Source organism: Neomonachus schauinslandi, chromosome 6, assembly GCF_002201575.2.
Source record: "Neomonachus schauinslandi chromosome 6, ASM220157v2, whole genome shotgun sequence".
Taxonomy (NCBI): Eukaryota; Metazoa; Chordata; class Mammalia; order Carnivora; family Phocidae; genus Neomonachus; species Neomonachus schauinslandi.
The window spans coordinates 120,093,351-120,165,439 of record NC_058408.1 but is presented as its reverse complement, the minus strand read 5'-3'; the positions used below and the strand labels follow the sequence as shown (position 1 = coordinate 120,165,439).

General features: G+C 38.1%; 1 protein-coding gene across 1 annotated transcript; it reads right to left on the bottom strand.

Moving 5' to 3' along the window:
• Window positions 1-13,355: 13,355 nt before the first annotated feature.
• Window positions 13,356-63,583, bottom strand: MARCHF5 (membrane associated ring-CH-type finger 5). Its single transcript, XM_021699488.2, has 6 exons — window positions 63,238-63,583; window positions 45,325-45,527; window positions 22,537-22,667; window positions 17,335-17,518; window positions 17,037-17,203; window positions 13,356-16,255 (listed from the first exon to the last, which is right to left on the bottom strand). The coding sequence occupies exons 1-6, from the start codon at window positions 63,270-63,272 to the stop codon at window positions 16,139-16,141; spliced, it is 837 nt and encodes a 278-aa protein (XP_021555163.1). The 5' UTR covers window positions 63,273-63,583; the 3' UTR covers window positions 13,356-16,138.
• Between the last annotated feature and the right edge of the window lie 8,506 nt (window positions 63,584-72,089).

Below are 72,089 nucleotides of genomic sequence, written 5' to 3'. Positions count from 1 at the left end.
TCTTCAACACTTAGAGGTTGGAAAGATAAAGATGGTTCAACAAAAGAGCCTGGAAATGAGCAGCCAATGAGGTGAGAGGAAAATCAGGAGTGTGGCACTCCAAAAGCCAAATGGAGAAACTGTTTGAGGAACAAAGCTATAACTTTGTCAGATACTTCATGTAAATTAAGTAAGGTGAAGCCTAAGAACTGACCATTAGATTTAGTGATGAGGTAACCCATGACCTTAATTAGAGTAGTTTTCGTGAAGTATGGGTTGTGGGGAGTAAAAGCATGATTGGAGTAAGCTCAAGAAAGGGACCAAATGTCTATCAATGGATGAAGGGATAAACAAAATGCAGTATATTCATACAGTAGGATATATTATTCAGCCATAAAAAGGAATGAAGTACTGAAACATGCTATGACATAGATGAACCATGAAAACATTCTAAGTGACAGAAGCCAGACACAAATGTCCATATATTATATAATTGCATTTAAATGAAATGTCCAGAATAGGCAATTCCAGACAGAAGGTATATTAATGGTTTCCAGGGACTGGAGCAGGGGAAATTTGGGACTGACTGCTATTAAGTACAGGGGTTTTTAGGGTGTAATGGAAATGTTCTGGAATTAGATAGTGGTAGTGGTTGCAGAACTCCATGAAAATACTATATGCTTCAGTATAAACCCCTGAATTGTACACATTTAAATGACAAATTTTGTTATACAAACTGTATGTCAATAAAAAAATTTAAAAAGAGAATGGGAGGAGAGAGAGTTAAGACGTTGTTTACATGGCATCAGAGTAAGAAGAGCCGGATAGCTCCAAGTGTCCAAGAGCGTTTCTGTAAGGAAAGTAGAGAAGTGACAGTATCTAGAAGGGGAGTGGGTCTTTTTTTCAAGATGGAAGATGTATGTGTGTGTGTGTTAATGTTTCATCAAAAAGGGAAAAATTTCTTATACAGATGGCCTTGGATAGGAACACTGAGAGCTGGTCCAATGTAAGAAGAGGAAAGGTAGATTATACTACATATGGATGAGTGTATAGTGTAGTCATGTGTAAATATGTACTATGTATGGATGAGTGTTGATGAATATAGATATAGATGTCCGTGGTGAGGGATTTGGAGGAGTTTTTGGGTTTTCTCCTGACTGCTTCTAATTTCTCAGTGAAGCAGGAGGCAAGAAGCAAGATCATCAGTTGAGAGTAGAGATGGGCAAGGAGGTGGTAGAGGTTTGAAGAGAGAGAAGAAAGTATGAAGGGGTCATTTACTGGATGTGAGATGTTGAATTGAAGGCATCTTCTAATTGAAGGCAATTATAAGAGAGTCCCTGTTTCCTTACATCCTACATCTTTCTCTGTTTATTTCACTAAGCATAATATCTTGGATAACAAGACTTTTGAGGGACCCCTGGGTGGCTCAGTCGGTTGGGCATCTGCCTTTGGCTCAGGTCATGATCCTGGAGTCATGGGATCGAGTCCCACATCGGGCTCCTCCATGCTCAGCTTCTCCCTCTCCCTGCTGTTTCCCCTGTTCGTGCACTCTCTCTCTTTCTGACAAATGGATGAATAAGTCTAAAAAAAAAAAGACTTTGAAATGACTCATGTTGTGAATTTAAATGGCTAATACACCTAAAGGAATTTGAATACCACTTAGCACAGAGCAGGTGCTCAATAATTCTTACTATTTGCTAAGGTGACAGGTGAAACATAGTTATCTCATTAAAATTTTAATTTGGATATTTCTTATGAATTAGGCTAAACATATTTTCAAATTTTTCAGTGGCACATTTTTTTGTAAACTTATTACATCTTTTGACTATTTTAAAAAATTGGAAAGAGGCGCCTGGGTGGCTCAGTCAGTTAAGTGTCTGACTCTTGATTTCAGCTCAGGTCATGATCCCAGGGTCCTGGGACCCTGGGAACCCTGCATCAGGCTCTGTGCTCAGCAAGGAGTCTGCTTCTCTCCCTTTCTCTCTCCCCTGCCCTCTCTCAAATAAATATATAAATAAATCTTTAAAAACAAAAGAGTCTCTCTCTCTCTCTCTCACTCACTCTCCCTCTACCCCTCTCCTTGCTTTCTCTCTAAAAAAAAAAAAAATTAGTCCTTTGTTTATTAATTAATTATTATTGTTCCTTTTTTTAAATAAAGATTTTTATTTATTTATTTGAGAGAGAGCACAGAGGGAGAGTGAGAGGGAGAAGCAGACTCCCCAGTGAGCAGAGAGCCCAATGTGGGGCTCCATCCCAGGACCCCAAGATCATGACCTGAGCCAAAGGCAGAAGCTTAACCAACTAAGCCACCCAGGCACCCCTATTATTATTATTTTTTTAAAGTTTTATTTATTTGAGAGAGCGAGTGAGTAGGGGGCAAGGGCAGGGAAGAGAGAGAATCTCAGGCAGACTCCCTGCTGAGTGCAGAGCTCAATGCAGGGCTCCATCTCATGACACATGAGATCATGACCTGAGCTGAAATCATGAGCCTGACACTTAACCGATTGAGCTACCCAGGTGCCCTTGTTTATTGATTTAAAGAGACTTGTATATGTAAAGGAAATTCATTTTGTATAATGAATTGTGGTTTTTTTCTCCTTTTTGCATTCAACTTAATGTTATTTTATGCAGTGTTTAATGTAGCTTAGAGTTTTCAGTCTTTTATTTTTAAAATTTTTTTGTTTTTAATTTTAATTCCAACATAGTTAACATACAATCTTTTATTTTATTTATTTTTTTAAGATTTATTTGTTTAGTTTAGAGAGGTGGGGGAGGGGCAGAGGGAGAGGGAGAGAGAATCTCAAGTTGACTCCATGCTGAGCTCGGAGCCCAACTCAAGGCTCAGTCTCATGACCCCAAGACCATGATCTGAGCTGAAACCAAGAGTTGGATGTTCAACCGACTAAACAACCCAGGCGCCCCTTTTTGTTCTTTGATGTTTGGTAGTTTTGTTTTTATTGAAGAATAAGTGACATACAATATTATATTAGTTTCAGGTGTACAACATAGTGATTTAATAGTTTTATATATTGTGAAATGGTCACCACAATAATTCTAGTTACCATCTGACACCATACAAATCTGTGACAATATTATTGATTATATTCCCTGTGCTGTACCTTACCCATGCCTCTACCCTTCTGGCACCCATCAGATTGATTTCTGTATTTATGAGTCTCTTTCTGTTTTGTTCATTCTTTGCTTTCTGTTTTAGATTCCACATAAAAGTGAAGTCATATGATATTTGTCTTTCTCTGCTTATTTCACTAAGCATAATACCTTCTAGGTCTATTCATGTTGTTGCAAATGGCAAGATTTTATTCTTTCTTATGCCTAGTAATATTCCGGTGTGTATGTGTGTACATTTTTTTATCCATTCATTTATTTATGGACACTTAGTTTGCTTCCATATCTTAGCTATTGTAAATAATGCTGCAATGGACATAGGGGTGCATGTGTCTTTTCCAATTAGTGCTTTCATTTGTTAGGATAAATACTTAGAAGTGGAATTGCTGGATTGTATTGTAGTTCTATTTTTAATGTTTTGAGGACTCTTCATACTATTTTCCGTAGTTGCTTCACCAATTCACATTCCCACCAACAGTGCACAAGGGTTCCCTTTTCTCTACATCCTCATCAACACTTGTTATTTCTTGTCTTTTTTTTTTTTTTTTAGGGGTGGGGAGGGAGAGAGAGAATCCCAAACAGGCTCCATGCTCAGTGTGGAGCCCAACACAGGGCTCAATCTCACAACCCTGAGATCATGACCTGAGCTGAAAATCAGGAGTTGGATGCTTAACTGACTAAGCCATCCAGGTGCCCATATTTCTTGTCTTTTTATCATTTATTTATTTATTTTTAAATATTTTATTTATTTGAGAGAGAAAGAGAGAACATGAGTGGGGAGGAGGGGCAGAGGGAGAGGAAAGAGGAGACTCTGGGCTAAGTACGAAGCCCAACATGGGGCTTGATCCCAGGACTCTGGGATCATGACCTGAGCTGAAGGCAGATGCTTAACCGACAGAGCCACCCAGGTGCCCCCCTATTTCTTGTCTTTTTAAAAATCTCCTGATAAGAATGCAGTCATTCTCGCCAAACTTGATTTTGCTGAATTATCTGCAAATATAGCTTATTTTAAAATTTATTTTAATTCCAGTATAGTTAACATACAGTGTTATATTAATTTCAGGTGTACAATAGAGTGATTCAACAATTATGTACATTACTCAGTGTTCTCTTCATCCCTGTCACCTATTTCACCCATCCCTCCACCTCCCTCTCCTCTGATCACCATCAGTTTGTTCTCTGTAAAGAGTCTGTTTCCTGGTTTGTCTTTTTTTTTCTTTGTTCGCTTGTATTCTGTCTTAAATTTCACATATGAATGAAATCATATGGTATTTGTCTTTCTCTGACTTATTTCACTTAGCATTATACTCTCTAGCTCCATCAATATTGTTGCAAATGGCAAGACCTCATTCTTTTTTATGACTGAATAATATTCCATTGTAGATATATACCACCTCTTTATTCAGTCATCTATTGATGGACACTTGTGCTGCTCCCATAATTTGGCTATTGTAAATAATGCTGCTATGAACATTAGGAGTGCATGTATCCTTTTGAATTAGTGTTTTCTTTCTTTTTTTTTTTTAATGTTTTATTTATTTATTCATGAGAGTCAGAGAGAGAGAGAGACAGAGGCAGAGGCAAAGGGAGAATTCTGTAGGCTCCCCGCCTAGCAGGGAGTCCAATGCGGCACTCGATCCCAGGACCCTGGAATCATGACCTGAGCCCAAGGCAGACGCCCAACCATCTGAGCCCTACTCAGGCGCCCCTCCTTGGGTAAATACCGGGTAGTGGAATTACTGGATCATATGGTAATTCTATTTTTAATTTGTTGAGGAATCTTCATACTGTTTTTCACAGTGGCTACATCACTTTGCATTCCCATCAACAGTGCACGAGGGTTCCTTTTTCTCCAGATCCTCACCAACACTTGTTGTCTCTTGTGTTTTATTGTTATTTTTAAAAAAGTTTTATTCAAATTTTAGTTAACATACAGTGTAATATTAGTTTCAGGTGTAGTGTTTTGATTTTAGCCATTCTGATAGGTTGTGAGGTGATATCTCATTGTGGTTTTGATTTGCATTTTCCTGATGATGAGTGATGTTGAACACTTTTGCATGTACCTGTTTGTCATCTGTATGTCTTCTTTGGAGAAATGTCAGCTCAGGTCTTCTGCCCATTTTTAAATTGGATTATTTGTTTTTTGTGTGTATGTTGAGTTGTGTAAGTTCTTAAATATTTTGGATACTAACCCTTTATTGGATATGTCATTTGCAAATATCTTCTCCCATTCAGTAGGTTGCCTTTTAGTTTTGTTGATTGTTTCCTTTGCTGTGCAGAAGCTTTATATTTTCATGTAGTCCCAATAGTTTATTTTTGCCTTTGTTTCCCTTGCCTCAAGAGACATACCTAGACATATCTGCTAAAGTGGATGTCAGAGCAATTACTGCCTATGTTCTCTTCTAGGATTTTGTATGGTCTCATATTTAAGTCCTTAATCCATTTTGGGGTATGGTTTCAAGTCTCACATTTAGGTCCTTAATCCATTTTGGGGTATGGTGTAAGAAAGTGGTCCAGTTTCATTCTTTTGCATGTGGCTGTCCAGTTTTCCCAACACCATTTGTTGAAGAGACTGTCTTTTCCTCATTGCATATTCTTGCCTCCTTTGTTGAAGATTAATTGACCATATAATTATGGGTTTATTTCTGGGCTCTCTGTTTGTTCTATTGATCTGTGTCTATTTGTGTGCCAGTGCCATACTGTTTTGATTACTTTAGCTTTGTATTACATCTTGAAATCTGGGATTGTGATACCTCTAGTTTTATTCTTTTTCAAGATTTCTTTGGCTATTTGGGGTCTTTTATGGTTCCATTCAAATTTTAGGATTATTTGTTCTAGTTCTGTGGAAAATGATGTTTGTATTTTGATAGGGATTGCATTGAATCTATAGATTGCTTTGGATAGTATAGACATTTTAACAGTATTTGTTCTTCCAATCCATGAACATAGAATATCTTTCCATTTGTGTCATCTTTAATTTCTTTCATCGGTGTTTTATAGTTTTCAAAGTACAGGTCTTTCACCTCTTTCATTAAGTTAATCCTAGGTATTTTATTATTTTTGGTGCAATTGTAAATGGGACTATTCTCTTAATTTCTCTTTCTGCTACTTCATTATTAGTGTATAGAAATGCAATGGATTTGGGTGCCTGGGTGGCTCAGTCGGTTAGGTGTCTGCCTTCGGCTCAGGTCATGATCCCAGGGTCCTGGGATCGAGTTCCGTGTAGGGCTCCCTGCTCAGTTGGGGAGTCTTCTTCTCCCCCTACCCCCCCACTTATGACCCCCACCTCCTCTCAATCTCTCTCTCTCTCACAAAAATAAATAAAATCTTAAAAAAAAAAAAAAGGAATGCAATGGATTTGATTTTGTATCCTGCAAACTTGCTGATCCATTTATCATTTCTAGTAGTTTTTTGGTGGAATTTTTAGGGTTTTCCATCTATAGTATCATGTTATCTGCAAATAATGAAAGTTTTACTTTTTCCTTACCAATTTGGATGCTGTTTATTTCTTTTTCTTGTCTGGTTGCTTTGGCTAGGACTCCAGTACTACATTGAATAAAAATGGTCAGAGTGGACATCCTTGTCTTTTTTTTTTAAAGATTTTATTTATTTATCTGACAGAGAGAGACACAGCAAGAGAGGGAACACAAGCAGGGGGAGTGGGAGAGGGAGAAGCAGGTTTCCTGCGGAGCAGGGAGCCCGACGCACGGCTCGATCCCAGGACCCTGGGATCCAGTCCCACATTGGGCTCCTTGCTTGTCAGGGAGCTTGCTTCCCCCTCTGCCTGCTGCTCCCCCTGCTTGTGCTCTCTCTCTCTCTGATAAACGAAGAAATAAAATCTTTAAAAAAATAAAAATAAAAAATAAATGGTATTTCTTGACTTTTTTTTTTTTTTAAAGATTTAATTTATTTATTTGACAGAGAGAGAGCACAAGTAGGCAGAGTGGTAGACAGAGGGAGAAGGAGAAGCAGGCTCCCTGGGAGCCCGATGTGGGGCTCGATCCCAGGACCCTGGGGTCATGACCTGAGCCGAAGGCAGACGCTTAATGACTGAGCCACCCAGGCGCCCCTATTTCTTGACTTTTTGATAATAGCCATTCTCATGGGTGAGAGGTGATATTTCATTGTGGTTTTGATTTCCATTTCCCTGATGGTTAGTGATGTTGATCATCTTTTCATGTGCCTTATGATTTCTTAAAATTTTTTATGCTGTGACCTTATTAAAAATACAATTTTGGGGGTGCCTGATTGGCTCAGTCAGTGGAGCATGTGATTTAGGGTTGTGGGTTTTAGTCCCATATTGGGAGTAGAGATTACCTGAAAAGAAAAATCTTTAAAAAAATACAATTAAAAAAATACAATTCTGTTTTCATGTAGTATTAAAAGTTTTTATATTAAGAGATTTTATTTTTAAAGAACAGTTTTAGATTTACAGAAAAATTGAGCAGATAGTACAAAACAGTTTCGCCCCCCCCACCAGTTTCCCTTATCATTAAGAGCTTACATTAGTTTGTTACATTTGTTACAGTGAATGAAACAATATTGATACATAATTGTTAACTAAAATCTGCAGTTTACATTAAGGTTAATTCTTTGTGTTACACAATTCTATGGATTTTGACAAATGCATAATGTCATGTATTTACCATTAACATAATTAATATGTTAATTTCCATTATTATATAGCATATTTTCACTGCCCTAAAATTCCTGTACTTCACATATTTATTATCCTTATCCTCTACTTCCTGCTCCAACCCCTGGTAAACAACTGATTTTTAAATTTTGTTTCTGTAGTTTTGTCTTTTCCAGAATGCTATATAGTTGAACTCATACAGCTTATCAAGACCGGTTTTTTTAAGTAGCAATATGCATTTAGCTTTCCTCCATGTCTTTTTTGTGGCTTTATAGCTCATTTTTCTTTCCTTGCTGAATAATAATCCACTGTATGGATATACCACAGTTTATCCATTAAATTTGAAGGACATCTTGGCTGCTTCTATTTTTGACAAATATGAATAAGCTGCTATAAACACTTGTATGCAGGTGTTTGTGTGAACCTAAGTTTTCAGTTCACTTGGATAAACATCTGTGACTGTGACTGTTGGAGGACATGGGAAGACTGTTGAGCTTTTTAAGAAACTACCTAACCTCCCAAGTGACTGTATCATTTTGCATTTCTACCAGAATAAATGAAAGTTCCTCTCATTCTACATTATTTACCAGCATTTGATAATTGTCAGGATTTGGGGTTTTAGCCAATCTAAAGCTGTGTAGTGATATCTCATTGCTATTTTAATTTGCAATTCCCTAATGATATATGCTGTTGAGCATCTTTTCATATATTTTTTTTTATTTTGTCATCTGTAGGTCTTTTTTAGTGAGAGGTATGTTCAGATCTTTTACCCAGTTTGTTTTTTTTTAATCATTGAGTTTTAAGAGTTATCTGTGTATTTTGGATACAAGTCCTTTATCAGATATGTGTCTCAGATAGAAAAAATATTTTCTCCCATTTGTTGTGTTTAAATGGTTAAGATTTTCATGCTTAAATTTTTGTTCCATCTGAAGTTTATTTTGGTAAAGGGAATTTCCAGGTGGCTACTAATTGCTCCAAGACTATATCCTGATTAGTCCATCTTCATTTTCACTGATTTAAATGCTATCTTTTTCATATACAAAATACCCATTTATTTTTGGGTCTATTTTAGAACTGCTAGTCTTTCCAGTGTTTTGTTCATTTATATGACAGTACCTTCAGGTTTAAAGGTTCCCCCCTTTAAATATATTTGAGTATATGATGCTAGTACATCAATAGCACTCTCTACTTTTTCAGAATTTTCCTCAAGACACTGTCTATGCCTCTTTCTTCCCACCTGTCAGGTTCATATTTGTCTTCCAAGATCCACCTTTAAGAAGCTCTACTCCCTTGCCACCTCTGTACCTCTTCTGTCATTACACTCTAAAAAAAAAAAACACTTTTCACGCTGTATTGGGATTTATGTTTTCCCTCCTGTCCTCTCTACTAAAGTGTGAGTTCTATGAGGGTAGAGGAAATGTAACCCTGGGTAATTTACTTAAAAAAACCCAAAACAGGGTGCCTCAGTTGCCTCATTTGTAGTATACTGTAACTTATAATATAAAAACTATGTGTGGGTTGTTAAGAGGATTAAATGAGTTACTAGTCATATCTGGATGAGTACCTGGCATATAGTAAGCATGCAATAAATAATTGGATATTATAAATTATTAGTATTATGAATTCTGAATTTTTGTGCCTAGCATACTATCAGATATACTAAGTTCTCAAGAAATGTTGACTCAACAAATGAATGAATGAATGCATAAATACATGAATAAGTAATAAACCTTTAAGATATGTTATTTCCCTGCTTTGATAAGTCCTAATATCCATTTTTATGGGTTGGATAGCATTGTCTCAAAACCCTCTCATTGTGTACATTGCTGGGCAAAACTAGTTGTAAAATGGTATGTCAAAAACTAATCTTATGGGAAGCAAAATCGGTTCAATAGCATTTATTGAATAACTACTGGTAGATCCACTTGAGGGAGATGCAAAATTATTTCTCAAAAGGCAATCACATCAGTCTTTAGAAAGGAGAATGTATTGTCATGTAATTCAAATACTGCTATCTTCAAAAGAAACAAATTCCCCTTTGATTTTCAGTACTGTCCTCAGTGGGGAAATTTAATTCTTGCTTACTTTAAAAATAATGTATCTACATAGTTAGGAGAAAAGTATAAAAGGTAACAGTAAAGAGTATCCCTCCTATACCAACCTGCATCCTCCCAGTTCTCAAACCTCCTGCAGACAACTAGTTTTATGTGTCCTTCCAAAGATTTTTTTTTTTTAAGGCATAAACAAATGTTTATTTAATTTTCCCATCCCCTATTTTCCACTAGTGGTAACATGCTATAAGCACTGTTCTACATCTTGAGGGTTTTTTTTTTTTTTAATAATATACATTAGAAATATTTTCACATCAGTACGTAAACAGCTTCATTCTTTTTTTTATAGCTTATAGCTTTCCATTATGGATGTACCACAATTTATTTAACCAAATCCATACTTAGACATTTGATTCCAATATACCGTGACAACAAGTAAGTTTATAGATATGTTGCTGTACTTAAGTGCAAGTATATCTTAAGATAAATTCCTGGGACTGGAACTGCTGGGTCAATGGGTACATGCATTTGTAATCTTAATAGATACTGATTGCCTTCCATACCAATTTATACCCTAACTCAAATATATGAAAATGGCCCATTTATCATCCTGGATGTTATGCTATTAAGTCACTAAGGGCCCTTCCTGTGAATCAGTATATTAGGGTTAGGTTTCCTTGTGGTAGGGGTGGGGTGGGGTGGGGTATTAGAGATTATTAGGAGGGGTCACAAAGAGGGGCGCTGTTTACATTGCCAACTTACTGTCTCAGTTGTAAATCCACCCTTCTTTGTCCAACTTTGTGACACTGAACTGGATCCTGTAAACATTTTTCCTTTGGAACATTAGGCTTTTTCAACAGAAGGCACAGGAGTGACACCACAAGGCTATTGTGTCAGGAAGACACCTTCCTTCCAGATTCTAGCCTCCATTATGACCTTTTAAGCATTGGAGCTCAGCAGCCTAGACACATGTCTAATTGCATCCTCAGGCCTCTCTCTCCCCACCAGCTCAGCTTCTACACACCAGCTCCAGCCTGCCCTCTGGCAAATTTCTCTACCACCCCTTGACACAAGTGCTATGGTAGCTGCACCCTTTTCAAAAGTGTCTGAATCTCAGCCTTTTAGGGAAAGAGACCCTTAAGTCTTAGTTCCCTTAATGTCTACCCTCCTTCAGCCTAGTAGGAGTAGCTCCTTTTTTGCCCCTACTTTTCGTTAAAGTCTTCTCCTTTTATCATTTACTTCCTACCAGCTAACATTTCTTTTATTTTTCTTGTTCAAATAGCTAATTTGTATCTCCTGAATGGACCCTTACTGATAATGACATATGTGATCATTTTGCAAAACTTCATTGACTTATACTTAAAAATTATGTACTTTTGCAGGTCTTATTTTTGGTGTACAATTATCTGAATTGATAAATACACTGATAAATGTGTATTATTAAAAGATCATGAATAGCTGGTATCCAAGATCTATAAAGAACTTCTCAAACTCAACACTCAAAAAACAAATAAGTCAAAAAGTGGGCAGAAGATATGAAAAGACACTTCTCTGAAGAAGACATACAAATGGCTAACAGACACATGAAAAAATGTTCATCATTAGCCATCAGGGAAATCCAAATCAAAACCACACTGAGATACCACCTTACACCAGTTAGAATGGCAAAAATGGACAGGGAAAGAAACAACAAATGTTGGAGAGGTTGTGGAGAAAGGGGAACCCTCTTACACTGTTGGTGGGAATGCAAGTTGGTACAGCCACTTTGGAAAACAGTGTGGAGGTTCCTCAAAAATTTAAAAATAGAGCTACCCTATGACCTAGCAATTGCACTGCTGGGTATTTACCCCAAAGACACAGATATAGTGAAAAGAAGGGCCATATGCACCCCAATGTTCATAGCAGCAATGTCTGCAATAGCCAAACTGTGGAAAGAGCCGAGATGCCCTTCAACAGGTGAATGGGTAAAGAAGATGTGGTCCATATATACAATGGAATATTACTCAGCCATCAGAAAGGATGAATACCCAACTTTTACATCAACATGGATGGGATTGGAGGAGATTATGCTAAGTGAAATAAGTCAAGCAGAGAAAGTCAATTATCATATGGTTTCACTTATTTGTGGAACATAAGGAATAACATGGAGGACATTAGGAGAAGAAAGGGAAAAATAAGGGGGGGGGGGAATTGGAGGGAGAGATGAACCATGAGAGACTACGGACTCTGAGAAACAAACAGGGTTTTAGAGGGGAGGGGGGATTGGTTAGCCCGGTGATGGGTATTAAGGAGGGCACGTACTGCACGGAGCACTGGGTGTTATACAAAAACAATGGATCATGGATCACTACATCAAAAACCAATGATGTATTGTATGGTGACTAACATAATAAAAAAAAAGATCATGAACAACTTCTTAGTTCCTGTTATAGATTGTTTCTTGCCAATTTTAAACTAGAGAGTCCATATTTAAACAGGGCACATCTTCTAAGGGTCCAAAGTATTTCACAGTTTAAAGTGTACTTTTAAGAATAAATATTTCAGAGCAGGCTTATTCCCCATTTTACTTCAGGACTTGGCAGTGTCTGGCTCATACAGAGGTGCTCAACAAACACCTGGTGAAGTATAGTATATATTGCTGACATATAGTAACCTTAGCAGGTTATCAGTAAAAGGCTTAATCTGCACAGATTGACCAGAATGATAGCCTAACCTCTGTTGCATGTCCAAACCTTCTACAGCCATTCAGCTGCAAACTTTCTCTTCCCTTTGCTCAGAATCTTTGTTCCAGGAAGACAGTTAAATAAGACATTTTATCGCTCTACCATTTCTCGTGGGTGTATGGGGTGGCAGGTAGCAGAGAAGAGGCAACCCTGAGATCCCAGGGGACCAAAGGAAGGCTACGGGCAAACAAACGTCTACTTAAATTGGCACAGATTTAGTTTTCTGTATATCAAACTGTTGTAGAATGTTTCCTCACTTAATTCTCATAACAACCAGGGAGATAGGTTTTATAATCTTCATTTTATTGATGAGGAAACTAAGGGTCTGAGAGATAAAGTAACTTGCCCTATAAATATTAGAATATGCATCTAGGATACTCTGACTCTATGCCACTTCTCCTCTGCTAGTCTCTCAGATGGGGGTAATGAAATAAACTAGAAAAAATACAATCCCCACGGATGGGTCTTTATTTGATGTACTCATTCTAGAAGATTCTAATCTTCAGAAACTTAAATTCTTTGTATCTCAGAGGAAGCAACTTTTTTAATGTGTTCCTAACCCATGTGAATATACTTTAAGATACCCTATAGCATGAGACCACCCACAGATCTTGTGTGTGGTTATCTAGTCATAGTCCAAGTGGCTGAGGGGGTATACATTTAAAAAATCAGAATGTAGTTGGAATTTAGGCCACCCTGCTTGTATTAAGACAATTCCTCTTTAGTTTTTTTAAAATGTCAGAGTTTTACTAAAAGAAAAATCTCACTAGTATCTTGATAACTAGGATTTAAAAAAACAAATTATGTTTTGGGAGTTGTTCAACAGACCAAAGTACACCTAGAGAACATAAAAATTCTTTATTTAACCTAATCCAGCCAGTATTGAGATAGTTTGCTATATTAAAAACAAGACGTTTAAAAAAATTACAGCACAGTTAGCAAGGCAGTGACTAATTAAGTCACTAAGTTTAATTTTATATTCTTCACAGTCATTTGATAATCATGTAATGATGAACAATATTTTCAGCCACTTTGGAGATGTTAACTTCTGCAAAGGAGAGAATTCTACTAGTTGTCACTGAATTTTATAAAAGAGGTTTAAAACATTAAAGTTTATGGAAATAACACAGTAAAGCAATGTGAAAATAAACTGGAGAACACAAAATATACCCACCCATCCCAAAAGTCTACACCATCCCTTTAATCTGTTCCCTAACACCATTCTCTTACCTCTTCGTTCCTTTTCCTAGAGCACGAACAGACTAACAATTAAGAAACAGCTACTGCTTTATAGGGGCTGTCTCAAGCCTAAAGTGCCTCTGTTCCTGTAATTTCTCAGTTAATCCTAGAAATGGTCTTCCGAAATAGAAGTATTACTTGCATTTCAGAGATGATGAAAACTGTAGCTGAGAGAAAGCCACTTGGTCAGGTCATACATCCAGTTATTAAAAGAAGAATCAGGATTGGAACCCAGGTCCATCAACTTTAGCCCATGCTCTTTTGTTGTTCATGGTGGTACAGACCCCCTTTCTGAAGACTGGTACACAGTACTTTCTGAGCTAAGGTTTTTTGGATTTAAAAGTGTTCAATTCCAGGGCTAGAGGACAATCTGGTTCCCAGGCGCTTGCAATTCCTTCCCCACAGCCCTAGAAACCCCTCCCTGCTACCCCCAAAGGATTAGAGTGGTTTCCCCGGGCCTCATGAACCCTGATGCCAATAGACGCAAGCAGCTACTCCCCCCATCTTGGGCATCAAAGTAGTAACTAGGGAATGGTGTGCTTGTATAATTTTATTAAAGGTTGCCTAAAAGCTGTTCTATATAACAAAATTATGCAGGAAATATCTACTATGTCTTTTTATATTGAAATTAAAGAAAAGCCAATATATTTTATAATTACAGCTATATAATCTAAGTTATTTTTATATATAATCATAGATTTTATATTTCCCCTTCAGAACTGTAGCAGTGTTCTTAATAAGGCTCACTGTCAAATATTCCCTTCCTCCCCAGATAATTACAACTCTGAATGTTCAACAGCCATTCACATCAACTTTGTAACAGAATTAAGACATTCATACTATAGAAAGGTACCAGTCTTAAATTACTAAAGTTAACATACATTATTGCAATCTAACATAGCTCAATCTATATTTGCTACACTCCTAAAGAGAAGTGGCCACTTATCAGTAAGGGAAATGTTTATTATTGTCATGCATTAGACACTGCGAACAAGAAAATAAATAGGGTTTTTGGAACTATCTTTTAAAAATTTAACTTTAATTAATGAAAATAACTGTGAGACCATTCAGATCACTGAACAACATTAAAAGGGCCACTATTAAAAATGGCTTAAAATAAATAATTGCTTTTTAAAAATGAACATAAAACTAGTTAAACAGTGATTAAGGTGCTAGCCTCATCAATATGACAAGCAATTAAAATCTAAAAACATTAGTACTGGTTTTAATAATAGATTGACCTAAGCCAAAAACCTCAATATTTACTCAAGACTTCTTGTTTTCATAATTATCTCCTCACTGACTGGTATAGAAACAAAGAGCTCAAGGCCTCACCTTGGTTTACTCACTGCTGGTTTTCTATCTGTTGAAACTAGACGGTAAACTGCATAAAAGCAGGAACCAAGTCTGTCGTGTTCATCACTGTATCCCACAGCACTTTGTATAATGCCTGGGCAAACAGGAGATGACCAACAAATACCTGAATAACTGAATCAATGAAAGAGAAGAGTAAAATAACTTTATTGATTTTTTTGCAAATCTTCCTCTGTGCTCAAACTACTAGAAACTGGCAGCTCTAATTTCTAGAAATATGGATTTAAAAACCTTACTCCAGTGATTGAAGGTCCTGATGACTCTCTCCTGCTCTTACACACACACACACACACACACACACACAGTAATTATGACTGCATGAGTCAAAATTACATTATGAACTATGAGATGTCAACATTATATAAATAAAATTTAATAGTGAAAAAGTGATTTGGAAGCCCTGTGAATTTTTATCCTACACATTTTGGAGGACGTCACATGGGTTAAGAAAAACACAACAAAATCGCATTTGTTCAGATAATCATTTGAATGTTTACATACATTTTTGGTTTGTTATTTTTTTATAACTAATTTACATTTCCTCATATTAACATATACTCCTGTTTAGCATGTAATCAAATTATGCCAGTGAGAAAAATCCTCATAGTACCTTCATTGAGTTGCTGATTCCATGAAAACACTGAACATGAACATGTACAAAAGAGGCATTTGAATAAAACAGCATGTGCATTTTTAAGTATTTGCACAGTTTGATCTTTATATTTCTATCCGGAGAAAATATGAACAAAACCCAGGTTTACCATGCTAAGATAATGGTTCAGATGACTGCCATAAAAGAAGTACATACAAAACAATGAAAACAAATCACAACCTTAGGTTCCGTGATTACTGAGAGGATTTCCCCTGCCCTAAGTGCTTTATTATATTTCTTAAAAATATGAGCAGCAACTTATCATAAGTCTCCACTACTGTGCATTAATGATGGAATCAGAACAACACAACAGATTCATAAGGATGAGAGGACTGCAGAACAACTAGAAGTCACAGTTTTATGCTTCTTCTTGCTCTGGATAATTTAGAATTTTGCGGTGTGCCTGACGTAAATATTGCTGTTGTTTGAAGTAAACCTTGAATGCTCCTTTTATGGCAACAAAAGCAATTCCACCCTAAAATAAAAAGGAAAATTAGCTTTTTATAATGCAGATTTAGAGAAACATAATAATAAAAATAATTTTACTTAGATCACAAAAGACACAGCCATTGCTGCTAATTCAGATGAATGCAAAAGAAACAGTTCTTTTTTCTACCAGGGGGTGAGACAGGCGGAGACACTACACCTATAAGAGACACCTTCCCTGTTCTCCTATTGAGTAATCTCTCCACTGAGCTCTATGTCCATTCTGATACAACAGGGAGAAGGCCTGGACACATGTGCAGGCTGCCATCAGAGAGGGGAAGTGAGAATAATAATGACATCAACACAAGGGTTGACTATGTGCTAGCACTTCAAATGAATTGTCTCATTTAATCCTCCCAGTAATCCTGATATAGCTACCAATAAGATCTATATTTTACAGGCACAGAGAAGTCAAGAAATTTGATTTCATCAAAGCAATTTCTGTGATAGGATATGAATCAGGCAGTCTGACCCTAGAGCAGAAGCTCTTCACCATAATCTTGTTGGCAAGAGGGATGGGTGGAAAATTCATGCCTATTCTAGGAAAGAAATCACCCACAGCATTGTTCTGGAAGGCCAGGAGTAATGTAAGGGATCCTCCTCTCTTTCTTGCTATTGGATAACAAGTAGGGATCAAATAGAACCTTAAGGCACAGGAGCCACAGAATGAATATTTATATAGTCCCATTGGGGTTCTTTCTGAACAAATATACAGTTCATTCTCTTTTGTATAGTCACTTGAAAAAAAAGTAATATTAAAACCATCTTACCAAGATTGTCCTTTGTAAATTAGAGTTAACACTACTGAACATCAGTTTACCAACTATTGTCGCAATAGTAGGAAAGACAAGGGCTCCACACAAAATTCGGGTGGCAGAGACATGATCTGCTAAAGGATTAGCCTCAGCTGGAATTCGAGGAACAGGACAACCAATGCCTAGAGAAAAAGAAAATGCAGGGTATTAGTGCTAATAAATCAGAATAACTAAAATATCTACGCATACTAAGATTCTTCCACAAAATTAATTTGGTGTGCTCATGATAGCCACAATTTTTCCAGGGCCTTACCTGGAAATATACTGTTCAAAATCTGTAGTTTATTCGAGTATTTGCGCCATAGTCTAAGCACGTAGTCTTCCCAGCGTATCATCTTGCCTAATATCAGCATGACAGGAATAGTAGGAAGTCCAATTAAAAGGAATAAAGGATCAGCTCTCTCCATAACATCCAGACCTTCTTTATGGCCTACAACCTGTGAAACAGACAGCATTTGCTAGAATCATTTCCTTATCTAATGAAGGGTTGCATGCATGAACTGAATTCATTTTAGAGGAAATGCTAAATTTCAAAAGAATACAGAAAAAAAAAAGTTTTAAATAAGCTGGAAAGCTATCAGTCCTGACTTTAAGTGTCTCTCATTCAGAGGAAGAAAAGCTCCTAAGCTATTTCATATTATATTGGAATAAAAGCTTTAAAAATGACCCACACTGATTACAATTCAGCAGAGGGGAGGGGACTTCTGGTTCTTTAATTCCTCTTATTTGATTTGATTAGACTGGACTACAATTTTAAGTCCTATTTGTGCTCCGGCAGAGCGTCTCTTTTCCTGCTCTTCCTACTAGGGTAAGCACAGCTAGCCAAGGGGCGGGACCAGCCTTCAGGAGATAGCCTGAAAGCTCACTTCTCTTTGGTTCTTTCTCCATACTCAGTTGTGATCGGGATAGAGTGATTTTTCTGGCTGGCTAAATGCCTGTTCTACACACCTAACTCAGCTAAAATGCAATTCCAGGGTCTACTGTAGTAGTTTTTGCTATAGGTTCCAGTCATTTTTCCAGACTAGGAACCCTAGGGTGTCCTGTCAATGGGGGTAATGAAGCTAAAACAACCTTCCCTTCTTATCTGGGTCTTAGGGCTATTTCTCAATTGGATTAGATCCCAGAGGGCAAGAAGGACATGATTAATTCTTATTTGTGAATCTCCATACTTCCCCTCCCAGGAAAATCCTTTTTACTCAGTCAATCTTGGTCTTATGCTTCTCTCAGCATCTCCATTTTATTGGTGAGTTTCTTACTTTTAATTAGAGATCTTCCCTGAAAATTCTCTTTCAAAGGTCTCAAATGACCTTCCCTTTAGCCAAAGTCTCAATGGCTTCCAAATTAAACCTATTTCTCTGAGTCATTATTCTTGGCGGTTATGACAGGAGAAGGAGACTATTTCCAAATCTTGGGCTTATACCCCCACCCAGGTAACACACTGTGAGGACAGCTTGCTAGGAGGATACTACTATAAAGACTCCATATAGTTTTTCTGATCACACTTGAGTAAACCAGGAAGAAAGGATTGGGAAGAACCCTATCTTTGATAAGGAAGAGGTGAAAGGAAGGGCAGGCAAGGAGGAAAGGGAAGAAAGAAGGTAGGGACAACTAAAAGTTGCCAGGGACACTGAGGACAACAAGCTCATGAAAAAGTAAATGGGTTTTTTTAAAAAATGAGATGCTCTTTATGTCAACTACCATAGCAGATTTTTTTTAGGTGGACTACTATAAGGAGATGTGAAATGAGGTAAAGCTGAGAATGGTCAGAGCAAACTGAAATTCTAGACAACACACTCAATCCAGGTAAAACTATCTTATAAGTATGTGGGGAGAGCCAAAATGGATGCTTTTAAAATCTGAGCTAGGGATATAGTCCAGGCTTGTACTTCATTAACGTCCCTAAATACAACGTAGTATTAAAGGGCAGGAGGCTAACCTCTTCCAAGTGGCGAAAAACCATGGTACAGGTACTGATATTCTTCTGTGTCTCCACAGAGAAACCTGACACCTTGTATGTGAAGGATGATTGTTCTGAGTTGCCCTTAAGTGAAAGAGTCTGGTTCACAAACAGTTGACCCTTGAACAACACGGGTTGGAACTGTACTGGTCCACTTATATATACACTGATAGATACTGTACAGTACTGTTATTTTCTCTTCCTTATGATTTCCTTAATAACATTTGCTTTTCTCTAGCTTGCTTTACTATAAGAATACAGCATATGGTACATATACAAAAATGTGTGTTAGTTGACTTTACGTTATCAGTAAGGTTTCTGGTCACAGCAGGCTATTAGTAGTTAAGTTTTGGGGGAATCAAAAGTTATCCATGGATTCTCTACTGCATGAGGGGGGTTATCAGTGCCCCTAACCCCCATGTTGTTCAAGGGTCCCCTGTATTTCATAAACCTTAATCCCACACTAGTGGCAAAAGTGGATCAGCCCAGAGATTGTGTCTTTACCTACGCCTTTTCAGGACATTCTATTTTTATATCATTTTATTATGATCACTTATAAAGTTACAACTAAATGTGATTTAAATATTCTTGAAGTATTAGTAAATAAATTCAGAAATTTCAAAAGTTCCTGTTGGGTTATACTATTCTTTTTAGAATTTGGGGTTCAGAAATATAAAGCCAAGTGATGTTCAGGTAGAGACTACAGTAAGGGAAAGTTTATTCCTCATGGGTGGCAGTAAAAACCTTACAACCTGGTGTCTAAGAATGAGAAAACAAAAAAGATGATAAATAGGACAAACAATGAGCAAGAGACCCACTGTCCCACCTGTTATATCTAAAGTGGAGATAGATGCCTTGTACTCAAACTGGGCTCACTATGCGTGAATTCAACTGAACACTGATTATGTGACAAACACAGGCCTAGGTGTTGGGGATAAAACGATAAGCTAAATAGATGTCTTTTGGAAGTGAGATACAATCAAATCAAATCAAACAAGCAGCAAATATAAATGCTGCAAAGGAAACAGAATAGTACAACAACTATAGTTTACCACCTGCTACTATAGTCAGACTCAAGGGCAGACTCAAGCTGAATTAAGCAATGGGGCTGATTGAACTTTGGTCAATACAAATCCAGCAAATTGTGTATGGTCATGTACATTCTGGTTTTATGCCCCAAGATTAAAAAGATTATTTTTAAGACTTCAATTTTGGGGTGAGATTCAGGAACTACAAAATGTCTTCTGCAAGAATTTGTTATCTGTGTATAAAATAAAGGCCTAGGAATTGTAGTTTTAGATAAAGGTTTGTTTTTCTGCTTAAGAGCTAAAAGCTAGATCTTCAATATCCAGGAGTTCACCAATGCTGAAAGGCTAAGAGTTTTAACTTAGGCCTGATGTTATAAAGCACTTCGTTTTAGGAACCTACTTTTAAATGGGAGAATGAAACAGTGGTGAACTAGTAGGCTTTCTTAGTCAGAATTAAGGATAATTAAGGATAGTATAAGAGTTAAGAATGGACAATGCTTATGGGGGTTATCTTTACACTAGAGGCAAAAGTGGAATTAGGCTGGACATTAAGGTCCTATTGTTCCAGGGTAAAATGTTCCCACTGTCTTTGGAACCAGGTTTCACCTAAGGAGTCCCAGATTAGGGACAGGGGTAGGGGGTCTTTCTTGCTGTGTGGTAGTGGACATGTAAACTCGCCAAATCTATAAACTAGGAATAATTGATAGTATTTAGATCACAAGACTGTTACGAGGATTAAATATACCACTGCTGGAAAGGTGTTTAGCCCAGTGCTGGGAAAAAAAGTTACCTATTATGTTGTCTTTTCAATAAAAACGTAGGCGGAAGGTCTCATTCAAATTCCTCACAACTAACAGGGACTGAACCTAAAACTGATTCATGGAGAAGTAAGTGGGAAAAGAATAGTGGAAGGACAGGTATGAGGCAGGGAGGGTGACAAAAGCCAAAGGACAGAGGTAAAAAACTAAACAGCATAAGGATGGGTTGGAGGAGACAGCCCAATAGGCCTCAAAGTAGAATGAAGTGAGACTGTGAAGCACCCTGTGTAACAAATCAGGTTAAAGAAATGGAATCTTTTTCAAGTCAGTGGTTCTTAATCTTTACCCATTACACTCATGACAAATGATGCAATTCATTTTGCAATTCATTCTAGTGACTATATCCAGATTTTGGAGGTGTCATCAACACTTCACGAAGAAGCCTTGCAATGTATGTCCCACCATGACTATTAATGAAGCAACCAGAAATGCCATTCACTATGGACCCAGCACAGACAGGTTATGTGCAATTTCTAGAATATTATATAGTGTGTTAACTATTACTGAGTTATTTATGAAACACCCAACCTAAGTGCTTCATTGGTAAAGCACTACTTAAGGCAGAGGAAATGGTGAGCTTGAAGTAGATGTTGAAGGTATTATTTTAGGAAGACTGATTTAGAAGGATGGACTGATAGAAGAGGATAAATTAAGAGAAACCAATCAAGAGGCTCCTTTAGCCCACAGGTATGATGGGGGAGTGACAAGAAATCAGGTGGTTAAGACTGTGGAAAAGAAGCTACAGATAGAAGACGTATAAAAATGAACATTGCTTGGATTTGGGTCAGCGGACCGATCTAGGTCTCTGAAGTAGAAAGAGCTAAAGGTAGTCCTAAGAATGTGGGATACAGACTGAGTAGATGGGAAAATAATAGCAGCGATCAAAGGTATAGAAAAATTATAATGGGGAATAAATTTAGGTTTCAAATTGAGGAAAAGACTAATCTGATTTCAATAATACTGACTGTGAAATCACAAGAGGTCATTTAAGAAGAGTCGAACTGTGACTGTAGGACTGGATTTGAGGACAGATCAGGGCAAAGACATAGATGTAAGCCCAAAAAGTACAGAGATGATAGCTGGAAATCTTTAAAGAAGAAGTATAAAGAGGAGTCAAGGGTCTGGGACTAAATCTTGAAATTTAAGTCTAATAATCTTAACAGGAAGCAACTAATTGTCTAATCAACAACAGATTGGTTAGTAAGTTGTTCTAATTCCACACATAGAATGCTATGAAGAGGTCTACATACTTATATGAAAAGATCTCCAAGGTTCACTGTTTGTAAAAAAAAAAAAAAAAAAAAGGGGGGGGTACAGTTCTACTCTGCTTCCTTTAAGAGGAAAAAAGGTATGTGTGTGTGGGAGAACAAATTTATTTTTTCTTGCACATGCACAAAGAAAGTCTAGAAGAATGTATTATATAACTAATAATAGTGGCTACCTGGAGAAGTGAGGGGGAACCTGCGCAAATGAGCAGGAGTAAGAAGATGACTTTTCACTAGATAGTTTCTTATATATTTCTTATTTTTAAGCCACGAGAAGGTTATTACTTGTTCAAAAGAATAGTAGTAATTTTTAAAACTCTCCTAACAGAAATCTATTTAATAGATCTTCACATAAAAATTATCATTGAACAGAGTAAAATAGAGAACCTGCATCACTGTCACTGCTCCATAAGTCACAGCTGTCCAGTAGATAGAGCCAACCATTATTCCCGCTGCAGCAAATGGACAAGCTTTTGAGATCAGTCTATCTGCAAGATCCAAGACGTAAACAACTGGACCTATAATAAAAAAAGAAAGTAATGTTTCAATACAAGACAGATTTTTAAAAAATGACTTATTCAATATTTTCCACTGATCTAAATATTTTTATGAAGTTGGATGTTCTGATGCTTTAGAGATAACTATTATAAGTGTGATGGGAACCTAAGATTTAAATAAATTTAGAATTTCTCAGTTGTCTGCATAAATAGCTAAGTTTTACTTCCTAAATTCTAGGAAATAGCCTCTTCAAATTTTATATCTTTATCAGTAAACCTAAGATTAAAGGCTCGAACACAGTTGCTTCTTATGAAGAAAATATATTCTCTCAATTCTTTTATTCACACTGGCTACTACAGAATGAAATGGTCATTTCAGCTTGCTCTTCCCAAACAGTTCCTGCCCACAATTAGATTCTCTAGTACTTGGTAAAAATATCACTTCTTTGACTTCACTCATTACTTCCTTGGTGCAGTATGTGAAGGTAACCAAGGCTATGTTCTCGTAGTTATATGAAGTCAATCTATTTTATTTTGATTTTCAATATGGAATAGTTGAGTATTATTCTCTCAAAAAATTTTTCTTTTTTTCTCAAGTTTGTATGTAAATTCCAGTTAGCTAACATATAATGTACTATTAGTTTCAGGAGTAGAATTTAGTCATTCATCACTTATATATAATACCCATTTAACAAACTTCTTTTAATGATTACAATGCCAGTTTTTATGGCATTCCAACAGTTGTATGTGCCAATTATATTTCTATTATTGTATGCTTACTGTGAAATCTGGCTACTACCTTCCTTTGGAAGGTATTTAGAATAGCTATATTTGGAGGTTTTCTAATTGCTTAAGTCCAATATAATTTAGCTCCAGAATTTTCCAGAATAGTGGAAGGGTCTTAGGCCTGAATTAGAGCAAGTCCTAAAGAACTGAGTATCTAAGTTCAGTCACAGAACTATGAAACCTTGATTTACTAATTACCGTATTTGTTGAATACCCTCTACATACAAACTATTACTTGAGACATTTTCTTGGAAATGTGTAAAAATTATTACCTACCTTCTGGGGGGTTACAATCTATAGGAGGATGCCATATACAAAAACTATTTTTACTGTACAAAGAAATTAACAGAGCAATATGATAAAATAATTAAAACACGTAAGAACAAGCCTCCATCTATGGAGCCCCTAATCGCTGCAGCCAATAGTATCAGTAGTCACTGTATAAAGAAAGACCACGCTGTGAAGTAGAAAGAACATTAGGAGGGATGTCAAAGGACCTATGATTTCCATTTAGCGTATTTACTAACTATGTCCTCTGATAATAGTTAGCACAGCACTTCTTCCACGTGCTGTACGACAGGCATTACATGCATCATTATTCAATCTCATAATGTAGGGTTTAATCCTAAAAATATACAAATTTGCTAGGTTAAGTTTAAAACTCCCTCAGAGGGTAAAATAAAAGTCATTTTAGTGAGTCTCCAAAGATCCCTCAAATGCTGGTACTAACAGTAAAAAACCATAGATACATATATATGAAACCTCCACACTTCAACTTTCATATTCTCTACTGATAATTCTTTAATCAGAAAATTGAAGCCCCAAGTCCATACTCTCCATGGCACATGTACCCACCTACCAACATCACACCTATCTGAAGTTAATCCCTCCACTGACACACCAGATCCCATTCCCTTGCCAACTCAAAGCCACAGCTCCACCAACTGTCTCCCACATCATTTCCTCTCTACTCTTTACTGGATTATTTCCATCAGACATGTCATTATTTCTTCTATCTTAAAAAAACCCGAATTCTTCTCTTGATCCTTCTTCCCTCACTGCTCCATCTTTGCTTCCCTTACAACAAAATTCCTCAAAAGACTTACCTGTTTTCACTCTCCTTCAATTCTCTCCACCAAAACTGCTCATAATGGTCACTAACAACCTAAAATTAGATATATTTAATGGTGTAATCTCAGCCTTCCTCCTATTTGGCCTAGCAGCAACATCTGACACAGATGTTCCCTTCCTCTTCCCAATATATGGTTCTTCATTATATTTCTAGGACATCACCATCTCTTGGTTTTCTTTCCATCACCAGTCATTAACTTTTCAGTCTTTCTTGGTTCCTCCTCTTCTTGACCTCAGTGAGACTCACCCTGCCAACTTCTACCTCATGATACTCCCTATTTAATTACTCTGCACTATTTTTCTTTTTCCCAAAGCACTTATCACCTAACATACTCTAATTTACTCATTCTGTTTCTACCTACAAGAATATGGCTGGGAAACTATGGGCCACGGACCAAATCCAGCTGGCTGCTTGCTTTTGTAAATAAAGTTTTGTATGGAACATGGTCACATGCAAAGCCTAAAATATTTACTCTCTGGTTTTAACAGAAAAAGTCTGCTGACTTTTGAACTAGAACATAAGCTCCAAAGGGAAAAATGTTTTTGTTTTGCTTATTGATGAATCCCAAGTTCCTATGACTCTCAAATATTTGCTGAATTCTCTACTGAGGTACATATTTAAAACTATGATATGAAAATCTCTAGGTCTTTTTCACTATTCTGTACCCAGTCCAAGTTAACTATAGGACTATTTCTACCCAGTCAGAATAAAAATTGGTAAGGAAAGAAGGTATTTTACATGCTTCCAATGTACCTTCTTCCTCTCTCAACAGGGTACTTAGAACTATCTACTGATGGAGTGAAGCAATACAATTCCTAAAAAAACCATCACTACCACTTATCTATCATGAACATGGGTAATCTAGAGATGTCTGAATTGTTTTTTCTTTCAAGATCTCAGATGGTTCTAATATAACGAGCTCAATTTCAGTTTTCTTCCTGAATCAATGGGTGTGAATTCTTTCTGTGCAAGCAAAAACAAAAAACCTGTACACTTTTGGAAATTTTCTACTCATTCCTTGAATCATATACAAAAGATGTGCTAGATTAAATGAAGACACTGGCTGTATTTTATAGTCCCTATTTCCAGTTTTTCTGAAATAGTTTTGTCTAGACTTCTGTCTTTATATTGCCTAAACCTCTCCAGGCTCTTCCAGATAGACTAGTCCAAGAACAATTTAATACTTAAAAGAAAAGATAAATGTTTAGTAGTAAACATACCATGAGAATAAACTGCCATCCAGGGGAGGTATTTCTTAGAGCTAAAGATTATTTAGGCAAGCTATTTAGTGAGTTAAAACAATCACTGAATTTCTCTGGATGGCAGTCCCTATATCATACTCTTCCTATTAGGAAGCTTACCATGTGCTACTATCCCATGACTTGGGGTCAAAAGAAAAATAGCAAGTTACTAGATTCTTCTTACTGTTGTACTACAGCACAAAGAGTTATGGAAAGTGAGGAAAGACAAGACTAGACCTATAAAACGCCAATTCTAATGAGGAGGAGGAAGTATGAGTAAGTGCACATCACACAAGTCAAATACCTAAGGGCATAAAACGGCTTCAATATTTTAAAAAGGCATTATTGAATTTTTAATGTCTCAGTGGGGTTCACCACTTACATTTTCAATGTACTATATTTACACAATGGATGGCAATTGAAGAAGCTCTGTATAAATGTAAGTTTTGAAAACCCAATAATTTGAAGGGCACTAGGGAAGCTTGCAATTAAAAGAAAATCTATTGTGAATTCTTTTGTACAATAAAGAAGCTTTTGTAAAGAAAATACACCCTAATACTCTGGGTAAATTCAAATTTTCACATTTCAGATGTGAATGACATCAAACAGTGAGCTGAGAGTTATTGGGGAAACTCCTGTCTTGTGTCTACTGAAAAAGAAGTAATCAGTTTTATCTGGCAGACACTGAGCAAGTAGATTTGTTGCAGCTGTGATTTAAATTAAAATTTATGTATGCATGGTGTTAAAGGCACATCTTGGAAGATAAGAAATTAATGACTGAAGGGCAGGTAATATTTAGGGCTCAACATCTATGGCCACTGCTTACAGTAACAATCAGAATTCCTACGACCTTTCTCTGGGATAGAAAGGCATCCTTAAAAAACAAAACAAAAAACCCTCTCACCAATTCTTAAGAAATAATTTCTATATGTTGCCAAAGTGCTACATTTTCTAACACAGAACACAATTTAATGAGCAAAAACAGGTGCTTCACAAGACAACCTTGTATAAGTTTATAAGACGGTTAACAGCTCCAGTGAAGTTTTCTGTTAAGTGGCCAATGGTTTATAAAAGAGTTTAATAAGCAAAACAGACTGTTTGCAAAAGCTATGCAAGTTTCCAGGTTTTTTTTGGTTTGCTTTTTGCTCTGCACTGAACTAGTTTTGATCTAGACCCAACTTTAATGCCAACCTGCTAAGCCGAAACATCAACCCCACTTTCAGATTCAGAACCATCCAGAATCATAATTTTGGATGTCATGAAGAGTCCAACAATATAGTTCTAAGTTTCTTTCTTTGCTCCAAATCTTCTTTTTGTTGTGTTCTATTTCTGGAATGTCCTGTCCCTACTTTAAGTCTGTATGAAAATCCAGACTTCCCAATGAAAACTAATCTAGCCTGATAGAGGTTGACTAATTGCTCTACCCCACCCTGTTCATGTCCCATGGGCTTCCTTTAATACTATCCCACAAAATGCACTTACCCCTTTGCTTGTGCATAATGTTAGTACTTTATGTTCTTGTTCAATGTTTGTTCAGTTGTCTCAATATCCTTATGTCTGTCCATGTCAGCATCATCTTAGATTGAAAATTCCCCGGGGGCAAGGGCCAAGTCTGTTTAACTCGTTTTGTACAGTGCCTAGGATAGAACCATGTACAGATAGGTGCTTAAAAAAATGCTTTTGATGATGATTGGCATCACTCTCAGGGACTCTGTAGGCCACAGCTATCTTAGCACATGGTACGTGGCAGTACAGTGGGGTACTTTGGCCTGTTCCGCAGGACATTAGAATATAATGGCATAGGACCTAGCTGTAGCACTCTGTGGCAAGTATTTGACTCAATCCATTGTTAAAAAAAGGACCTTTAACGTGGGCACCTGGCTGGCTTAGTCAGTCGAGTGTGTAACTCCTGATCTCGGGGTTGTGGGTTTGAGCCCCACATTAGGTGTAGAGATTACTTAAAAAAAAAAAAAAAGTATATGGTTCCAAGCCAACAAATGTGGATTTTATTGAAGACATGAAATAATATCACAACAACCAACTCAAAAGTTAAAAGTATGTGGAAATCCTGATGGGACAGTAAAGAGTTTTAACTCTTTCTCTAGCATTCATCACTACTTTAAACACTAGACTTCAGAAGCCAGGTTGAAGAGCCTCAGACAAGCTTATGTAAATGTCATCTTTGATTGCTCAGCTTGTAGGCTGAGATTTTACCAATTTTATTTAAGAATAAATATTCTGCAAACTCAGGCTATAAATTACTTTGCTTAGTAACAAGAAGTTAGACATTAAATTATAAATAGAGAAGAAAGGATATATTGTTGGGCAATTTTTTAGATAATTGACCCAAAGCCCTCAAAACAAAAACAAAAAAAAACAACCCTGAGGAATAAAAGATCCAGAGTCAAAGCAGATGAGTACCATTCCTCCGTGTATATATAATGTATTACCATGAACAGTAATTAAAGATCATCATAGTAATTCTTTATTACATAGTTTGTGCCAAAGGAAAGCTTAAATTTATCTTATAAGACTAGAATAGCTCATAGAATATCTGTGGGCTATAAGGTCAACTACTAAGTACCTATTAAGCACCTACTGTACACTCAGCATTTTACTTTACATTAAAATAAATGTAAATAAAATTTAACACACCAGCCTCTGCCTCCAAGGAGCCTCCAATCTAGTTAAAGACAACCAATAAATACACATTAAACAACTGAGAAACTTTTTTTTTAAGAGGTAAGTACAAGGCTCTTTTTTTAAAAATAAGATTTATTTATTTGAGAGAGAGAGAGTGCGCACCAGGGGGAGAGGGAGAGGGAGAGAGACTCTTAAGCAGACTCCACGCTGAGCCCCTTGTGGGTCTCGATCCCATGACCCTGAGATCACGATCTGAGATGAAACTGAAACCAAGAGTCAGCCACTTAACTGACTGGGCCACACAGGCACCCCAACAACTGAAAAACTTTAAGGCAAACTTTAGCATATGTACAACAGTATGGTACAAACTTAACAGATACATGTTAATGAAATTTTAGGTAAAGATTATAGGGGGATAAGGATACAAAGAGTTTTTTAACTGATGAATGCATGCATGTATGTATTTACTAATTAATGGAAGTGAATCTTGACCTAGACTTGAAGTCTATGATCTGAAAAGGGAGCATTGTAAGAGACCGTGTAACCGAGGCAAAAGACTCTTCAACAGGTTTACATGGTTTTTTTTTTTTTTTTTTAAAGCTAATATACTACTAAGAGCAGGGTTAATTGACAGAAACCCTGGCTAGACCTTTGACACTACTTAGGAAGTTCCTGAGAGACATGCTAATATGAAAACGATATTTTAGGAAAACTAATAGCAGATTAAAGTCAGAGTAAACTAGAATAAAATCCACACGATTTTGTATCCAAAACAAGTATAAAGAAAGAAAGTAGTATCAATCCAGAAAAACTTAATATAAGAGACTTGAATCAGAAAACCCCATTTTCTTGTAGAAGTTTTATAGTTCAGGTCTTATACTAAGCCTTTAATCCATTTCAAATTAATTTTTGTAAGTTGTATAAGATAGGGGTCCGGGGTGCCTGGACGGCTCAGTTGGTTAAGCAAGTGCCTTCGGCTCAGGTCATGATCCCAGGATCCTGGGATCGAGCCCCGCATTGGGCTCCTTACTCAGCAGGGAGCCTGCTTCTCCCTCTCCCTCTACCTGCTACTCCATCTGCTTGTGCTGTCAAATAAATAAATAAAAACATCTTAAAAAAAAAAAGATAGGGGTCCAATTTCATTCGTTTGCATGTGAATATCCAGTTTTCCCAACACCATTTACTGAAGGGACTATTCTTTCCCTATCAAGTATTCTTGGCTCCTTTTACCAAATATTAGTTGAACGTATATGCATGGGTTTACTTCTGGGCTCTTGATTCTGTTCCATTGGCCTGTGTGTCTCCATTTATGCCAGTACCATATTGTTTTGATTACCACAGCTTCATAATAAAGTTTGAAATCAGGAAATGTGATGCTTCCCATTTTGTTCTTTCTCAGGACTGCTTAAGTTATTTGGGGTCATGTGTGATTCTATACAAATTTTAGGATTTTTTTTTTTCCCTACCTCTGTAAAAAACGCCATTGGGATTGACAGGGATTACAATGAATCTATATATGGCTTTGGTAGTATGGACATTTTAAATATTATTTCAATCCATGAACATGAAATATCTTTTCATTTATTTGTGTCTTCTTCAATTTCTTACATCAATGTCTTATAATTTTTAGTTCTATTCATAAGTACTTAATTACTTTTGATATTGTAAATGGGATTTTTTCTTTTTCAGATAATTTTGTTTTTAGTATACAGAAATGCATTGATTTTCCTATGTTGATTTTGCATCCTGCAACTCTACTGAATTTAACATTTTTGGGGGGCAGTCTTTAGGATTTTCCATGTATGACATCACCTGCAAACAAAGACAACTTTACTTCTTTCTGATTTGGATGCTTTTTCTTTTTCTTGCCTAATTGCTCTGGCTAGGACTTCCAGTATTATGTTGAATAGGAGTGGTGAGAATGGGCACTCTTGTCTTGTTCTTGATCTTAGTGGGATAGCTTTCAGCCTTTCAATGTTAAGTATGATGTTAGCTGTGTGTTTGTCACATACGGCCTTTATTATGTTGGGGCATATTCCTTCCACACAAAATCTGTTGAGAGTTTTTATCATAAAAGGATGGTTGAATTCTGTCAAATGCTTTTTTCTGCATCTATTGAGATAATCATCTGATTTTTATCTTTCACTCTACTAATGTGGCATATCACAGTGATTGATTTGCAGATGTTGAACCATCCCAGGGATAAATCCCACTGGGTCATGGTGTAGGACCCTTTTAATGTGCTGTTGAATTTGGTTGGTTAATACTTTGTTGGGAATCTTTGCATCTATATTCATCGAGATACTGGCTTGTGATTTTCTTTTCTTGTAGTGTCTATATGGCTTTGATAGCAGGATAATGCTGGCCTCCTAAAATGAGTTTGGGAATTTTCTTTCAATTTTTGGGAAGAGTTAAGGAGGACTGGCATTGATTCTTCCTTAATTGTTTAGTAGAATTCTCCACTGAAACCATTTGGTCCTGGGTTTTTCTTTGTTGGGAGGTTTGTATCTCCTTGTTGTTGGTCTGTTCACATTTTCTGTTTCTTCATGATTCTGTCTTGGTAGGTAGTATGTTTCTAGGAATTTATCCTTTACTTCTAGGTTATCCAGTTTGTTGGCTACAATTGTTCACAGAAGTCTCTTACGATCCTTTGTATTTCTGAGGTGTCAACTGTAATGTTTCTTCTTTGAAAGACACTACACATTATATGCCTCATGATGTAGTAAGAAGTACATAGAACTATGAAATATTTTTGAAAAAAAACAATTATAGGGGCACTTGGGTGACTCAGTCCGTTAAGTGTCTGTCTTTGGCTTAGGTCATGATCCCAGGGTCCTGGGATTGAGCCCGGCATCGGCTCCCTGCTCAGTGGGGAGTCTGCTTCTCCCTCTGCACCCCCCACCCCTGCTCGTGCTCTCTCGCTCTCTGAAATAAAATCTTAAAGGGCACCTGGGTGGCTCAGTTGGTTAAGCAACTGCCTTCGGCTCAGGTCATGATCCTGGAGTCCTGGGATCGAGTCCCGCATCGGGCTCCCTGCTCAGCGGGGAGCCTGCTTCTCCCTCTGATCCTCCCCCTCTCATGCTCTCTGTCTCCCATTCTCTCTCTCAGATAAATAAATAAAAAAATCTTTAAAAAAAAAAAAATCTTAAAAAAAAATCATATATAACTTCACTGATGAGATCTAACTATCATGATAAGAAATGCAGGGAACAGAGCAATATATTACCCATGTATTCTCGGGGTGTGAGTAATAACAAACCCAGAAAATGGGAAATCCTATGACAACAAACGATCCTTTTATCTAATGAAAAAATTACAAGTGGAAAAGCAAAAATACTGGGGTTTACAAGTTATGCTAGGTTTTAGGTCCATACATAGTTGGAGAGCTGACTCGGGGATCCTCACAAGGGTTGTATGAACCATCAGTGAAAGAGTTAGTCAGAAAAAAAAAATCCACATGACAACAAAGTGAGCCAACAAGGAAAACTGTCTTATCTTCAAGAAGAAAAGTAGGATGATGAGGATAGTTTCCTCTAAATATTTGTAACTATAGTCAACTGGCATGCTGATTTCAGGTTAGAAATCCATCTGTGCTAAAGGAGAAATCCCAAATGCAAATCCTTTCTGGAGTTCTTTCACCTTCAGGATATCCTCAGTTTACAAATATGAACACAAATGTGAATGTAATCCCCACACTCAAGAGAAATAAAGCACTGTGAACAAGAACCACAAGAAAAACAACAGAGATTTAGGCTACCAAAGACTTTAGATAATGGAATTATCAACCCAATCATAAAAATGATGTAATAAAATACAAGATAACTTATAAATGAACAAAATGGAAGAGACTATAAACAATTACCAGGCATATTTAAGAAAAAACTACAACTTATAGAAAACAAAACCCCTTGCAGATTAGACAATGCATGAAAAGAGAATTTGAGAATCAGGTAACAGTTAAGAAGAAATTATAATGCTGAAGTACAGAGACCAAAGATGAAAAATCCATAAAAATTAAGAGACATGAAAGAAAATGAAAATGTCTAACATAACTCTAATCAGAGTTCTAGAATGGGGGAGGAGCGGTATTTGAAGAGATAAAAGCTAAGACTTTTCAAGGATAACCATTTAAATAGGGGAAAAAAGTATAAAACTTAAAAATTAATACAGGGGAATATACAGTATCAGAGGAAAAAACACTTCAACCCAGGAGATAGCCAAGAAAAGGGGGAGGGGAGGAAAAAGTGGTACAAATAGAACACACAAAATGTGACAGTAAAAACCCAACTATATCAGTATCACAATAAATGTAAAATAAAATAACTCCAAAGAACTGAAAATAAAAGGATGAGAAAAGATAAACAGGCAAATATGACATTATCAAAAAAAGCTGATATAAAGAAGGAAGAGAGTAACTTTATAGTGGGGAAATCTGACAAACACTACCTTAGCCAGATAATCAAGGTAAGTATCACCAGTGATAAGTAATGTTGACAGTATTTGTCTTTGATGTGAGGTGATGAAAATGGCACTTCACCTCTGTGGTTTTGCTCCCTAAAACTCATAACCCCAACAGATAATGGGAAAAACATCAAACAAATCCCAACTGGGGGACATTCTACAAAACGTCTGAACATTACTCCTCAAAATTGTCAAGGTCATCAAAAACAAGGAAAAGTCTAAGAAACTGTTACAGCTAAGAGGAGCCTAAGGAGACATGACTAAACGTAATACGGTATCCTGCAACAGAATGAAGACATTAGGTAAAAATTAAAGAAATCTGAATAAAATATGGACTGTAAGTTAATAATAACAACATTGGTTAATTATAACAAATGTACCACACTAAGATAAACTGTTAACAGAGGAAACTGGATATGGGATATATGGGAACTCTCTGTAGTATTTTTTTTTTTTTAAGATTTATTTATTTATTTGAGAGAGCGAGAATGAGAGAGAGTACATGAGAGGGGGGAGGGTCAGAGGGAGAAGCAGGCTCCTCGCTGAGCAGGGAGCCCGATGCGGGACTCGATCCCGGGACTCCAGGATCATGACCTGAGCTGAAGGCAGTTGCTTAACCAACTGAGCCACCCAGGCGCCCTCTCTGTAGTATTTTTGTAATTTTTCTATAAATCAGAAATTGTCCTAAAACAAAAAGTTGATTTAAAAAAAGATGGTATAGTGGCGCCTGGGTGGCTCAGTCAGTTAAGCATCTGCCTTTGGCTCAGGTCATGATCCCAGAGTCCTGCGATCAAACCCCACCATCAGGCTCCCTGCTCAGCAGGAAGCCTGCTTCTCCCTCTCCTGCTCCCCCTGCTTGTGCTCTAATAAACAAAATCTTAAAAAAAAAAAGATGGTGTAGCTATATTATGTCCATTCTATATTATCATGTCTATATTATATACAAGTTTAAGAAAAAAAAGCATTATTGTGGATAAAACAGTCATTACTTAATGATACAGTGTTGAACTCACCAGGATATTTTATTTCTAACCTAAGGGGTAGGTCAGCAAGTGATGGTTTATTAGTCTTTATTCCTCATACGTAGTTATGATATTTTCTTTTTCAACAAATAAAATATTTTATAATAACAGAGAAAGAAAATACCTGAGTGAACATTCTGCTGAGCTTTGATCAATGTTAAGGCAGTAGATATAATTAGTTCTGTATATTGATAGCAGCATGCTGGCAAAGGCAATGGAAAAGCAGGCACGCCAATACACTGTTGGGAAGATTAAATAGGTATAATCTCTACAAAAGCCAATTTGATGATATCTATTAACGTTACAAACGCACATACTCTTTGATCCAGCAATTCTACTCCAGTCATTTATCTTAGATATATTTGCGCATGTGCATAAGATTATTTTACACAGTTGTTCTTGACAGCACTGTTTGTAGTAGTGAAAGATTAGAAACAGCCTTTATGTCCATTAACAAGACTGGTTATAGAAATAACCATACAGGGCGGCTGGGTGGCTCAGTCGTTAAGCGTCTGCCTTCGGCTCAGGTCATGATCCCAGGGTCCTGGGATCGAGTCCCACATCGGGCTCCCTGCTCGGCAATAAGCCTGCTTCTCCCTCTCCCATTCCCCCTGCTTGTGTTACTGCTCTCGCTATCTCTCTCTGTCAAATAAATAAATAAAATCTTAAAAAAAAAAAGAAAGAAATAACCATACATACATCTGTGTAACGGAGTATTATGTAACTGTAAAGAAAAAAAAGCTCTTTATACACTAATATAAAAAGGTATCTACCATATATTGCTGAGAAAAAAAGCAAGTACAGAACATGATGTATAGTATACTTGTCTATAGTATTTTGACATATAATCTAATTGTGCTAAATATTCTATTTGCCTCTCCAGGTTTACTGCTCATCTTTCTCCACTCTGCTTTGTGCACAATTTGCCAAACAAATTGCATCTTCCAGGCAACCTTGTCCTCTAGCTTCCGATGTGTTCAAACAGTAAGTGGGATGGCTAAAAAATCAGAGGGTGGTAAAAGTGTCCCCCCACAGCCCCAGTTCCCTCACTACAGGCAGTTGGCATTTCTTTCTCTAAAACCATAGACCCTGTTAAACAGCCTCTCTCCTTCTGCTAAAGCTCTTGTCAAGTTCTGTTAATAGCTCCCTTCCCTTGCACTTTCAGGCCTAGGAGTGGAAATGATTTCATATAGTTGCTGATTCCTGGGTGTTTTCCTGTCCCTTGTTTATTCCTTTAACTCTCCCCTAATATTTATAGCTTTTCAGGGTGTGGGGGAGAGAGAAGAGGGAAAAAAGTATGGGGGGAGAAAAAGAGAAACATCCTGGAATAAAACACTGAGACTTCTAATAATGGTTGCCTCCAAGTAAGAAACTTACTTGGCATTATGGCTGGTAGACATGGTAAAAAGATTTTCACTGAACACCCTGGTATATTCAGTATCTTTTGAAATTGGTCCATGTGAATGTATTATCTAGAGGGAAAATATATAAAGTAAACTCAAACACTTGAAAGAAACAAAAGAAAATACTAAGAGATACTGTAGTTATGGCATCTTTTCTTTCAAACATTTGCTATTCCTTGCCATGTCCAGCAGGGCAAATATGGATGGACACAAAGGAAAAAGAGAATAGACCATTTGTTGGTGCAAGCCCCTAGCCATCATTTTGCTTCTTGCCATGTTTCTCTTTCAATTCTAATAGCATCAAATCACTGAAAATCTTTACACACCATACACATAAGTTATTAACAGTATCTCAAATAAATTCAAATTCATACCATTCCTATTAGTTCTTACAGTACCTGAAACTACTTATCTATATGTGGCCTGGTAGCTGACTCACTGAGTGACAGTAACAAGAAATTCAGCAGTTTAAAATCATGGCTCCTTCACTTACTTGCTGGAGGCCCATGGGATTCCATTAAATAAATCTGCTGAATCTGTTTTCTTATCTGTAAAATAAGGACAGTATCTAACTGTGCAGAGCTTGTGAGAGGTTTAAATAAAACAGCACAGGCAAAGTGACCCACATAGTGTCTGGTAAATAGAAGCCTGTTAACAAATGATAGCTATTAATATCACTGTTAACATTATTTTAAAAAAATAACATCACAAAATGAAGTAAATTTTATTTGCTCGATTCTCTAGGAAAGGTTTCTCCCAGGAGTCATCCCTCTCATCAACCCTAGCGAGTATCTTTCTCTTCTAAGTTTTACACTCCACTTAACATTTGATAACCACCAAATGTTAAGATTTTTTATTTTTAAGTAATCTCTATACCCAACGTGGGGCTCTAACTTACCACCCCAAGATCAAGAGTCACATGTTTTACTGACTGAGCCAGCTAGGCACCTCTAATAACCACTTTTTGAGGGTGATTGCTATCTTCAACCCTACACAGAAGTTTGAATTAATGTTTAGTTCAGAAAAACAATAAAGAAATAAAAACAAAACTGTAATAAAAATTTAACTTGAAAGTAATCTAAGGGGGCACCTGACTCGCTCAGTTGGTAAAACATGTGACTTTTAATCTCAGGGTCGTGAGTTCAAGCCTCATGTCAGGTGTAGCCTACTTATAAAAAAAAAAAGTAATCTAAGAATATACCAATAATCTATGAAGACATAAAAAAGAAGTGGCTACACTAATATCAGTTAAAATCAACTTTAAGACAAAAATTATTGGAAATAAAGGACATTTTGGGGCACCTGGGTGGCTCAGTCGGTTAAGTGTCTGCTTTTGGCTCAGGTTATGAACTCGGGGTCCTGGGATCGAGCCCCACGTCAGGCTCCCTGCTCAGCAGGGAGTCTGCTTCTCCTTCTCCCTCTGCCCCCCACTATGCTCTCTCTCTCTAATAAATAAAATCTTTTTTTAAAAAAAAAAGGGACATTTTATAATGGCAAAAGGGACAATCCATCAGTAAGATTAACAATTAAGAACACATATGCACCTAGCAATAAAGCCTAAAATATATGAAGCAAAAATGGATAGAACTGGAGAAACAGACAATTCAACAATACTTGGAGACTTCAATATCCTACTTTCCATGAAGGATAAGTAAAAGATCAACAAGGAAATAGAGAAGATTTGAAAATACTATGAACCAACTGGATATTTACAGAATACTCATTGTTCTCAAGTGTACATGGAACATTTGTAAGAATAAACCATGTTAGCCCACAAAACAAGCCTTAATACATTTTAAAGGACAGAAATCAAAGTATGGTCTTGGATCACAGTGGAATAAAATTAGAAATCAATAACAAGGACATCTGGCAAGTTTACAAGTATGTGAAAATTAAACGACACACTTCTAAATCATCAACGGGTCAAAGAAGAAATCTAAGCAGTGCTTAGAAGTTTATGGGTGTAAGTGACTTCATTAAAAAAGGAGAAAGCAAAGAATGAGAAGACAACCTATAGATTGAGAAAAAACATTTGCAAAAGACATAATCTAATAAAGGAATGTCATCCACAATATACAAAACACTTAAAACAGTAAGAAAACAATCTGATTTAAAAAATGATCAAAAGATTTAACAGACACTTCACCAAAGACATAAAATTACAAATAAACACATGAAAAGATGCTCTACGGATGTCATTAGGGAATTGCAAATTGAAACAATGAGATATCACTAAACATCTATTAGAATAGCTAAAATCCAAAACACTGACAACACCAAATGCTGACAAGGTTATAGAATAAGAATTCCTTGCTGTGGGAATGCAAAATCTCAGCCACTTTGAAAGACAGTTTGGCAGTTTCTTACAAAAGTAAACATACTCTTACCACATGATCCAGCAATCACGCTCCTTGGTATTTACCTAAATAAACTGAAAACCCATGTCCACCCAAAAACTTGGAAACAAGATGTCTTTAGTAGGTGAATGGATAAATAAACTGTATATCCAGACAATGGAATATTATTCAGTGCTAAAAAGAAATGAACTATCAAGGCATGAAAGACATCGAGAAATTTTATATATATTTTATATACATTCATATATATTACTAAGTGAAAGAAGCCCCAATCTGAAAACGCTGCATTCTGTATGATTACAACTATATGGCATTCTGAAAAAGGCAAATATGGAGGCAGTACAAACATCAGTGGTTGATAGGGGTTAGGGAGGAGGGAGGGATGAATATGTGGAGCACAGAGGAATAAAAATACTATGTGTTATACTATAATGGTGGATATATGTCATTATACATTTGTCTATATCCACAGACTATACAACCATCGAGTGAATCCTAATGTAAACTATGGACTTTGGGTGATAATGAAGTGTCAACATAGGTTCATCAATTATGACAAATGTATCACTTTAGTGAAGGATGTTGATAATGGACAAGGCAATGCATATGACGAGGCAGGGAGTATACAGGCCATTTCTGTACTTTCTTCTCGATTTTGCTGTGAACCTAAAACGGCTCTAAAAAATAAAGTCTACTAAAAAACAAAAACTCAAACCAATAACCTAACCTTCTACCTTAAGAAACTAGAAAAGAAAAGCAAACTAAATCCAAACCGAGCAGAAAGAAGGAAATAATAAAGACTGGTGTGGAAATAAATGAAATAGAAAATGGAAAAATGGAGAAAAATCAATGAAGCCAAAATCTGGGTCTTTAAAAAGATCAACAAAACGGACAAACCTTTAGCTAGACTGACCAAGACAAAAGAAAAAAGATTCGGGGCGCCTGGGTGGCTCAGTCGTTAAGCGTCTGCCTTCGGCTCAGGTCATGATCCCGGGGTCCTGGGATCGAGCCCCGCATCGGGCTACCTGCTCCACGGGAAGCCTGCTTCTCCCTCTCCCACTCCCTCTGCTTGTGTTCCCTCTCTCACTGTTTCTCTCTGTCAAAATAAATAAACAAAATCTTAAAAAAAAAGAGAGAAAGAAATAGAAAATCTGAACAGACCTTTATAACAAGTGTAAAGATTGAACTAGTAATCCAAAAACTTCCTATAAAGAAAAGCCCAGGACCATATGGCTTCACTGCCACCAAACATTTAAAGAATTAACAACCAATCATTCATAAACTCTTCCCAAAAAATGTAAGATCACTTCCCAACTCAATCTATGAGGCCAGTATTACTCCAATACCAAAACCAGTGAAAGAAATCACAAGACAACCACAGACCAATATCCATTATGACTACAGACAGAAAAATCCTCAACAAAATACTAACAAACCAAATCCAGCAACATCTAAAATGCACTAAATGCCATGATTAAGTGGAATTTGTCCCATGAATGTAAAGTTGATTTAACATATGAAAATCAGTGTAATATACCATAATAACAAAGAACAAAAACCACATGATCATCTCAACAGATTCAGAAAAAGAATTTACCCTTGCATGTAAAAACACTCAACAGAAGTAGAAGGAAACATTCTCAACCTGATAAAAGCCGTATGAAAAACTCAGAGATAAAATACTTAATAGCAAAAGATTGTTTTTCTCCTAAGATTAAAAACAAGACAAGGGGGCGCCTGGGTGGCTCAGATGGTTAAGCGTCTGCCTTCGGCTCAGGTCATGATCTCAGGGTCCTGGGATTGAGTCCCGCATCGGGTTCCCTGCTCAGTGCAGAGCCTGCTTCTCCCTCTCCCTCTGCCACTCCCTCTGCTTGTGCTCTTCTATCTTTCTGTCAAATAAATAAATAAAATCTTAAAAAAAAAAAACAACAAAAAAAACAAGACAAGGATGTCTGTCCTAACCACTTTCATTGAAATACTGGTGATTGCAACAGAGAATGAAATTAGGCAGAGAATGAAAGCGAGAGAATGAAATAAAAGCATCAAGACTGGGAAAGAGGAAGTAAAACTATATTGACAAATAACATGATCCTGTATACAGAAAATGCTTAAAAACTGTCAGAACCATTAAAAGAGTTCACTTAGTTTTAGAACACGAGATTAAAATATAAAAATCAACTGTGTTCTATACACTCACAATAAACAATCTGAAAATAAAATTATGAAAAAAATTCCATTTAAAAAAGGCACAAAAAAGTGAAATACTTAGGAATAAATTTAACAAGGCAAAAGACCTGCACACTGAAAACTACAAAATATTTTTGAAAGAAATTAAGGAAAAAGAAGCTAATGTGAATCAGTCCCTGCTACTCTTAGGAATCAAGAACTCTGCCCTTGAGGGGCGCCTGGGTGGCTCAGTAGTTAAGCATCTGCCTTCGGCTCAGGTCATGATCCCAGGGTCCTGGGATCGAGCCCCAGAGCCCCACATCGGGCTCCCTGCTCGGTGGGGGGCCTACTTCTCCCTCACCCTCTGCCCCTGCTTGTGTCCCTCTCTGTCAAATAAATAAAATCTTAAAAAAAAAAAAAGATACTGTTTAAAAAAAAAAAAAGAACTCTGCCCTTGAGATACTCTCCTTTGAATTCTTCTGTTTGGCTAACCGATATTACTACCTGATCTTAAACTTCATGGAAATGCTTTATTTTTAATAAAAGACAAACATTTTCCAGCTGGTATTCTCTTCATGTTTTAAGGCAACGCTTCTTAAATTTAACATGTACCTATCTGATGATCTCATAAAAATACAGATTTTGATTCAAAGAGAGGATGGGGTGGGGTGTTAAGGTTTTTTCATTCCTAATAGCTCTCAGATGATTCCAATGCTTCTGGTCCTCAGAGGACACTCTGAGCTTTTTAAGTAGTTGCATACATGCAACTGGCCTAACTCACTCTAGCAGAAAGAAGAAAGCAAACCCTAAGATGGGTGACAAAGTGAGAAGAATGAAAGTCTGAGGAGTCTGCTAAGTTTTTCATAACTAAGCACAATATATTCCCTATCAATAATTAACACACACCACCCCTCCATTCTGACCACCATTAAGTACTAGAAAAGTCGCAGATTTGGCAGCTACCCAGCCAGACTGAGTTTAAATCCATATAAAACTTAAAATACTTGCTACACAGAGATCATCCCACTGGAATGTTAATCATCACCTCTTCCTCTCTGCATATTCTCTTATCTTATATTCCTTTGTCTAGCCAGTGTCTCTCACATGTTGTTTGGAGACCAAAGGTAGTCCCGGCCAATCTATTAACTGGTCTACAAACAATTTGATGAAAAAGTAATAAAAATTTTGATCACAAACATTTCCCAAATTCGAAAAGTAAAATAATGAATTTCAAGAAAATTCTTGTAAGTTCTTAAGTGTTATGTTTCTAGGGTCACATATACTCTACAAGAATAGTTAAGGAGGGACTGTTTGTTTCAGCTAACACACCTTCACATCATGTGAGTTGTTTACATTGGTTAAACATGTATTTTGTTAATAACATCATGTGTTAAATCCCAAATTTAAGAAAGAGAATGCGTCAAATGTTCACTGAAGAGTAAAAGTGATAAAAACACATTTAACTCAGAATGTCATAAATGATAAACGGTATAATATCCAGAGTGAAAATAGTGTGATCTAGGAATGGGCTGTGACCAGTGAATTAGGATTAGTGTGCACAAGGAGACCTCCTTGTTCCCACTGTACTGTAACATATTATTAAACAGGGACTGAAACGTTATAAAACAGGGACAAGAAGCCACTGAAGCATTCATATAATTTTCAACCACTCCAGCCTGCAATCAAAGCCTGCATTATGAATTCTGTCACTGAAAACAAAGATTAAAAACTGCAGTCAAAGGAACTTCAACTTATTTTAACAAAAACAGGTATAAATGGTCAGTGCAAAATTAATCATGAATATGCTAAAGGAGAAAACAATCTGCTGGCAAAATTCTATCATCAGATGACACTAAAGTACATCATATGTTTGGTACACAGCAACGAAGAACAATTACTATCACAGATGTATGTTCTTAAATATTTTGTTTTATGGCTGAAAGAAACCAGTAGTGTTCAGAGTATGAATCAACTGTTGGCATTTACATAATACGTAAATCAAGAAATATATGCAACTTTTAATTGATCATCAGTGAAAACATGCCATAGAGAAGGGATTTTCTTTTAACCAACAATTATTTTTGAACTTGACTTGAAAAGGTATACTGGGATCAGGGCCAAGAGCACTAGCCATCTGTGTAACAAGAAAGAGTATGGCACCTGAAAGCTAATTCACACATGGCTTCATTTACAGACAACAGCTGGCATTTGACAGTAAGTCTTGTGTTCTTGAGTCACTGTTAAAAACGGCATGGAAGGGATGCCTGGGTGGCTCAGTTGGTTAAGCGTCTGACTCTTAATTTCGGCTCAGGTCATGATCTCAGGTTTGTGAGACTGAGCCCTGTGTCAGGCTCCATGCTGGGTGTGGAGCCTGCCTAAGATTCTCTCCCTTCTTCTCCCTCTATCTCTCCTCCCTGCTTACAAGTGCATGCACGTTCTCTAAAATAAATAAATAAATATTTTTAAAAAGGATAAAATATAAAGACCAAATCATAATATAAATGGCTTAACCAAACAGAGTCTGACCTTTTCAACGTCTACCCATTTTCCTTCCTTGCTGTAGGAAAAAAAATCAATGTCTTAGTATGAGGTATACCTAAAAATCATATTACCACACTAGTCTGAAAATTTATTTCCTAGAACTGAATACAACCAAAAGGACAGATTTACCCACTACCATCTTCCAAAATGAAATATTCAGCTTCACTGCTGAGTGCCATTCATTTGTCAACTCAGTGCCTCATCTAACAATGTATGTAATGTTCAGTGAGAATTCTTGCAATAATTTTTGTATCCATCCATTTAAACATCTAAAACATCTAACAGAATCATCCAGTACTTGTTGCTATTCTCAAAAACCTATAGCTGAAAAGTGGGATTATCAGAAGAATTAAAGAGTAGGAAAAGAAACAGCTGAATATGAAACCTTTGACTTTAGTGAGCTAGGTATCAGTATGGTGAAAGAATGCAGCAGTAATTGCTTTTCCTGATGTTTAAATTATTTTAGAATACTGCTTTAATATTATAGTTGACTCTTGAACAACATGGTTTGACCTGTGTGGCTCCACTTATATGTGGATTTTTTAAAAATAAAATAAGTACATTATAAATGTATTTTCTCTTATGATTTCTTTTTATTTATTTATTTATTTTAAGATTTTATTTATTTGAGAGAGAGAATGAGAGACAGAGAGCATGAGAGGGAGGAGAGTCAGAGGGAGAAGCAGACTCCCCGCTGAGTAGGGAGCCTGATGCAGGACTTGATCCTGGGACTCCAGGATCATGACCTGAGCCGAAGGCAGTCGCTTAACCGACTGAGCCACCCAGGCGCCCCTCTTATGATTTTTTAAAAATACTTTATTTGAGAGAGAGAACAGGAGCAGAGGGGAGAGGGAGAAGCAGACTTCGCTGCTGAACATGGAGCATGATGTGGGGCTCAATCCCAGGACCTTGAGATCATGACTTGAGCCGAAGGCAGGCGCTTAACTGACTGAGCCACCCGAGCACCCCTCTCTTATGAGTTTAACATTTTCTCTTCTCCAGCTTACTTTATTGTAAGAATACAGTATATCATACATATAATATATAAAATATGTGTGGGGTGCCTGGGTGGCTCAGTTGTTAAGCATCTGCCTTCAGCTCAGGTCATGATCCCAGGGTCCTGGGATCGAGCCCCGCATCGGGCTCCCCGCTCCGCGGAAGCCTGCTTCTCCCTCTCCCACTCCCCCTGCTTGTGTTCCCTCTCTCGCTGTATCTCTCTCTGTCAAATAAATAAAATCTTTAAAAAAAAAAAAAAAAAAAATATGTGTGAATCAACGTTTATATTAGCGGTAAGGCTATTAGTAAAGTTTTAGGGGGGCCAAAAACTATAGATGAATTTTTAATATTTTTATTTTTTAAGAGAGAGTGAGCCCACATGAGTGGGAAGGGGCAGAGGGAGGAGAGAATCTCAAACAGGCTCCAGGCTCAGCATAGAGCCAACACAGGGCTCGAATTCATGACCCTGAGATCATGACTTGAGTGGAAATCAAGAGTTGGACACTTAACTGACTGAGCCATCCAGGCGTCCTGCTGTGGGTGAAGTTTTAACTGCGTGGCGGGGGGGGGGGTCAGTACCCCTAACCACTGTGTTGTTCAAGGGTCAACTTTTGGATTACTTTGTCTTTACCTAAAATCTGTGGTGTACATGAAGACCCATCATGTGGTCCACAAATTCTAAATATTTGAGAAACACTACTTTCTTTTTTTTTTTTTTTTTTAATATTTTTATTTATTTATTTGAGACAGAGAGAATGAGAGAGAGAGAGCACATGAGAGGGGGGAGGGTCAGAGGGAGAAGCAGGCTCCCTGCAGAGCAGGGAGCCCGATGTGGGACTCGATCCCGGGACTCCAGGATCATGACCTGAGCCGAAGGCAGTCACTTAACCAACTGAGCCACCCAGGCGCCCGAGAAACACTACTTTCTCTACTACTTTCCTTTCACAAGAAGCTATTATTTCTTCCTTCATATTCCTTATGAATTATGCTAGAGAAATACAGACAACCAAGGAAATTTTATTTGCCCTTATTATTAACTGTCTCACATTAGAAAAGCACTTCATTATCAGCATTTGTTATTTTTTTTTTTAAAGAGGGTCTTATTTCAGTATGTACAGCACCTAGAAAACACACATCTAATAATTATTTCAAATTTCTCCTTGAACTCTCCTCCCCCTGAAAGTCATTCTTTGTCTGACCTTCCCAGAACCCAAAGTGCCTTCATATATCTCTTGATTACAGTAAAGGGTGGTATTAAAAATGTTTAACAACTGGTATGGCATAAACACCAAATAGAGACACCAGTTCACAATCACATGGCTGTAATGGAACATGGTAACTAAATATCAGCCTTAGTTACAGCTTCCTTTAAAGAGTGTGCTCTACTTTTTTCAATGCTAACCCCATTCTAAAAGATCTTTGGTTATTCCTTGCCTGCCAAGTTGCAGAAAGAAGAAAGCAGTTTTCATGAAGGACAACCACATAAATTGGATTCCAAAGATGAGATTAACACTATTAAGTCTTTAACTTCCCTACTTTTTATTCCTTAATAGAAGAATTAAGGATAAGTATTAGAAAGAACACATTGTTGTTTTCTTTCTCCTACATCAATGGTCTCCAGAGAATAAGGCTCTTTTGGTCAGCTTTTTTATTATGGCTTTGTTATTTGATTTTATCCACTGAATCAGATGTCCCAAGTTTTTTATCCACTCAACCAAAATAAAAACATTTAACACACAAATGGGTGGATTTGAAGATATATTAAGGATAATGTAAACTGTTAGAAACATTTAGAGAGGAAACAACAGAATGAGAATAGAGAAATTTACAAAGAAACAAACAGATGGGTCACTTTAAAATAAACCTGAGATCATAGAGTTATGTAAAATAACATCACATGTATCTCTGCTGTTTTTAAGGATCTGCTTACCCAACTTTGGAAAAACTATTAAGTATTCAGCATTGCACTGAGGACATGCCACTCTGGCTGTACTGTTTCCTCTTTGTTTTTCATCTACCCAGCGCTGTAGACAAGCCTGGTGAACCCATTTTGTAGATCCTCTGCACCTGCATGGTCTCACCCATTCAGCTGTTCTATCATCTTCATCAGTGGCAAAACATACCCAGCAACTTCTGTAAATTAAAAGAGAAATAATGTTATCTTTAAGACCCCAGTCGCCTTTGCAACCTAATTCGCCATTGTAGCTCTAACTTACTGGGATGAGCCTACTATTTTATATCATAGAACCTCTACTTTACATTTAAATACTGAGGAGACAAAACAATCAATACATTTCCAGTAGAGGAGTTTCTTCTTTTTCTGTATTCTTCTGCAGAGTCTTGTGTTTTCTGAATTTTGTTTTTATGTAATTTCCTCCATCTTTCTAATGATTCTTCACTTATGAATCAGAGCATAAAATGACAACCCTCAAGCTGCTTTTGTTTTATAAGACCTAATAATTCTTTGAGGAGTGGTAAGCACAGGAATATGTGAAATTCAGTATTTTCCCCACTTCAACAGCACTAACCTCTTAACCTCTTCAACTTGGAAAACTAAAGTATTACACAAATAATTTCACTATGGTCTCATTCAATTTTCAATTGAGGAAAAAAAACCATTTCTCTTCCTGGTAAAGTATGATTATGAGAAGAGAGAAAGATCATTAAGTTTTAAAAAAGAGCACAAAGGGGTCGGACGCTTGATTTGGCTCAGTGCTCAGTGGGAAGTCTGCTTAAGATTCTTTCCCTCTTCCTCTGCGCCGCACCCCCCCATTGCACACACACTCACTCTCCCTCCCTCCTCCCTCCCTTTCCCAGAGAAAGATAATCTCTAGCAGACTCCCCACTGAGCACAGAGCCCCATACAGGGCTTGATCCCACAACCCTGAGATCATGACCTGAGATGAAATCGAGAGTCAGATGCTTAACGGACTGAGCCACCCAGGCACCCCTAAAAAAGAAAAAAAAAAAAAAACTTAAAAAAAAAATAGAGTACCTCATTAAGTCTAATTTGTTTTTGTGGGATTAGGTTGCAATTCTTTATTTTTTCTCCCAATTGACACAAGCTTTGACACTAATTTCCACTAGGGCAAATACAATTTAACTCAGTGAGACCATTCACTCCGCCCCCTATTAAAGTTTGTACAATTGGAAACTGCTAATTAAGGCTTGCTACCTACTGTGTACTTTTCATTTAATTAGATAAGTGGCTTCTGTCAGAACAACTAGCTTAACTCTGCTCAATGGGAAAGACTATATATAATCAGGTACTATAGATGTGTGAGGTCTCCTCCAGTCCTTGTAGAACAACAAATTTTAATTGTGTATTCCAATTAAAATTTTCCAATTAGAATAGGGAAAAAAGCTTAACTGAATTCATGGCAACAACATCCAAAATTGTGATTTTACTCAGCTTTCAAATTCAGTCAGGTTTCATACGACTTAGGTAAAAATGGTAGGTAGGTAGTGTTTCTTTAGCACTCTGACCCACCTCAGCCAAGCTGTCTGGGCTCTCATACTATCCTATTGTTATCCAAAAGTGTCCCCTCCTCCTCTCCATCTTTTAAATTTTACTGTGGGAAAATATACATAAAATTTACTACTTTAACCATTTTTAAGAGTATAATTCAGTAGTATTAAGTGCATTCATATTGTTGTGCAATTATCATCACTATCCACAGTTTGACTGGGATATATATAATCTGAAGTTTTCCACAAAACTTCAATTGACAAGTAGAGAGCAAACAGACTTGATTAACTGAGGTGTTAGTATGTATGTGACCCACACTGAGGTAATTTTGTAAATATATTTCTATACTTCCGGGAAATGAGAGATAAAATTTTGGTAACAACACATAGGCAGAATACTGAGACGCGTTCTAAGTTCTTCTAAGTTTTTCATTTCAACAATGAGCATATGTAGCTAAGTACATCTAGATTAGCATAATTAATCAGTATTACAGTGAACTGAATAAAGACAATTTCAGTCACCAGGAAAAAAATAAAATGTAAAAATATATTTACTCAGAACTTTTTTTTTTTTAAAGATTTTATTTATTTATTTGACAGAGAGAGACACAGCTTGAGAAAGGGAACACAAGCAGGGGGAGTGGGAGAGGGAGAAGCAGGCTTCCCGCCGAGCAGGGAGCCCGATGCGGGGCTCGATCCCAGGACTCTGGGATCATGACCTGAGCTGAAGCGCTTAACAACTGAGCCACCCAGACACCCCCAGAACAACTTTAATACTAGGTTGAACCAAATGAAATTGTCTGTATTTGTCTGCTTTTGACCTATATAAATGGCAATTTCATATTTCAATCCAATGCAAATACTTGTATAGCTATCTATATTCCCCATAAATTCTAGATAGTGTTAAGGTTATTTTTCCCAAAATTTTATTATGAAAAATTTCAAACTTTCAAAAAAAGCTGAAAAACTGTTCAGTGACTACCCACATTCTCAATATCTAGATTCTGTAATTCTTACCATTTTACTTTATATGTGCTTTACTACATATTCATTCATCAATCCATTTTCTTTTTTGATGCATTTCAAAGGTGAGGCATCAGTATACTACTGAACACTTTTTATAGTTTTACTTTTTAGAAGGTATTCAACTGACATTTAAAGCATTTTAGACATTTTTTCTAATTTCACAACTATGATAGGTAAGAGAGTTGAACGATTATTTATTTTCCATATGATTTATATGGAAACTTACTAGGAGTTAAGCCCAATAAGAAGTGCTAATACAATAACCTTGCTTTTATTGTTTGATTCATAGTGATAGTATACAGTTTACAAATTTGGGTTTTGAAGCTAATGCTCATTACGGATTAACGGAAATTATCTTACAGAGGAGATATTAAAAGAAATCTAATTATACCAATACTCTCAAATCCACCAACTTACCATATCCATTTTCTCTTCATTACACAGTCAATCTAATGATGGTCATTTGAGATCAAATATTAAACTTCTGATAACACCAAATTACTTCATCTAAAAATTATAGTTTAGATACAGATAGATACGTAATGAAATTTTCTAACAATAGTACAGATTTTGCTAGCAACATTTACTGAGTATTCACTGGGTCCATGTTGTTGCACAAACAAAATAAATGGACGACTGTATCTATTTGGAAAATCCTATAATTTAATTAGGGCCACATCCAGTAGATATAAGAGATTTAAGGTTGCAGTGAAATTACCACAGGTATATCCATTTTAAGAAGAAACTGAAGGATCAATTTGGATAGATCAGAGAAGTCTTCAGGGAGGAGTGATAGAAATTAGCAGAGGCAGGGACAAGCGATTAGAGAGATTCTTGAAACAAAGTTTCCTGGACCAGCAGCTTCAGGATCACTTGGTAACCTGCAAATTCTCTAGTTTCACCCCAGAGCTAGTGAATCAGAAACTCTGGAGGAGGAGGGCCTTGAATTCTGTGAAGGTGATCCTGAGGTGAAGTTTGAGAACTGCTGGTATAGGAAAATGGCAGGTGAGGGACGCCTGGGTGGCTCATTCGGTTAAGCATCCCATTCTTGGTTTGGGCTCAGGTCATGATCTTAGGGTAGTGAGACAGAGCCCCGCGTAGGGCTCCATGCTCAGCACCAAATCTTCTTGTCCCTCTCCCTCCCCTCTGCCCTTCCCCCACACTGGCTCACAGGTGCTAACAATGAAATAAAATCTTTAAAAAATAAAAGAAAAATGGCAGGTGAAAAAAGAAAGAGATTGGTGAAAGCAAACTGTATGAAGGAGACGTCTACTTGATTTGCTTGAGTTAGAAATAACTGCTTTTTTTAAAGTGACAGTACAGAAAATGTTAAGTTCTAAAGAATTTATTAACTGATTTACAACCTTACTAGATATGGGAGTTTAATCGACCTAATATGTAAAGAACATTAGTCTGTGATAAAAGGGCCAGGCACATCAGAAATTAACTTAAGGCATATAAAACTGGTCACATAAATGTTTTTAGGCAAATAGCCTATATAAGACAGTTACTAGTCTTCAGGGCCGGAAAACAGGAGGGAAGGGAACTAATATGTATGTTTATGAATCCTTTCTTTCCTCATTTTTTTAAAACTTCTGACAGACTGACCAGGAGCATCAGCTGAGAAGGTCTTATAATTATGCTTTCCCTCTTTCCTTCCCCATACCATACTCCCGTCTTGGTGCCGTCTATTTCAGCTATTTATTCCCTATTCCCCTGCCTCCCTCCTTTTAGGGAGAAAGAGGTGACTGAAAATGATGGGTTTACAGTTTCTCAAGATCTCAGAATGGAGGGGCGCCTCGGTGGCTCAGTCATTAAGCGTCTGCCTTCGGCTCAGGTCATGATCCCACGGTCCTGGGATCGAGCCCCGCATCAGGCTCCCTGCTCCGTGGGAAGCCTGCTTCTCCCTCTCCCACTCCCCCTGCTTGTGTTCCCTCTCTCGCTGTGTCTCTCTCTGTCAAATAAATAAATAAAATCTTTAAAAAAAAAAAAATATCTCCGACTGGAGGACAGAGAAGAAACTTGTGGTTTAATGGACAGCACGATTTCTCTTCTTTTTTAGGAACAAACAGTTTCCCACGCTTTCTATGGAAAACCACGCTTCCCTCTAACAACAGTCCTGTATGTGGTTTAGGCAGTTAGTCCTCCCCCATCCCCAGCTCCAGGAAAAGTAATCCTCAGATTGGTTTAAGGGCATATCCCACCCCCAAATTACAGTGATTGAGGACTGGGCCCATGAAGGTGGTTTTATCAGACTGAATCTCAGAATTTTTGCTGGGAAAGCTGGTACACAGGCTTTCTCTTTGGTACTGAGCTTGAAGGCAGGAAAGCGTGAAGCTAAATGAAGGTGTAAGGCTATTACTGCCAGCAGAACCACCATGTGGAGTCTAAAGAACCCAGAGGAAGCTGAAAGAAAACTGATGGCTTTGAGACATGGATCAAGCTGTGCTTAAAGCTAAATATACTTTTGCACTGTTCACTTACATAAACCTATAGTTGTTTTTTTTTAGTTTAACCAGTTTGGGGCAGATTTTCCACCATGTGCAACCCAAACAATCTTGATAGAGTGTGAAAAACTAGATATAAGAGATGGCCCCAGAACAATCATATGATAAAAACTCCAAACAGCTTTTTTAAGTACACACAGTATTTTTTGTCAACAGCTTTATTTCCTACTGACCAGAACTTGAACAGAAAAGTCTTAACTAAACCTAATTCCCACTGCAAGTACTTTGAGTCTTCAAGCTTTTCTTAGATAAAAACAGACAACAGGGGCGCCTGGGTGGCTCAGTCGTTAAGCATCTGCCTTCGGCTCAGGTCATGATCCCACAGTCCTGGGATCGAGCCCCACATTGGGCTCCCTGCTCAGCGGAAAGCCTGCTTCTCCCTCTCCCACTCCCTCTGCTTGTGTTCCCTCTCTGTCAAATAAATAAAATCTTAAAAACAAAACAAAACAGACAAGAAAGATAAAACCCAACATTTTGAAATTAAAAATTTTTACTGACAATGCCATAAATTTGCATTTTAACGTCAATATAACAATTCTACTTTAATTCAAGTTATTACAATTTTAATGGTATAATTTATGGGATATATTCTGAATATCTTAGTGAGAATAACCGGCTATTTCCCATTTCAAAGAACAAAGCCAAAAACTTTCCAAAGTCCACACCCAAAAAGAGGTTATAATTTCTGACCAAACTCTTAAGTTTCTCTTTAAGTGATTCCCTGCTTCCCTTCAACCCTCCAATCTGTCATACATAATCAGAATCTCTGGGAGTAGGACCTGACATTACACTTAAAAAGTTTATTAAAAAAAAACTTTTAATTATTCTTTTTTATTGTGGTAAAATACATATAACATAAAATTTACCATCTTAACCATTTTTAAGTGTATAGTTTAATGGTATTAAATACATTCACAATGTTGAGGCGCCTGGGTGGCTCAGTTAAGCATCTGTCTTCAGCTCAGGTCATGATCTGAGTCCTGGGATCAAGCTCCCTGCTCAGCAGGGAGTCTGTTTCTCCCTCTCCCTCTACTTGTGCTCCCTCTCCCTCTCTCTGTCAAATAAATAAAATCTTAAAAAAAAAAATTCACAGTGTTGTGCAACCATCACAACCACCCATCTTGTAGCTCTTTCCATCTTGTAAAACTGAAACTCTTTACCTATTAAACAACTCCCCATTCTCTCTTCCCCTCAGCCCCTGACAACCACCATTATAGTGTCTTTATGATTTCTGACTATTCTAAGTACCTCATATAAATGGGATCAGCCAGTATTTGTCTTGTGACTGGCTTATTTCACTTAGCATAATGTCCTCAAGGTTTATCTATGTTGTAGCATACTGCAGGATATCCTTCATTTTTAAAGCTGAATAATATTCCATTGTGCTTATCTGTTCACTGGTCAAGAAATACTTGGGTTGCTTCCATATTTAGCTACTGTGAATAATGCTATGAACATGGGTATACAAATATTTCTTTGAGACCCTTTCAATTCTTTGAGGTATATACACCCAGAAGTGGCACTGCTGGATTATATATGGTAATTCTATTTTTAATTTTTAAAAATATATTTTTTAAAGATTTTATTTATTTGACAGAGAGAGACACAGCGGGAGAGGGAACATAAGCAGGGGGAGTGGGAGAGGGAGAAGCAGGCTTCCCGCTGAGCAGGGAGCCCGATGCGGGGCTCAATCCCAGGACCCTGGGATCATGACCTGAGCCAAAGGCAGATGCTCAACGACTGAGCCACCCAGGCGCCCCTATTTTTAAATTTTTTGAGGAACTGCTGACATTTTATTTTTTGATCACCTGCTGACAGGTGACCACAATACCTGAAGTTTGAGAATCTGCTCTAGCCATCCTTCTTTCCTTTCTTCTTCTTTATTCCCTTTGTAAGTCTCCTCAACTCACCACAATACAGAAATGAAGTTTCATGTTACACTCAATGTAAATTTTTAAATTATTCTGTTTTTAATTTAAACAGTAAGTAAAATGCTTAAGTTTTTTTTTTCCTAAGGAAAAGAGCTAAATTTGAGGAAAAGACTATGTGATTTCAGGATGTTCTAAACAAGTAAAGAACCTGGACTTTGGAGCCAGACTGCCAGAGTTCAAATCCCTGCTCACCACTTACTATAGGTGTAATGACAGAATTTCTTGTATTGTAAAGCAAGGGTTCGTAATCTGGGGTTCATGAAAACTTACAGGGTTTGGCAAATTTGGATGGGGAAAGAAATTATATCTTATTTTTGCTAACCTCTAAATAAAATTTAATTTCTTCCAATAATGAATGTAAGCAAACCATAGTAATACTAGCAGTACAGCAATTAGAAATTAGTATAGTGACCAGAAATTTTCATATTACTTTACAGCTGGATGTGCATATCCCAAAATAACATTTAGCTCATTACTAATTTGAAATTAGTTCTCAGACCAACCAACAGAGCTTATATTTTAAAGCTGTTAAAGCTCATATTACTATGTCAGATTTTTAATATGTTGATTTGCTATAGTTCAACATAATTGGTTTCATTTCTGATCCCATATATTTGTTTCATTCCTTCAAAACATTCTGAGCAGGAATCCACAGCTTAACCAGTCTGCCAAGGGAGTTCTCTACATAAAAAAGGTTTAATGTTCAGAGCCCTTATTGTAAAGGATTAAACAAGTGATCATGAAACTGCTTAAGAATTGCCTGGCGGGGGCGCCTGAGTGGCTCAGTCAGTTAAGCTTCTGACTCTTCATTTCAGCTCAGGTCATGATCTCAGGGTTATGAGATCAAGCCCCTACTGGGGGTGGGGGGTGGGGGGGGCTCTGCGCTGGGTGTGGAGCCTGCTTAAGTTTCTCTCTCTCTCCCTCTGCACCTCTCCAATTGCCTGGCATATATATAACTACCAAAAGAACACTGGCAATAATGGCACTGATAAAGATGAGAAATATGGTGTCAACTTTATATCAATGCCTAGATTTTATGGATATACTTTGTTACCTAAATTAGCACATAAAGCAATCCTGCTTGGCACCCTCTTATTCAGTGGAAAAAGTCCTGGAATCATCCCCCCCAAATTTTTCAGTAGGCCACCACCATTGCTTAAGATATTCATCCAAGTCGAGGCACCTGGGTGGCTCAGTCGTTAAGCATCTGCCTTCGGCTCGGGTCACAATCCCAGGGTCCTGGGATCGAGCCCCGCATCGGGGTCCCTGCTCGGCGGGAAGCCTGCTTCTCCCTCTCCCACTCTCCCTGCTTGTGTCCCCTCTCTCGCTGTGTCTCTCTCTGTCAAATAAATCAAAATAAAATCTTTAAAAAAAAAAAGATATTCATCCAAGTCCTCTCAATTCATTTTCTTCCACTGTCTTTTCTTTCCACTAGCTTTTCTTTCTTTTCTTTTAAAAAATTTTATCCATTTATGAGAGAAAGCAAGCATGTATTGGGGGGGGAGGGACAGAGGGAGAGAGACAAGCAAACTCCCCGGCGAGCAGGGAGCCCAACGCAGAGCTTGATCCCAAGACCCCAAGATCATGACCCAAGCCGAAGGCAGACGCTTAACTGACTGAGCCACCCGGGTACCCCTCCACTAGCTTCTCTAAATGTCTCCTGCTCGCTGATATACACATTGTTTACTTCCACACCTTCCCACCTGCCAAGAAGGGGCACATTACTTTATAAAGTAAAGAGAAATCTGGGAATTATCACAACTGCCTCAGAAGTTAAAGAACAAATCACTATTATTATAATATGAAGACAAGAAAAAAAGAACTAGATGAATCTAAAGAATATTACTTATTCCTTAGCATAAATCTATAGCCTTAATGGTACTGGTAATATCATTAAATATGTACATATAACATGCCATTCTTTATAAAAGATCATTTTATTCTACATGATTTTAAAATTGTAATTTTCCAGTGACAGATCTTTCCTAACAGTAAACTTTATACTGTTTAAGGAATACATGGCTAGTTTGCCTTAAACCTAAGATTATTCAAGATCTCCTCTTAAGGGCGCCTGGGTGGCTCAGTCGTTAAGCGTCTGCCTTCAGCTCAGGTCATGATCCTGGGGTCCTGGGATCGAGTCCCACATTGGGCTCCCTGCTCGGCTGGAAGCCTGCTTCTCCCTCTCCCACTCCCCCTGCTTGTGTTCCTGCTCTCGCTGTCTCTCTCTGTCAAATAAAATCTTTAAAAAAAAAAAAAAACTCCTCTTAAATCAACTTGAGTATCCACTAAGTACATTCATTATTTGATGCCACAAGGAATACATAAAGTGCCAAGAAAAGATGTCAGAGACCATAATACAGAAATGTGATGATGCCAGTAAGAAACACAGGATGAAAGAGCTGAGATGGTTTCATGAAAAGAATGAGAATTCAAGCTGAATTGGGAATGAAAAGGGTATTCTGAGTAAGAAAAATAGCATAAACAAGCTTAAAGACAGAAATGAGCATATGGTCATGGACAATGAGAAGACCAACATGGTTGGAGAAGGTTTTAGGAGAAAGCTATTACATAGATACTATATAGATATTATAAACCAGTTAGTAAAGGATGGATGACAAAGATAACCTCACTTCATAGGGCTCATTTGTTGAGTCATCCACTATTTATATGATTATTTTTTAAAAGTATGTGGGGAAAAAAGGGGAGTAAACTTTAATTATCAATAAAATAATTTCTCAATAGCACATAAATTTACTAAGCAAGATAGGTATGGCTATCTAATAAAACAACTGGCAGTAAAGTCTATCTTTACAGACTCAAATTACAGGTATTTACCTTGGGTTATTAGAAAGATGTGAGAAATCATAGGCTCTTGCCTTAGAGATCACTTTGATGAAAACTGGTGCAGCAGAATAGAAGAATTCCAGGAGGTAAGAGAGAACAATGAAACAAGTTTTAAATTGCTGCTGTTGTATTATATATGGTGCCTTAACAATGTATTTGCAGGACTGTTTTAAGTAAAGAGAACAAGCACTCCTTAATTCAGAACATGCTTTAGAGACCCATACTCTGGTTAATGCAAGAAAGGCCCCATTTAACAATGGAAAGAACTACACACTGCTTGCTTTGTCTCAGGATTAAAAGTGTCACACGCCATGTATTCTGGAAAAGGAACTATACCATCAAGAAGACTAGAAATCCCTTTATATGTCTGTTCACCCAAGTGGAATGTAAGTTAAAGTATCTTTGTGATTCATCACAAAGATATAACCACAATCACAACGCATTACCAAAGGGTAAAACTGAAGGGAAATACACCACAATGAAAGCAATCAAGCATATATTCATACCATACATACACTTTGTCTCTGATCTTCATAAACTCTGAAAGCATAATTATTTCCATCTTAAATAAATAAGTAAACAAAAGCCCCAAAGGGTTAAGTAATTTGCCCAAAGCCTCATAGAGAGGCGCAGATGCAACCTAGGCCTCAACTCCAAAACACTGGCTTTCTTTACTGTACTACGCTGCCATATGTATAGTGAATTCTGAGAAAATTTTCCATTTCTCATTTCATAGAACATTAGAGCCAGTATAAGAAACTGTTTCATTTTGTACTTTTAAGGAGCTTTCACGAGAGATCTAAATTCCTTCCAGTCTATTCCACTGTCCCATATAAATATTACCATCTCTCATCAACTTATGAAGTTTGGCATGTAAAGAGTTAGGAGTTACTATGTATATAGGACATGTAAAGGATTGCTACACAAATCTGGAGAAGAGGGGAAAAATATTTCTGGCTAAATGGCCAGAAAAGCTTTATAAATGAGGCAGAAACTAAACTGGGTCTTGAAGAATGGGTAGAACTTTGAAAAGCAAGATGCTAAAAAGAACATCTTGTGTTCAGAGGATAGTGAGCAAATCAGTTTGGCCTGGGCAACAGATATGTATATATTCATTCTTAAAGAGAAGCAAAGCTTTAAAAAGGTAGTTGGTGCCAGCCATACTCTCAGTGTCTTAAATGGTGCTTTTGCAAGATTATTCTAAACACTGATATGTTATAAAAAATGAAAAGACACAGATTCAACAGTGTCTCCAATGTACTCCAAGGCTCTTGTGGGTAAAAGGAATAGGGAATCGTTTCTGTTCTCAATGAACTTCTAGTTGAATATGCATGGTGGTGGTGGTGGTAATGAGTATGTGGGGAAGGCTCTGAGACATGGGATAGGTGCATTAACAAAATTACAATACAATGTGATTTACTATGATAAATGCATAAAGGTTCTATAGAAACACAGGAAGGGAGAAACTCACTCTGCCTAACAGGGCTATGTAATGCTTCAAGGTGATATTTGAGCTGAATTCTTAAGATGGCTAAGAGTTAGCCAGGTGTTAAAAGGGAGGAGGTCACCTAAAACAAAAATAAGGATATGAAAACATAGGATATCAGGGCGCCTGGGTGGCTCAGTCAGTTAAGCATCTGACTCTTGGTTTCAGTTCAGGGCATGATCTCAGGGTCCTGGGATCAAGCTCCGCATGGTGCTCTGTGCTCGGTGGGGAGTCTGCTTGAAGATTTTCTCTCTCTCTCCCTCTCCCTCTGCCCCTCCACCCACATGCACACACACACTCTCTAAATAAATAAACAAAATCTTTAAAAAGAAAGCACAGGATATATCCAGAGGACAATGTAGTGGAATGCAGAAGAGTATGATTAAGGTAGGCTGAGGCTGAATTACATTAATAGATCTAAACCCCTTCACTAGGGTCTTGAAAGTTTACATTTTATCCTATAGGTGATGTACAGACTGGCAGGTTTTGAAACATGGAAATGAGGTGATTATAATTATGCCTTGGCCAATTCTGGTACTACTCTATAAGTCAAATTGGAAGAGAAAAAGTAGAACCAGAGAAAGAAGAATCTGTAATATTTGATGAGTGAATTTGGAGGGAAAGAAGCAAAAAAAAAAAAAAAAAAAAAAAATTGGGATTAATGGATAGGGGGGAAAAAAATGGGTTAAAAAAAAATAAAAAAAAGAAGAAAAAAAGAAAAAGAAGAAAAAAAAGAATATGTAATATTTTATGAGTGAATTTGGAGGGAAAAAAGAAAAAAAAAAAAAAAAAAAAAAGACTTGGGTTTCATGGTTAGTGGACTAGAAGGATGGTCTAATCAAAATCCAAAAATTGGGAAGAAAAGTAAAAGCCAGGGAAATATCAAGAGTTTAGTTTTAGATATGTTAAGGTGCTAGTAATACCATGTATATACAAAATGGAAATTTCTATTGGCCAGCTAGGAAAGAGACACTGAAATATGGGAAAGTGGTCAGGAATAGAGACACATCTGGGAGTCATTCAAATAGAGGTGAAAGTGAGATAGTAAGTGGGTACACTTCAGAGAAGAATGGTAAATGCTGAGGCTTAAACCATACTCACATGATTGAAGGGAGTAAAGGTAGGTAATATATGAGGGGGGAAAAGTAAAAGATAGAGAAATAATATGGTATAACAGAATATAACTTCAAGAAGTTAGGAGGTGGTGATCATCAGTTTCATCTTCATTAAATATATGTCAAGGATACGAGGACCATGCAAAAAAGGCATTAGGTTTATTGGTTAAGAAATTACTGGTGACCTTTACAAGGCACCTGGGTGGCCTAGTCGGTTAAGCTTCCAACTCTTATTTCCATTCAAGTCATGATCTCAGGGTCGTGAGATCGAGCCCCGCATTGGGCTCCATGCTCAGTGAAGAGCCTGCTTGATAGTCTCTCTCTCCCTCTGTCCCCTACTCCCCCTCCTACTCTCGCTCTAAAATAAAATCTTAAAGAAAAATAATTACTGGTGACCTTTAGTATACTTTTAGTAGAGCTAAGGATGAGAAAGAAGAATCAAAGTCAAATTATAAGGAAAGCTAATAAAGAGAAAATAAGACCTAAATATCATAAATAGGGGAATAGATTAAGTAAAAAAGAATATGAGTTCATATGATACATGTCTTTCTCTGACTGACTTATTTAGCTTAGCATAATACCCTCTAGTTCCATCCACATCGTTGCAAATGGCAAGATTTTGGTTTTTTTTTTTAATGGCTGCAATATATTCCATTGTGTGGGGAGGGTATGTGCTATGGTGAGCACTGTGAATTATGTAAGATTGATGAATCACAGACCTGTACGTCTGAAACAAATAATACATTAGATGTTAAAAAAAAAAAAAAAAGAAGATAGTAGGAAAGGAAAAATGAAGGGGGAAAATCGGAGGGGGAGACGAACCATGAGAGACTATGGACTCTCAGAAACAAACTGAGGGTTCTTGAGGGGAGGAGGGTGGGGGGATGGGTTAGCCTGGTGATGGGTATTAAAGAGGGCACGTATTGAATGGAGCACTGGGTGTTATACGCAAACAATGAATCATGGAACACTACATCAAAAACTAATGATGTGATGTATGGTGATTAACATAATAAAAAAATTAAAAAAGAGAATACGTCAATCCAATGAATATTATATATATATTCTCTTTAATTGCTGAGTATCACAGAACTCAAAACAGTATTTTAAAAAAAAAAGCAAACTGTAGACTGATAAATGGCATGTCCCTATCAGAATAGTCTACATCCTCCAAAGGGATGTACACCTGTGGTTGATAACACTCAGAGTGAGGATTCTAATTCACTTTGCCACTGCAGGAGAGGGGCAGGGAAGAGATTATTCTCTCCGCTTTCCCTTCCATGTGACTGTTTTGGGACACTGGCTAAGTGCCTTGCATACTCACCAGGTGCAAATAAGTGATGCAAAACCACCTCAACAAATTCCTGTTTACTGTGAGATGGGATATACATAAGTCAAGTTTCCAAAAGCAAAACTCAGCAGGCCCAGGCTTCAAACATGAAGTCCTTTCCTGCAGTTTGTTACAATATTCTTTGTACTCTCTATACATTTAATCCTAATTTTGAGAAACATAAGAGAAATGAAGAAAACAGATGGTGACAGAATAATGATATAAAGTGTATGAGTTTATAAATGCTTATAATTTTAGGGCAATGATTTGTGATCCCAAATCACTCATGATACTAGAAAACCACCTCCTTTCCCACTACTCTCAAAAATTGTTTACCCACAGCAATTTAAAAGGTTTGAATAATAAATTTACACAGGACAGTTGCTTACTGTTACCAAAATGAAAGGCAATCAAAATAGATATCTATATATATTCTTTCCACCTACAAATACTGCAATAAAATTTATCAAGATAAACAATTGCTAAACTAAATTTATTCACAAAGAACAAGGCAATTCGACTTCAGCTATTAATAAGTTGCCATTAATTTAAAAACCCTGAAAGACTAAGTAGTACAAACTGAATACACAATCCATGTTACAATTAAACACAATCTTCACTAGAATTTAAGCTCCATATGAGCATTTTTGGTTGTGTTCACTACATATACCAAGGACCTAGAATGGTACCAGGTATACGTAGGCAGTTAATATTTACTATATAAATTCAATAAATACTTGGGGCGCCTGGGTGGCTCAGTCGTTAAGCATCTGCCTTTGGCTCAGGTCATGATCCCAGGGTCCTGGGATTGAGCCCCACATCAGGCTCCCTGCTCGCGGGAAGCCTGCTTCTCCCTCTCCCACTCCCCCTGCTTGTGTTCCCTCTCTGGCTGTCTCTGTCAAATAAATTAATAAAATCTTAAAAAAAAAATTCAGTAACTACAAATACTTATTAATTCATTATCAAATACACAACTTCTAACCCAGAAGCAACAGAACAATTTATGTGTTACACATATTTCCTTAATCTTCTCAAGGATAAAACCTGCACTGGAGAAATAAATGTATGGGCAGGTTTCTGAGCTAAATTCTGTCCCTCAAAAACTGCCACCCAAAAACCAAGCTGAGAAGGCAAATTCATGGCAAGAATTATGAACTCTATTAATCTGTTGGGCTTGTCAGTATTCCTCAAATGAATCAATCAAGTATCTTTGTATTCAATTTGTATGCAGGGCCAGCCCACATTAAGATGATAGTAAATATAAAGAAGATGGGGGGGGATATTGCCACACTGGTTGATTATAGGAGAATCTTAAGTACCTTCTGTATGCCGAACACATGAATAGCATTTTATTGTTTTATAAAGTGCTTATATGTGTTCTCATTTGATACAAGCCTGTGAGGTAGGATATTCTTTTTTAAAAAAATTTTATTATGTTACGTTAATCACCATACATCATTAGTTTTTGATGTAGTGTTCCATGATTCATTGTTTGCGTATAACACCCAGTGGATATTCTCATTTTTAAAAAAGATTTTATTTATTTATTTGATAGAGTGAGAGAGAGAGCACAGAGGGAGTGGGGGAGGGAGAAGCAGACTCCCCACTGAGCAGAGAGCCTGACATGGGGCTCGATCCCAGGGTCCCGAGATCATGACCAGAGCTGAAGGCAGATGCTTAACTGACTGAGCCACACAGGCACTCCGGATAGTCTCATTTTATAAATGAGGATGGATAGCCTCAGAATTTAAGTGCAAAATCACATTTTGCCGCTTACTAGTGGTAAAATGAAAATTTCACAATTACGGTCTCTAAAGTCTCTGGTCTCTAAAGACCAGTCTCTGAATGGTCTTGGGCAGAGCCAGGCATGCATCCATATATATTTTTTTAAGATTTACTTATTTAGGGGTGCCTGGGTGGCAAAGTCGGTTAAGTGTCTGCCTTCGGGCTGAGGTCATGATCCCAGGGTTGGGCTTCCTGTTCAGCAGGAGAGTCTGCTTCTCAACCTCTCCCTCCGCTCATGTGCTCTCTTACTCTCTCAATTAAAAAAAAAAAAACAACTTAAATTTATTTATTTATTTGAGAAAGTGCGTGTGCATGCGGGGGGGGGGGGGGCACCTGGGGGGGGGGGGGGGAGGGGCAGGTGAGGGAGAGAGAAAATCCCAAGCAGATGCCCAGCTGAGTGTGTGTGTGTGGGGAGGGGGAAGGCTAGATCTCAAGACCCTGAGATCATGACCCAAGCCGAAATCAAGAGGCGGACGCTTAACCGACTGAGCCACCCAGGTGTCCCCCATGCATATTTTTAAAACGCTCTCCAGGTAATTCTAATGTGAAACCAGGTTGCAAACTACTGAGATAATAAAAGTCTTTGAATGTCATCTTAAGAATCTACGTTGAGTTACGTCAAAAAGGTACAAAAGATGAGGGTAAGCCAATATTATAGTCATCAGCTTTAGTAAACACAGAATTTCCAAGTTTCTGTTGAGAAGTTGTAAATGCCTCATGAATACTCCTTGGCTTTTTACTTTTATGGAAATCTCCAAAGAACATATGAAAGCCAGGTCATCTTTTGGACACAAAAACCCTTCTAAAAGTCATCTATGTAAGACTGAAAGCAGCAGACACTCAAAGGAAAAAAAAAATCTAATTACAACATATCCTGCAACAGAATAGGGTCTCATTTGATTGGAACTGGCAGTGGAATGAAGAGGTCTCCTCTGGGCATTAGTAGTCCTTTGCAATTTGCCAGTATGCTAAATTATAATGAAGGAAAAACCTGGTAACTTATCAGACCCCTAAACAACTGGGGAAAACGACAAAAAAGTTCATACATTTGTTCATCAAATACTTACTGATGATCTACCGAGTACCAGGCTCTGTTCTAGGATTTAAGATAAATAATGAGGAAGTTTCTGCCTTCTAGGAGCTTAGAAATTACTTACATGAAAAAGGAGGCAGTCAATACAACCTGACCTGAATGCTGACCTCAAACAAGGGCTGGATTAATCACTGGGTCATCCCAACTGAACAAAGTAACATGATTTTTATCAACATTGATGTCTCAAAATTCTAAGCTCCAGAGGAAATGTCTGTCACTCTGGGAGGAGATGTACTCTTGGGTGATTTGTGTTCTGGGTGTGGCTAATCCAAGCAGCTTTTAACTGGGTATAGTCTCAGTTAAGGGAGGCCTTTCATTTAACATCTTACATACAGTTGGACCTTACTCAATACAAAGAACTGTACCCCCTGCTTAACAGGGTGGCAAGTGGTATGCTGACAATTGTAAGCAACCACAAACATTATGCATTAGCCTGTAGCATTGGCTATACCAGGAATTTAAGACCTGGCTAGGGAGAAATGGAGATTGAGTCTCCGAAAACTCATGGTAGAACCCATGAACTAAAATCTGAACAGCAGAGGGCGGTGCAACCGATTTCTCAACAAGAGTTTCACAGACAGGAGCCCCCCAGAGATGGGCCACTGGCCTCAGTATAAGATAAAACTTTCTCAGTGAACTCAACGAATCATAAAATATGCTAACTGTTCAGTGTGGGACTTATGTGGCTGTTTTCCATAACCCCTACTCTGGTCTGACCGTTAAAGCTCCCTTGTGGATACGCTTGACCTTACAGTTTGGGGGTGGGGATGGAATGGGAGAAAGGAGGAATGAAATCAGACTCTCAGGCTTCCCAAAAGAATGCTTACCCTTGGTGTTTGGAAAGAGTCTTGAAACTGTAGGGGATCACTTCCCTGAAAGATAGTCTGGTTGTTCTTGCCAGTGACATCGCTGACAAACACGTTACAACATAGTTTTGGGGGGGAGGGGAGGAGTGCAAGAAACCGAAAAAGAAACTAATTCTGTGGCTTTAACCCAAGCCCCTCTCGCTTCAAAAGGGCGTTCCAACAAAACTAGACGCCACTCCCTAAGTTTCGCCTTAAGACTAAGCACCCGAGCCACCCGCTCTGTCCTCCCCCAGCACGGACTCCAAACTTTCTGCCGCTCACACGGCCCCCCAGCCGTGGAACTCCTCCCGACACGCCGGGCTCCGCTTACGGAGACTCGAGGCCGGGCGCGGGCAGGGCCAGAGTCAGAGGGGGAATCCGCGGCTCGCGTTCTTCCCCAAAGCTGACCGTACCTGTCCAGCATCTGCTGTAGGGCTTGGTCCGGCATCTTCCGTGGAGCCGGCGCACTCGGCCCTCCCCAGTGGACCTGGTCAGGGCCGGGCCCAGGACAATAGCACTGAGAGGCGGCCGAGTAGGCCTCAGTCCGGCGGCAGCCGCGAACCCGCCGCCCAGCCTCCTGGGGTGGCTCCGCGAGCCCGGAGGCAGCGGTGCGCGTCCTGCGGGCGTCCGGAGGAGGCGGTGGAGAGCGAGGAGGAGGAGTCTGGGGCTGGGAGGCGGCGATAGCGGCCCGGGTTCCTGCCCGTCGGCCCGGGGTTCCGGTCCATGGACCGCGGGCGCCGAGTTGCTGCCGGCGGAGGAGCTACCTCTGTGAGGTAAGAGTCACCGCCTCCGTGCGCGCCGGGGTCACGACGCAAGGCGGCCCAGAGCAGCCTGGGAGATGTAGTCCTCGGACCGTCCCCGCTAGAGGCTGCACAGCCCGCCCTGACCACCGCTGCCGCGCCCGCCGCCGCCCGGCCGGCGCCCTCCCGTTTCCTTCCTCCAGGGGGAAAAATGTCCTTCGGGCCGTTTTCCAGGAAGCAGCAGGATGTGCCGCTCCACTGTCAGTAGCAACAAGGTCAGCCCTTCCTGCCTGTTTCTTTTCTCAGCTCTTGCCCTCAGGTGGGACCGAGCCAGGTGAGGGAAGGGAGCTGAAGGGCCATTTCTCGTCAGGGTCCCCAGCCCCGGTCGCGGCGTCGGGGCGGGCCGTGGCGGGGGTGGGGGTGGCAGAAGCGCCTTCAGAAGCCCTGGGGCTGGGGCCAGCCTCTGCCGCGTCTGAGCTCATTTTGGAGAGTTACACAACCCGCGCAAGGGGTTGGATGCACTGGTGCGGGAGGTTATTCCTAAGGGGTCGGTGGAGGGGGCGGGGGGCTGCCTTGACCAGATGGTTCCCACCGAGCTTCTCAGTGTGTGTTTTGGGGAGTGGCCGGGGTGAAAAGATTATTCTCTCCCTCTCTAGGAGCCTTCTAAAATGTGCCTGGTCTTTCAAGGGCTCGCCGACAGTCTCCAAATGGAACATGTTCGTGAATAAACAGCTCTTGCTTACTCAGCTGTGGGTTGTCAGGGGTGTTTGTTTCTCTCTCTGCTGCTGGTCACTGTTAACCATTTCCAGTCGCTTTGACACCTCCAAGCAGGTGGATGTGGGGGGGGGGGGCGAGGGCGGGGGCGGAGGGGAATCAAAAGGGAAAAATCATCAATCACTCGTTGGGTTATTCTTTGACGCTCCAGGGACAGCTTTGGCGGGAGGAAAAAGCTGTTGGCTAAAACGAATGCGTCTTTTGGACGACCTGTGGCGTTCTCCAGTGCTGTGATTGGTAGGACGTCTGGTAGTTTTCCCTCGATTATGCCTCATTTCTGCTGCAAGATGTTTGACTTTTCTTTAAAATTAAAATGTGTCTTTATGCTTTTTTTAATGTGGAATTTTACAGTCAGCTCTTAATTCTCTGTTTAAAGTTTGCTTCCTGAGTATATTTGAACTAGAGTGTACGTTGCCAGAAAACAAAACAAAACAAAAACATGTGAACAGAAGTTTATTTGGGCTCCAATTTCTGAAAGATGCTTTTATGAAAGGCTTTGGGAATTTACATGACTAATTATAATTAACGATTCACCTTTTTCTCATGAAATGTAAAACAGGCCCCCGCTAGTGGAGGGAAATAAGAATTTAGTTTACTCAGGGTGTTTGGTATTTTAAATTCCTATTTATTGCTCCTCCTACTGGGTAAGCCTTCCCTTACTGTGTATTTATCTCTTAAGTAGTTGTCCGCCAAGGAGATGAATATATACATCCTGCTCAAAAATTAGAATTTGATCCTAGCATATTAAGTAGGCTAGTGCCAACTCCATCTAGTTTTATGATTTACACTAAAAGGAGTTCTCACCTCATTTTATAATTCCTATTTGAACCCAAAATTGGAAAGTAATATGATACAGTTCTGTTGATAGAGAAGCTGTGTGCAAATTAACCTTATTTTTTTTTTTTAAGATTTTATTTATTTATTTGTCAGAGAGAGAGAGAAAGCACAAGCAGGCAGAGGGAGAGGGAGAAGCAGGTGCCCCGCTGAGCAAGGAGCCCGATGCGGGACTCTATCTCAGGATACTGGGATCATGACCTAAGCCGAACGCAAATGCTTAACTGACTGAGCCACCCAGGCGTCCCAACCTTATTTTTTTTAAAAAAGGATTTTGTATTAGATTTTCATGAAAAGTCTGTTTCCTGGCTGTGTCAAAAATCCTTTGAAATAGAAAAAAATGTGTATGTTATTCATCGTAACTGTGATTAGCACCTGACCTAGTAATTCCACCCCTTGTTGGTTACCCAAGAGAAATAAAAACATATATCTTGACAAAATTTGTATACAAATGTTCATAGCATTATTCCTAATAGCCAAAAAAAGTAGAAACAACCTAAATATCCACCAACTAATGAAAGGATAAATCAGATGTGGTACATCTACACAATAGAATATTATTAGATGATAACAGGGAATAAAGTTCTGATACATGCAGCAACATGGATAAGTCTTGAAAACATGCTGAGAGGAGCTAGTCACAAAAACCACATATTTATTATTTGATTCCATTTATATTAAATGTTAAGAAAAAAATGCATAGAAACAGAAAGTAGATTAGTGATTGCCTAGGGCTGGAGGGATAAGAGAGAAAAGGGGAGAGATTGCTAATGAGTACAAGGTTTCCTCTTGGGGTGAAGAAAATGTTCCAGAATTAGAGCGGTAATAGTTATACAATGTTGTGCATTATATCTCAATTTAAAAAATAATATAAAACAAAATTAGATTCTAGTGGTGGCACACTTCTTTAAATATACTAAAAAAAATTGAATTGTACACTTAGTATGAGTGAATTTTATTGTATGTAAATTACATCTCAATAAAGCTGTTAAAAGAGTAATTAGCTCCATATAAAATGTTCATAAGGACATCCAAAGAGAAATGAATAGATAACTCATAATTCTTTATTATCAAACTTTAATTTTTTTAAAGATTTTATTTACTTATTTGAAAGAGAGAGAGAGAGCACAAGCAGGGAGAGCAGCAGGCAGAGAGAGAGGGAGAAGCAGGCTCGCCAAGCACGAAGCCTGATGAGGGGCTTGATCCCAGGACCCTGGGACCATGACCTGAGCCAAAGGCAGAAGTTTAATGACTGAGCCGCCTAGGGCCCCTAGCCTGAATTTTAGTATTGTCTGTTGACTTTGTTGTCTTCAGCTCTTGCATTTAAAAATAAGATTCAGGGGTGCCTGGGTGGCTCAGTTGTTAAGCGTCTGCCTTCAGCTCAGGTCATGATCCCACGGTCCTGGGATCGAGCCCCACATCGGGCTCCCTGCTCCGCGGGAAGCCTGCTTCTCCCTCTCCCACTCCCCCTGCTTGTGTTCCCTCTCTCGCTATGTCTCTCTCTGTCAAATAAATAAATAAAATCTTAAAAATAAATAAATAAATAAAATAAATTAAAAAAATAAAAATAAGGCTCAGAGGGCACCTGGGAGGCTCAGTCCATTAAGCTACTGCCTTTGGCTTAGGTCATGATCCCAGGGTCCTTGAATTGAACCCCTGCATTGGGCTCCCTGCTCAGCCGGGAGCCTGCTTCTCCCTCTCCCTCTGCTGTTCCCCCTGCTTGTGCTCTCTCTGTCAACTAAATAAATAAAATCTTTTTTTTTTTAATTTTTTTTTTTTTTAAGATTTTATTTATTTGCGAGAGAGAGAATGAGAGACAGAGAGCATGAGAGGGAGGAGGGTCAGAGGGAGAAGCAAACTCCCCGCCGAGCAGGGAGCCCGATGCGGGACTCGATCCCGGGACTCCAGGATCATGACCTGAGCCGAAGGCAGTCGCTCAACCAACCGAGCCACCCAGGCGCCCCTAAATAAAATCTTTAAAAAAAAAAAATAAAAGTAAGACTCAGGGCGCCTGGGTGGCCCAGTCGATTAAGCATCCAGCTCTTGGTTTAGGCTCAGGTCATGATCTCAGGGTCTTGAGAGCAAATCCCCTATCAGGCTCTGTGCTCAGCATGGAGTCGGCTTGTGACTCTCTCTCCCTTTCCCTCTGCCCAGCCCCCCTGCATGTGCTCTCTCTCAAATAAAGCAAGCTTAAAAAAAAATGACTCAGATAGTTGGAATTATAATTTACTTTCTGATTTTGAAAGAAAAAAAGTCTTACTTAGATCTTAGTCTCACCAAAGGGGGAAAAAAGTTGAAATGTACTGAGTTTTACATAGGGTTAAAGTTTGTGGTAAATGATATTCATTTGGCCAAGAGAGTTATGCTATCCTAGAGAGTTATGAAATATATTAATAATTTTGTAATGGATTTAGAAATCCCTGAGTACAGAATCACTCTAAATATGTCAGGCAATTTAAAATAGTATCTTGGGCGCCTGGGTGGCTCAGTCGGTTAAGCGTCTGCCTTCGGCTCAGGTCATGATCCCAGAGTCCTGGGATCGAGCCCCGCATCGGGCTCCCTGCTCGGTGGGAAGCCTGCTTCTCCCTCTCGCACTCCCCCTGCTTGTGTTCCCTCTCTCGCTGTGTCTCTCTCTGTCAAATAAATAAATAAAATCTTTAAAAAAAAAAAATAGTATCTTACTTTAATCTTCTTCCATCACACTTGTTTTGAACTGTCTGCCAAAAGGGTCCCTGGAGGTATTCCATAGAGAAATAGTATAAAATAAACAGGTGCCCTCCAAAGAGAATTGTCATTTGCTAAATTTGTTGATAACTGCAGGCTGATACATTGCAGGCCACAGAAAGTTCTTCATTAATTCGTTCCACAGATGTTTACAGAGGACTTATGACATGCCTGGGTACTCCAGTAGCAAATTAAACTACTATTTAAGAACATACAAACTCCCTGGGCGCCTGGGTGGCTCAGTCGTTAAGTGTCTGCCTTCAGCTCGGGTCATGATCCCGGGGTCCTGGGATCGAGCCCCGCATCGGGCTCCCTCCTCCGCAGGAGGCCTGCTTCTGCCTCTCACACTCCTCTTGCTTGTGTTTCCTCTCTCGCTGTCTCTCTCTCTGTCAAATAAATAAATAAAATCTTTAAAAAAAAAAAAAAGAACATACAAACTCCCTAACAATGGTTATATTAAAAAATAATAATAAAACAGGGGCACCTGGGTGGCTCAGTTGGTTAGGTGTCCAGCTCTTGATTTCAGCTCAGGTCATTATCTCAGGTTTGTGGGATTGAGCCCCACATCAGGCTCCACACTCACTGGGGAGTTTGCTTGAGGATTCTCTTTCTCCCTCTTCCACTGCCCCTCCCCCTGCTCATGGGCTTATGCACTCTAAAAAATAAATAAATCATTAAAAAATAAAACAAGGTAATTGCATATGAAATATTACATAATATAGCATATGATGGACTACCAAATGAATGGCATGGAAATACAAAGTGATTTAGAAGTTTAGAGGCATTTGATAGGGGCTGGTATATTAAAGAGAACTTTGTGAAACAGGAAATTTAGGTTCTACCTTGTAGCAGTAGGAGGAATTGTAGGTGAATAGGTGAATTGTTAAGTGTATATAGGTGAGGTGGAGAAAGATCTTGGGTCTGGATAAGGATGAAAAGATGTAGAGAGAAGAGTTAACCTCTGTTACTAGAACTGTAGATCTCTGCTGAATAAGAGTGAAAAATATATTTGGTTGGTTAAATAGGGAATAGTTTAAAAGGCCTTGAATCTATTAATTCTTTCAACAAATATTTATTGAACATGCAGTATTTATGTGACAGGTACTAAGCTAGGTACTGGGAATGCAATAATGAGCAAAAACAAGCATATTACCTACCTTTATATAGTTTATAATGAGAGAGAGATTATCACATAAATATTTTTTAATTTGTAAATGTGGTACATAGCGTTATGAGAGATTATAACTGGGGATTTGACCTAGACAGGGAAGTCAGGAAAGTTTCTCTCAGGAAGTGTCCATTATGCTGAAGCCTGAAGAAGAGCAAGAGTTAACTAGACAATGGGAGGAGGGATGAGCATTCCAGACCGAAGAACAGCATGTGCAAATATCCTGTGAAGGAAAGCCCTGTAATTAATAGGAGAGACTGAAACAAAAAGGGAACTTGGGGCAAGATGGAACCAAAAAAGGTCAATCAAGTGACAGACAATGAAGAACTTTGTACACCAATTTAAGGAATTTTGCCCTTATCCTAGAATCCTGATGGGAGGAGCAGTTTAGACATAGGAAATCCACTCCATTCTCTAGGAAATGGGAAGTAAATTTGTGGTTCCTAAACCAGAGACTCGCCCTGGAAATTCTGATGTGTGTGCCTTCTCGTTGTGCCCAATTAGCTGTTTTTTTGTATGTTTTTGTTTTTTTTTTAAAACAAGTTCCCTAAGTGATTATTAGACCAGTAGTATCTCTGTGGAAATACTGCAGTAGTCAAGAGTCTGGGTTTGAGTCTTAGTATTGCCACTCAGAAGCTCAGCAACTTTGGGCAGGTTATTGAATCTATTTAAGCCAAGTTTCCTCATCTCCAGGAAAGGAACTATAGAATTTACCTCATTGGATTACTGGGAGGATTAAATGAGAAAATTCATTTAAATTGTTCAGTACAGTGCTGGGCACATGGTTAAGAGGTCCATTAGTGTTAGCTTTTAATTATTAGTAAAAGTTCTTGAATAAAGGTGAGAGTGATTTAGGGGGATTAGCTTTGAAGTTGGAAAATAAAGATTAGAAATAAAGACAAGTTAGATCTCAGTAACTTGGCCATGGTCTGTAACTATTTTCAAGTTTGCTTAAACACAGCTGTTAGTGCTTGAAGATCCTTAGATAGGCTAAGTAGTTCTTAAGTAGATAAGGTGCCCATCTCTAAAGGACTTTTATGGGGAGAGTTTGGTCTCCAGAGTACATTTTACTGGCTTAGGATCTATAGGATTACTTTGAATTGACTTTGTTTAATTCTGTACAGAGGCTTCACTGGCCTTATAGAGGACAGTCTAAAACCTGTCTATCTTTATTTGCTACTTAGAGAATAGAGTCCTAAAAGCTTATATCCATTCTAATGCAGTAGATATCTACAAAGGGTAAGTAATTTTACATAATATCATCATCCAGTAACTTGCCTTCTCCTCCTCATAATTATGGTGGATGACCCATTACTTTTCATTATCATTGCTTAAATTCCTCTCTCTGGATTATGTGTCCCTGGGTTGTGCAATGGTATGTCAAAGGTAGGCAAAAATCAGAAGATAACATGTCACATATTCCCTCTTGTATCTTGTTCTGGAGTATCAGTTTATTAGAAAATGTACATGTAAGGAATATTTTTTCCTTTTCAAATAAACATGAATGTCATAGAGTAGCAGTTCTCAAAATGTGGTCTAGCAGACCCCTAGGGCTCCTTGAGAACCTTTCCAGGAGTATGTCAGGTCAAGATTATTTTCATAATACTAAAACATTATTTGCCCTTTTCACTGCATTGGCATTTACATTGATGGAACAAGCAATGGTGGATGAAACTGCTTGTACCTTAGCACCATTTAAGGCATTGGCACTAAACTGTACTAATGTTATATACTTTTCACCACCATGCACATGCAGTAAAAGTAAAACAAAAGTTCACTTAAGAATGTTCTTGATTGGGGTGCCTGCGTGGCTTAGTCGGTTAAGCATCCAACTCTTGATTTTGGCTCAGGTCATGATCTCAGGATTGTGAGATTGAGCCCCATGTTGGGCTCCACGTTGGGCATGGAGCCTGCTTAAGATTCTCTCTCTGCCCCTCTCCACCCCTTGAGCACGCTCATGCTCTTTCGCTCGCTCTCTCTCTAAAAAAAAAAGAAAGATTGTTCTTGAGTAAGCAATAAAAAATATTTATTTCATTAAATCTTGACCCTTACGTACACACATTTTTAATATTCTGTGTGGTGAAATGGGAAATATGTACACATTTGCATCCAAATATGATGGTTGTCTCAGATAAACACACACACGTGATTGAGGTGCAAACTGAACTGGCTGCTCACGGCACACTATTTTTACCTGAAAGATTGACAAAAAATTAAAATTTTTGTGCTACAAAGGATACCGTTAAGAAAGCGAAAGGACATTCCACAGAGTGGGAAAAAGATTTTGGAAATCATGTATCTGAAAGGGGACTTGTATCTAGAATATATGAAGATTTATTACAACTCTATAGTAGGAAGGCAAATAACCCAATTAAAAAATGGGCAAAGGATCTGAATAGACATTTCTCCAAAGATATACAAATGGCCAGTAAGTACATGAAGAGATGCTCACCAACATTAACTATTAGGGAGATACAAATCAAAAAAAGGACAAATGTCGGTGAGAATATGAAGAAACTGGAGCTCTAGTACACTGCTGTTGGGAAGATAAAATGGTGTAGCCACTTTGGAAAACAGTCTGGCAGCTCCTCAGAAGGTAAAACATAGTTTCCAAATGACCCAGCAGTTCCACCTCCAGGTCTATACCCAAGAGAAGTGAAAACATGTCTACATAAAAACTTGTAGATGAATATTCATAGTAGCATCATTCATAATAGACTAAAAGTGGAGCAACCCAATGTCCATCAAATAATGAATGGATAGATGAAATGTGGTATGTCAATGCAATGGAATATTGTTCAACAACCAAAAGGAATGAAGTACTGATACATGCTACAAAATGGATGAACCTTGAAAACATTACACTAAGTGAAATAATTCCAAAGAACACATGTTCTAAGATTGCATTTCATGAAATGTTAAGAATAGGTAAGTCTGCAGAGATAGAAAATAGATTAATGGTTGCCTAGGGCTGTGGCAGATAGGGCTTTGGGGGTGGTGACAACTAGGGTATGCAGAAGTTTCT

Coding starts and splice junctions, on each gene's coding strand:
- MARCHF5 (XM_021699488.2), bottom strand. CDS start 63,272: ATGCCGGACCAAGCCCTACAGCAGATGCTGGACAG. Junction 17,204..17,334: donor TTTGAACAGTATATTTCCAG/GTAAGGCCCTGG, acceptor CTTTTTCTCTAG/GCATTGGTTGTCCTGTTCCT. Junction 16,256..17,036: donor ATTTACAAAGGACAATCTTG/GTAAGATGGTTT, acceptor TTTTTATTTTAG/GGTGGAATTGCTTTTGTTGC.